We start from the raw sequence: 72,089 nt of genomic DNA, 5'->3' as shown, positions 1-72,089 counted from the left end.
CAAAATTATTCAAAGAAAAATTAAAAATATGGCATGACAAAAGAATCCAAAAGCGTGAGTTTAAAGTCGGAGAATATGTTCTTTTGTACAACTCTCGTTTCAGATTCTTTGCAGGAAAACTCCTCTCAAAATGGGAAGGCCCCTATGTTATCGAGGAGGTTTGCTGGTCTGGAGCCATCAAAATAAATAATTCTGAAGGTACTAACCTGAAGGTCGTCAATGGGCAATGAATAAAGCATTATATCTCAAGTACACCTATTAATGTTGAAAGTAATGTTATCCAAACTTTGACACCGGAAGAACACATAAAAGAGTCCTTCCGGAACACTCTAGAATCGTGTAAATAAGGAGGTACGTTATATGGTAAGTAAACGGACTCCGAAAAATCTGCAAAAATATTTTTTATCGGCTTTGGAATATTTGGAAATTTTTGGAAATAAAGAAACTTCTAGGAAGCGTCCCCTGGTGGGCACAAGACACCAGGGCGTGTCAGGCTTGCCTGGTGCGCCCAGGTGGGTTGTGCCCACCTAGGACACCTTTCGTACTTCATTTTTCTACCTTATGCTTGTCCCCCAAGATAGAAAAATCTATATATACTTCCCGAACCTGTTGATCACCATATCGCGGAGAAATCCCCTATTCTCTTTTCTTGTTGCTTTCCTGTCAGATCTGAAAATATGTCATCTCAAGACTCTGAAGGTGAGAGCTATGTTGCTGACTTTGTCACAAACTCCAAGTCCTAAGGGGATGTGGAGCACTATGGCTGGACTTCAGAGGAAGATGAAGATGGATCAGTCCCTCCTCGTTTCACGAACGAGAGTATGGAGGCATTATGCAACAGGATAATAAAGCTTGAGATTGCAAATGATGATTTGAGGATAGATAACTTTATCCTTCGGCGTAAGTTGGAGGAAAAGAAAGGAAAGATCTCTTCTTCATCACCACCACCTTCATCTTCACCACCAAAAGAGAACTGAGTATCGGGTATGGGCACTCCCCTTGGCTTCCGCCAAGATTGAGGGAGGTGCCCCGGTATCGTATCATCCCACTGTCGTTTTTCCTTTACTTATTTTAGTTCGATCTTTTGCTTTAGATGAATAAAAGTCTAGTTCAATCCTTTCTTATTTGAGAGTTTGCTTAGTGCTCTATCCTTGTAATCGTGTGCAAGTTATATAATAAAAGTTTAGTTTGAGTTTTTGCTTTCTTTACTTTCATATTGCAAATAAAAGAAAAGAAATAAAGAAAGAAAAAGAGAAAGTAAAGAAATAAAGGAAATATCATATACTAATCCTATGGTAGGTGATGACACCACATAAGGAAAAGTATAAGTAGAAAACTTTATTAGAGATTGACAAACATAGCATTAGTCAATTATGCAACTCATGAAATAATTAATAAGGGAAGAGAAGATTCACATATAAATACACTATCCTAGAAATCTTTTGTGATTGTGAGCCCTCATCAAAATATTATATGCCAAAATTGTTCACGTTGGACAAGGAAGACAACTTAATGGTTTATGTTTGTTTATATTCACATAGAAGACATATTGTCATAGATCCTTTAACATGTGGTGCTTGCCCCTATCTTTGCTAGCCAAAAATTCCGCACTAAGTATAGATACTACTTGTGCATCCAAAAACCATTAAACCCAAATCTTATTTCAAGTGTCCACCATACCTACCTAGGGATTGAGCAAGATCCCTCAAGTAAGTTGTCATCGGTGCAAAAAGGCAATAAAAATTGCTTCTAAAAGTGTGAGATCATTTAGTGTAAGAGAAAATTGAGCGTTGCACGAACTTGTGATGGTGAAGAATAAAAGCGACAGACTGCATAATAAAGGTCGCTATCACAAGGGGCAATGCAACGTGATGTTCTTTTGCACTAAGGGGTTGAGCATACAAACAAATAAGCGCATAGCAACCTCTGCTTCCCTCTGCGAAGGACCTATCTTTTACATTTATGTATTTACTTTTATGCAAAGAGTCAAAGTTTTCCTTCTATTCCTTTTTATTTTTCTCCTTTGGCAAGCATCATGTGGTGAGGAAAGATCTAGGCACATATGTCCAGCTGAATATACATAGCATGCATTATTATTGTTGACATCACCCTTGAGGTGAATATGTTGGGAGGCGAAATTATAAGCCCCTATCTTTCTATGTGTCCGCTTGAAACGTTTTGCTCATGTGTACGCGGTGAGTGTTAGCAATCATAGAAGACTATATGGTTGAGTATGTGGACATGCCCAAAGGCTCCGATACGTGACCCTTCCTGAAAAGATGATGAACTGTAGTTGCAAAGTTGACTGAGAACATAGTTTGTTGGCTTTTAATAGAGTTTTTCTTCATACTTCCATTGTGTGATGAATTGTTACTTATTCATCAGAATTATATGATAAAAGTTCTATGATAAAAGTCTTATGTTTAATCCTGTTGTTGTTATAATAATCAACATGATGCTTCTATGTCCGTATTTTGTTTTTATCGACACCTCTCTCTCAAAGCATGTGGACATGATTTTCGATTTTGGTTTTCGCTTGAGGACAAGCGAGGTCTAAGCTTGGGGGAGTTGATACGTCCATTTTGCATTATGTTTTCTTACTGTTATTTATAATGTTTTCATCCATAATAGTGCTTTTTGGAGTAATTCTAATGCCTTTTCTCTCGTAATATGCATGATATACACAAAGAGGGAGAATTTCGGCAGCTGGAAATCTGGACCTGAAAAAGCTACGTCAGGCTACCTATTTTGCACAACTCCAAAAGAGCTGAAACTTCACAAGGATTTTTATGGAATATTTAAGAATTATTGGCGCAAATAACTACCAAAGGGGGCCCACCAGGTGGGCACAACCCACCTGGGCGCACCTTGGTGGGTTGTGCTCACCCAGGCCCACCTCCGGTGCCCATCTTCTGGTATATGTCACTTTGACCTAGAAAAAAATAAGGGGAGGACTTTCGGGACGGAGCACCGCCGCCTCGAGGCGGAACTTGGGCAGGAGCACTTTTTCCCTCATGCGGAGCGATTCCGCCGGGGGAACTTCCCTCCCGGAGGGGGAAATCAGTGTCATCATCATCACCAACAACTCTCCCATCTTGGGGAGGGCAATCTCCATCAACATCTTCAAAAGCACCATCTTCTCTCAAACCCTAGTTCATCTCTTGTGTTCAATCTTGTTACCAGAACTATAGATTGGTGCTTGTGGGTGACTACTAGTGTTGATTACATCTTGTAGTTGATTACTATATGGTTTATTTGGTGGAAGATTATATGTTCAGATCCAATATGCTATTTAATACTCCTCTGATCATGAGCATGTTTATCATTTGTGAGTAGTTACTTTTGTTCTTGAGGTCGCGAGAGAAATCATGTTGCAAGTAATCATGTGAACTTGATATGTGTTCGATATTTTGATAGTATGTAAGTTGTGATTCCTTTAGTGGTGTCATGTGAACGTCGACTACATGACACTTCACCATATTTGGGCCTAAGGGAATGCATTGTGGAGTAGAAATTAGATGATGGGTTGCGAGAGTGACAGAAGCTTAAACCCTAGTTTATGCGCTATTCCGTAAGGGGCCAATTGGATCCAAAAGTTTAATGCTATGGTCAGAATTTATTCTTAATACTTTTCTCTAGTTGCGGATGCCTGCGGGAGGGTTAATCATAAGTAGGAGGTTTGTTGAAGTAAAAACAGCACCTAAGCACCGGTCCACCCACATATCAAATTATCAAAGTACCGAACACGAATTAAGCCAACATGATGAAAGTGACTAGATGAAAATCCCATGTACCCTCAAGAATGTTTTGCTTATCATAAGAGACCATTTTGGCCCGTCCCTTGCCTCAAAAGGATTGGGCTACCTTACTGCACTTTTGTTACTACTATCATTACTTGCTCTTTACAAATTATCTTGCTATCAAACTACTCTGTTACTTACAATTTCAGCACTTGCAAACATTACCTTGTTGAAAACCACTTGTCATTTCCTTCTGCTCCTCGTTGGGCTCGACACTCTTACTTATCGAAAAGAGCTACAATTGATCCCCTATACTTGTGGGTCATCGATGTGCTATCCTTGCAATGTCATTTTTTTGCTTGCTATTTGAATAAAGTACTTAAGATCTTAAATTTTATTATGAGAAGGAGTCTTCACATAGTTACATAATTATTCGACTACTCATTGATCTTCACTTATATCTTTTGGAGTAGGTTGTCATTTGCTCTAGTGCTTCACTTATATCATTTTAGACACGGCGGTAGTTTTATTTTGAAGAAATTGTTGAACTTTCATGCTTCACTTATATTATTTTGAGAGTCTATAAACAGCATGGGATTTGCTTTGGTTATAAATTTAGTCCTAATATGATAGGCAACCAAGAGGGATATAATAAAAACTTTCATATAAAGTGCATTGAATACTATGAGAAGTTTGATTCCTTATGATTGTTTTGAGATATAAAGATGGTGATATTAGAGTCATGCTAGTGAGTAGTTATGAATTTTAGAAATACTTGTGTTAAGGTTTGTGAGTCTCGTAGCATGCACGTATGGTGAACCGTTATGTAACAAAGTTGGAGCATGAGATATTTTCTGATTGTCTTCCTTATGAGTGGCGCTCGGGGACGAGCAATGGTCTTTTCTTACCAATCTATCTCCCTAGGAGCATGCACGTAGTACTTTGTTTCGATAACTAATAGATTTTTGCAATAAGTATGTGAGTTCTTTATGACTAATGTTGAGTCCATGGATTATACGCACTCTCACCCTTCCACCATTGCTAGCCTCTCTAGTGTCGTGGAACCTTCGTCGTTACCATACACCCACCATATATCTTCCTCAAAACAGCCACCATACCTACCTATGATGGCATTTCCATAGCCACTCTGAGATATTTTCCATGCAACTTTCCACCGTTCCGTTTATTATGACACGCTCCATCATTGTCATATTGCTATGCAAGATCATGTAGTTGACATCATATTTGTGGCAACGCCACCGTTCATAATTCTTTCATACATGTCACTCTTGATTCATTGCACATCCCGGTACACCGCCGGAGGCATTCATATAGAGTCATATTTTGTTCTAAGTATCGAGTTGTAATTCTTGAGTTGTAAGTAAATAAAAGTGTGATGATCTCCATTACTAGAGCATTGTCCCATGTGAGGAAAGGATGATGGAGACTATGATTCCCCCACAAGTCGGGATGAGACTCCAGACGGAAAATAAAAAAAGAGGCCAAAAAAAGGAGAAGGCCCAAACAAAAAAAACAAAAAATGAGAGACAAGAGAGAAGGGGCAATGCTACTATCCTTTTACCACAATTGTGCTTCAAAGTAGCACCATGATCTTCATGATAGAGAGTCTCCTATGTTGTCACTTCCATATACTAGTGGGAAATTTTGATTATACAACTTGGCTTGTATATTCCAATGATGGGCTTCCTCCAATTGCCCTATGTCTTTGTGAGCAAGCAAGTTGGATGCACCGCCACTTAGTTTCTTTTGAGCTTTCATAAACATTATAGCTCTAGTGCATCCGTTGCATGGCAATCCCTACTCACTCACATTGATATCTATTGATGGGCATTTCCATAGCCCGTTGATACGCCTATTTGATGTGAGAGTATCTCCTTCTTTTTGTCTTCTCCACAACTACCTTCTATTCCACCTATAGTGCTATGTCCATGGCTCATGCTCATGTATTGCGTGAAATTTGAAAAAGTTTGAGAACATCAAAAGTATGAAACAATTGCTTGGCTTGTCATCGGGGTTGTGCATGATTTAAATATTTTGTGTGATGAAGATGGAGCATAGCCAGACTATATGATTTTGTAGGGATAAGCTTTCTTTGGCCATATTATTTTGAGAAAACATAATTGCCTTGTTAGTATGCTTCAAATATTATTGTTTTTATGTAAATATTAAACTTTTGTTTTGAATCTTATGGATCTGAACATTCTTGCAACAATAGAGAAGATTACATTGATAAATATGTTAGGTAGCATTCTCATACGTCTCCAACGTATCTATAATTTTTTATTATTCCATGCTATATTATATTCTGTTTTGGACATTATTGGGCTTTATTATACACCTTTATATTATTTTGGGGACTAACCTATTAACCGGAGGCCCAGCCCAGAATTGTTGTTTTTTGCCTATTTTAGAGTTTCGCGGAAAAAGAATATCAAATTGAGTCCAAATGGAATGAAACCTTCGGGAACGTGATCCAGAGGACTTGGACCCTGCGTCAAGACATCAACCAGGAGGCCACGAGGTAGGGGGCGCGCCCTCCACCCTCGTGGGGCCCATGTTGCTCCACCGACATACTCCTTCCTCCTATATATACCTATGTACCCCCAAACTACCAGATACGGAGCAAAAACCCTAATTCCACCGCCGTAACTTTCTGTATCCACGAGATCCCATCTTGGGGCCTTTTCCGGAGCTCCGTCGGAGGGGGCATCGATCACGGAGGCTTCTACATCAACACCATAGCCCCTCCGATGAAGTGTGAGTAGTTTACCTCAGACCTTCGGGTCCATAGTTATTAGCTAGATGGCTTCTTCTCTCTTTTTGGATCTCAATACAATGTTCTCCCCCTCTCTCGTGGAGATCTATTCGATGTAATCTTCTTTTGCGGTGTGTTTGTTGAGACCGATGAATTGTGGGTTCATGATCAAGTTTATCTATGAACAATATTTGAATCTTCTCTGAATTATTTTATGTGTGATTGGTTATCTTTGCAAGTCTCTTCGAATTATCAGTTTGGTTTGGCCTACTAGATTGATCTTTCTTGCAATGGGAGAAGTGCTTAGCTTTGGGTTCAATATTGTGGTGTCCTTTCCCAGTGACAGCAAGGCACGTATTGTATTGTTGCCATCGAGGATAACAAGATGGGGTTTATATCATATTGCATGAGTTTATCCCTCTACATCATGTCATCTTGCTTAAAGCGTTACTCTGTTCTTATGAACTTAATACTCTACATGCATGCTGGATAGCGGTCGAGGTGTGGAGTAATAGTAGTAGATGCAGGAAGGAGTCGGTCTACTTGTCTTGAACGTGGTGCCTATATACATGATCATACCTAGATATTCTCATAACTATGCTTAATTCTGTCAATTGCTCAACAATAATTTGTTCACCCACCGTAAATACTTATGCTCTTGAGAGAAGCCACTAGTGAAGCCTATGGCCCCCGGTTCTATTTCCCATCATATTAATTTTCCAAAACTTAGTTCTTTTTATTGCCTTTTATTTTACTTTGCATCTTTATCATAGAAAATACCAAAAATATTATCCTAACATATCTATCAGATCTCACTCTCGTAAGTGATCGTGTAGGGATTGACAACCCCTTATTGCGTTGGTTGCGAGGATTTATTTGTTTGTGTAGGTGCGAGGGACTCGTGCGTGGCCTCCTACTGGATTGATACCTTGGTTCTCAAAAACTGAGGGAAATACTTACGCTACTTTGCTGCATCACCCTTTCCTCTTCAATGGAAAACCAACGCAGTGCTCAAGAGGTAGCAAGAAGGATTTCTGGCGCCGTTGCCGGGGAGGTCTACGCAAAACTCAACACACCAAGTACCCATCACAAACCCTTATCTTGTAACATCCCAAATTTTCAATTTGGAATGTTATACATCAGATCATCATTGCATATCATATTTTATTGCATTTTGGTTGATCCTAGAGATTCTACGCCACTCAAGGACCCTCGGAGAGAGTTGGGGATTTCGTTATTTTCATATTTGAGTTTTCTCAAATTTTGAAAATAGGATCATTTGATATTATTTATTTTATCTTCATTTATTTCTATCATAAAAATATGAGAGAGGGAATAAAATTACTTTCCCAAAAATAAAGAAATATTGAGGATTTAATAATAAAATCAAATAAGATTTTATTTTAGTTTTATTTGCTATTTTATTTGAATTTAGGAAAAATGTGTGTTTTTCAATATTGCATTTAGACCCCAAATAAATGTTCATCCTGTGCGGCTTGATTTTAGAAGCCGGGGAAAATTTATTTCGAAATTTCTGGAGTCCGTTTAGTATTTCTTTTATTTGTTTTTCTGCGCGTAATTATTTAAAAAAACGAACCGACTACGGGCCGGGATCGGCCAGGACTCCTCTGGCCGGGGGCCCTTTAAATAGCGCCACCCCGGGCCGCTTTAGCCCAAGCCGCCGCCCTAGGAAACCCTAGCCTGCGCCCCAATCCGCCGCCGTCGCCGTCGCCCCGCGCCGCAGCCGCCGGAGCCGCCGCCGACGACGCTGGACCCGCCCGCCAAGGTTGACCCCGCCGCCGTTTTTTTTAGAAAAATCGTTTGGTTTATCCGCCGGTTTTTCGTCGGTTTTTTTAGATCCATTTTTTCATTTATTAGATCGGTTTTTTTCGGTTTAGGTTAATTAGCGAGTGTTCGCTCGTTCGTTCGTTTTAACGAACACGTTCATCGTTTAGATCCAGATAACGAAAGTTTGTTCGTTAATCTGTTCGTCGTTTTTCTTTTTCTCGGATTTTTTCCGCGATTTTTTCTGATCCGATTTTCGTTCTAGTATAACTTTTCGCTCGTTTGTCGGAATCAGGCGATTCAAGCGCCTGAAGTTTCGTCTTGAAACCCTCTTTCTGTTTAACCAACTCAAACAAGTTTTTGCCTCTCTAAAGTTTGACCTAGATCCAGATTAGTAAACGAAGCTTGTTTCTTTTGCCGCTTGTTTTTCGTTGCTTCGTTCGATTTGATTCTTTTTGCAAACCGGAGTTCTTAAGTTGAACTTTCTGCTTAGATCTCTTATTTGAGTTTTACCCGTGCATTAGATGAGTACTTATTGTATGCTTGTTTGATTGCGATAGAGTACCCGGAGTGCGTCGCTTGCTACTTCGAATCGCTAGGTTTTGCGGATCATCAGCAAGGCAAGTAACACTTTGATCATACCTCCTACTACCCAGTTTTTATTGCATTAGATCAATCCTCAAACAATGCATGATTCGGATCTAATTAAATTGTGGGTTTTGGGAAGTAGATGAGGTAGTACCTATTACCTATTTTATTATCAAACCTTTGGGAGTTATTTCTACGTTTGCTTATTGTCATGCTATGCTAGTAGACGTGGATTGGGTGAGTGTATCCATGACAGATGTGAGATTGTTAAATTAATGGTTTATCTAAGGTGGCAACTTAAACACACATCTGGGTGGATTGAGGCACCTGGGTATTCCAGCGATTGCCTTTTTCCTTTTGGACCGCCACCCAGGCTCAAAGGGATCATGAGATTATTCATACTAGAAACTTCCGTGTGTAGCCACAAGCTACTATGGGCTCTAGCATAGTTGACTAAGTCGTGTGAACTCTTACAGTGGTAGACCAGCAGATGTAGGGGATGTAGGTTGGTACGGTCTACCCGTTCGTAAGGTGCAAGCGCTTCTGAAAGACTATGTCTCGGTCATCCGTTTCTCAAACACCATGTAGTGCGAGAATCCCAACGGAGGAGATCGAGTCTTGTGGGGAAAAGTGCGCAAACCTCTGCAGAGTGTATAAACTAATCATGGTTAGCCGTGTCCTCGATTATGGACAATTTGAGTATCTAGTACTTGGATTATCATGTGAATCTCATCATGTTACTCTAATTAATTTTGTTGGGTTTTAAGGATGATGCTTAATTGGGATTGAGAGGGTGTCTACACTCTCAATGTTTAACAACTACCATGATAGTTAAATAAAATTTATTCCTTTGTAGTAGGGAAAAATTGGCTTTACGCAAAACTGTAACCGTAGAGCTTTCCAACAGCCAAATATGCATGTAGTATAGCCTTATTCTTTCATTGCTCTCTATGTGTTACTTTGCCAGCATATTCCATGTGCTGACCCGTTTCGGCCTGCAACGTTCATGTTGCAGACTTTTCAGACGACGAGTAAGGAGCCTTTTAGGTCGTGGTTCTATACTCAGTGATGTCGTTGGAGTTGATGGACTCACTTATCTTCCAAGCCTTCCGCTGTTATCGTTATTAGATGGCCTTAAGCCATATTAAATGTAATAAGTTCTCTTTTGAGACACTCGTTGTAATAAGTGTGTGATTGCTACTCTGTTATAAATCCTTCAAGTACTATGCGGTGTCAGCATTACTGATCCAGGGATGACACTAGAGCACAGAGATTGGACCGTTTGAGGTCTGGTCGCTACAAGATGGTATCAGAGCACACACTGACTATAGGACACGACCACTAAGCTAAAGCCCTAGATCACTACTCACTCTTCTCATTCTGACTCCTCATCTTTTCTACTCTTTTAGGATGGCGGATGCAAGGAACAAGTTTACACAACCGGATGAAGATACACCCTATGGATGTCACTTGAAGGAAGTCACTAGATATCTGAACATCGGAGTACCAAGCTTCACCAGAACCTACAACGCCACTTTACCTAAAGAGGAGCGCTGGATGATTCAAGTTCAAGTTCTAGGAAGGACGTTCATGCCAGTCACTGAGCCCATAGAGTTTTCCTTTGATGTACCAACCTGGAGTCTAGGAAAGAGCATGGCAGCTCACATCACCATGGGACGTATTGGAGAAGTTTACTGCAATGATCTTAAGGATACAATCTACCAAATTTGTGGGCGCCGAGATGAGCATTGAGAGATGATCAGCACCAAGAAGGATAGATCAATCGCAGCTTGTATCCAGGAGTTAAACCAGCACATTCGACGTCAGGAGAACCAGATGTGCGCGGACATGATAGATCTGAAGAAGGCGAGGACAAGAATCACAGAACTGGAGGAAGAACTCAAGGCTACACGTGAAGATTATGAGGAGGAAATCAAAGTACTAGTGGATAAGAATGCCGGCCTAACAATGAAGATCGGAATATTTATGGGAGGCCCTACACTAGTAGAAGAAGACGAAGAAACTAAGGAGATTCACCCGGAAGACTACACCATCATCGACGACACCGACTCAGATCCAGATGATAGCGATGATGACTATGTTGATGAAGCTGGAGCAGATATCATGGAGTTTGCAACCGAAGAAAATTTCTACTAGACCACCCCATTAGTAGTAGTAGTCCACCATGTAAATATAGTAGTTCGAGCACTTTTGCGATAGTTAGACCGATTGTATGCCCTTGTTTGATTGAATGAAGTGAATCGCTTGCTTTTGCCTCATGTGCATATGGGTAGTGTTTTCTCTTTAGACCCCTCTCTATTCTTAAATCTCATCTTTTCTAAACCCATCAGATGCCTCTGAGACGTGACCCCGGATTTACCTTCCCACCAGAGCTCACTCAGCTGATCCAGCAGCAGAATATGTTGATGCAGTTGCTAGTGCAGAATCAGAATCAGGGGAACAACAACAACAACCCACCACCACCACCACCTGTTGATCACTTAGCCTGTTTTCTTAGGCTGAATCCGCTGGTGTTTTCCAGTAGCATCGAGCCTATAGTAGCAGATGATTGGCTCCGCAAGACAGCAAGGGATTTGACCACGGCAGGATGCACAGATGCGGAAAAGGTGAAGTTTGCCACACATCAGCTTGACGGACCCACAGCATCATGGTGGGAGAATTTCACAGCCACTTTCCCTATCGACACTGTCACATGGGACCAGTTTCAGCAGGCTTTCCATACTGCCCATGTTTCAGCAGGAGCTATGGCCATGAAGAAGCGTGAGTTTCACAACTTGCGCCAAGGAGGACGGACAGTTGGCCAGTATGTGGATGACTTTAGTAAGCTAGCCCGTTATGCCCCAGATGACGTTGCTACGGATGCAGCTAAGCAGGAGAAGTTCCTGGAAGGACTGAATGATGAGTTGAGCATGCAGTTGATGGTAGCAACCTTCAACAACTACCAGGAGTTGGTAGATCGTGCTCTTATGATTGAAGGGAAGCAGCAACAAATTGAGAACGGTAAGAGGAAGTATGGACAAGGGAAGTACAATTCTGGAGCTCAGCAGAAGCCGCGTTTTACCCCTAAACCGAGAGGACCTTTTCAGCATACCCATGGGGAGGAAGTTCACATAATCATAATGGCCCCAAGAATGGTAATGGGAATGGAGGAAGCAACGGCCAGAACCGTACCAACCCATCAACCCCATCCAAGAGAGACCTGACCCAAGTCACTTGCTTTAAGTGCCAGGAGACCGGACATTATGCCAATGAATGTCCTGAAGCCTAGAATGGAAGTGGCAATGGAAGCTCTAGGAAGAAGCCGAACCCTTTCAACAGAGGACAGGTGAACCACGTTAACGTGGAGGAGGTTGAAGCTCAGCCAGATGCAGTAATAGGTAAGTTTTTGGTTAAGTCATTTACTGCACTCGTTCTTTTTTATACTAGTGCATCGCATTCATACATATCAAGGGGATTTGTGGATAAGTATAAACTGCCAACCCAAGCCCTTAGGTCACCCATGTTAGTAACCTCACCTGGAGCAGAGTATATGGCTAGCCTATGGTGTGATCGGTTACCACTAAGGATCGGTAACTATGTATTTCCCTCGGACCTAATAGTATTGGAATCTCAAGGATTGGATGTGATATTAGGCATGGATTGGTTATCGAAGTATGAAGGGAACATTGAATGTGCCAGTAAGTCAATTTTGCTTACAACGCCAGAAGGAAGAAGGATCAAGTATGTATCCCGGCATGTGCCGAAAAGGACTCAGGTAAATTCCTTAACAGGAGTTGTGCAGGAGGAAGTACCAGTAGTGAAGGATTTCCCTGACGTGTTTCCAGAGGAGTTGCCAGGCATGCCACCGGATAGAGATATTGAGTTTTTGATTAAGCTTTTGCCAGGCACAGGGCCAATATCTAAGAGACCATACAGGATGCCCGCAAAGGATTTGGAGGAGATTAAGAAGCAGATTAAAGAGTTATTGGATAAAGGTTATATTCGCCCAAGCTCTTCGCCTTGGGGATCGCCAGTACTTCTAGTGGATAAAAAGGATGGATCGTTAAGGATGGTTGTTGATTCTCGAGGATTGAATGAAGTAACCATCAAGAACAAGTACCCACTACCGATGAGCAATGATCTGTTTGATCGATTGCAAGGAGCTAAGGTATTTTCCAAGATCGATCTGCGATCAGGATACCATCAGTTGAAAATTCGAGAACAGAATATACCTAAGATGGCTTTTACCACCAGGTATGGGCTGTACGAGTATAACGTTATGTCATTTGGTCTGACTAACGCCCCGGCCTATTTTATGAACATGATGAACAAAGTGTTTATGGAGTTTTTGGATAAGTTCGTCGTAGTGTTCATTGATGATATTATGGTTTACTCGAAGAATGAAGAGGAGCATAAGGAGCATTTGCATTTGGTACTTGAGAAGCTCAGAAAACATCAGTTATATGCCAAGTTTAGCAAATGTGAATTTTGGTTGAAGGAAGGTGGATTCCTAGGACACGTTATATCCAGAGAAGGTATAGCAGTAGATCCCACCAAGGTTGACACTGTGACGAATTGGGAAGCCCCAACAACAGTTGGAGAGATCCGGAATTTTCTTGGACTCACAGGATACTACCGGAAATTCATTGAAAATTTCTTGAAGATTGCAAAACCTATGACGGAGTTGTTGAAGAAGGATACCAAGTTCAAATGGACTGAGGAATGTGAGGCCAGTTTTCAGGAGTTGAAGAAACGTTTGGTTGCATCACCAGTATTGATTTTGCCGGATCAGAACAAGGATTATGAGGTATATTGCGATGTTTCACGTCGAGGACTTGGAGCAGTACTTATGCAGGAGGGAAGAGTTGTTTCATATGCCTCACGACAGCTTAAGCCTCATGAGTTGAATTATGCCACGCATGATTTGGAGTTAGCAACCATAGTGCATGCATTGAAAACTTGGAGACATTTTCCCATTGGAAACCACTGCGAGGTGTACACGGATCACAAGAGTTTGAAGTACATTTTCATGCAGAAGGAGTTGAATCTGAGGCAAAGGAGATGGTTGGAGCTCATCAAGGATTATGATATGAGATTGCATTATCATCTCGGGAAGGCTAACGTAGTAGCCGACGCATTGAGCCGTAAAAGCCATGTCAACACCCTAATGGCGGGAGATTTACCAAGGGAGTTAGCCAAGGATCTTCGTGATCTATGTTTGGAGATAGTTCCGAGAGGCTATGTAGCAGCATTGGAGATTCAGTCTACTTTGATGGATAAGATCAGAGAAGCTCAAAGGACTGACAAGGAGATTGTTTCTATAAAGGAGAAAATGAGCAAAGGAAAAGCTAAAGGATTTAGTGAGGATGAGCACGATACCTTATAGTTTGAAGACCGTGTTTATGTACCTAATAACCCGGAGATCAGGAAGTTAATTCTGCAAGAGGCCCATGATTCACCATATTCGATTCACCCAGGAAATACCAAGATGTATTTAGATTTGAAAGATACTTTCTGGTGGACCGGAATGAAGAAGGATATTGCGGAGTATGTAGCAATTTGTGATGTATGTCAGAGAGTAAAAGCAGAGCATCAGAAGCCAGCAGGATTGCTACAGCCATTGCCAATACCCGAATGGAAGTGGGATAAGCTAGGCATGGATTTTATTACGGGATTGCCCAGAACACGTTCAAGCTATGATTCGATTTGGGTAGTAGTCGATCATTTGACAAAGGTAGCGCATTTCATCCCAGTGAAGACTACTTACACTAGTGCTAAGTTGGCAAAGATATACATGACCAGGATCGTATGTGGAGGAGAATTGTGACGCCCGGATAATTAAGCTACAGTAATCTCTGCTAACAATGCCACGTCCGGTTGTTAATCTCGCGATGATTCAATCCCGTTCGGATTCAAAATTCAAATTCAAGTTCAACAATAAAAGTTTTCAAATATTAAAACTAAAATGTTCTGGATGTGACAAATAAATCATAAGTAATTATGGTGGTGAAATCAACATTTAATAAAATATTTAAATGCCCTAAAATAATTAAAAGAGGGATCAAAACAATGTTTTAACCACTTAAAAAACTATAAAAATTCCCAAGCTTTTCAAATGCCTTCCGCAGTGCTATATACTTCAATGTTATTTACGGGACTAGTTACATATTTTATAAAATCCAATTAGTGGCTAAAGAAATTACAATATAAAAAACAAAAAAGCAAAATAAAAGAGAAAACAGTAAAACCTAATGTGCACTGGGCCAAAGTGCACAGTGCACATCTGGCCCAGCCCAGCCGCACCTCTCCTTCCACCTCCTGCTACAGGAGGCAGGGAGTGCGTGGTGGCCATCCAACCGCCCCGCCATGGCCGATGGCTAGGCGACGTGCCGGCCATCCCACGGCCCTTGCTAGGGTTAAAGACGCCGTCCGCGACCTACGCCGAACCCTAGCCACTTTTCCCCCTCTCCATCGTCTCCCACCTTCGCTCTCGCGCTTGCCCGCGCGCATCCATGGCCACGCCATCAACATGCGCGTGGCCATCGGCCACCGATTGCCATCTCGCGCTATCCGCGAGATACATCACGTCGCGCTCGTCCTCGCCCGCTACTCCATTTGCATCAGGAGGCCCCAAGACGACGTCACGGTCATCTTATTCACCGCCACAGCGCCGCGCCACCGCCGTCGATTCGCTCAATTCCGACCATCCCCGACTGCCCTGAGCACCTCCCCGAACTCGCGGTGAGCCCCTCCACCGGTTCCCCCTCTTTTCCCCCTCGATCCGTCGCCGTAACTGCCGAAGCCGAACAACCGCATCTCGTTGCCCGTGGCCGCGCTCCCTCACCCCTAATAACCAACCCGCGTCCGGCCGGGCATGGCTCCTCCCTCAACCGCCCGAGCGCCCTGCCTGTTGCTGTTGCTTACGAATCCGTCTGCTACCACGCTTGCGCTCATGCTGCTCTCGCCTGCCGTGTTGCGCTGCTGCCGCGCCGGCTGAACTCGCTGCTGCACTGCCTTGCGCCGTCGCGACCCGCTGCTGCTCTGCCTAGCCCCGCCGCCGCCTAGCGCCACCACTCCCCGCAGCCCCCGTGTCGCCGATGTCCTGCGCTGCCGCTTCCGCCTCCTGCCGCACACTAGCTGCGCCTCGCCTCTGCCGGCGCCGTGCCGCCCGCTTGTCGACCGCCGGAGCTCCCCCTGGTGCCTGAGTGCGTGCGTGCCCATCCACTGGAGCCGGCCCTGTTAGATTAGGATTAGTGATTAATTAGTTTATGTGTATATGACATGTGGGTCCCACCTTATTTTAAATTAAATAAAAACAGTTTAGAAATTAGTAGGACACTGACATGTGGGACCCCCACACACTATTCACTTTGTTGACCAGTCCTTGTTGACTGGGTCAACTGGGCCATTTGACCCCACCAGTCAGCCCCTGGTGCACCTCTGGGTGCACTGCACCGGGTGCACCCAGCCCATTTCTGATTATTTTTCGAATTAGTTAATTATAGCAATTTCAGAAAAATGTTTAAAACTTTAAAAATTAATATAAAATAATCTATAACTCGGATGGAAAAACTTTGTACATGAAAGTTGCTCAGAACAAAGAGACGAATCCGGATACGCAGTCCGTTCGCCCGTCACACATCCCTAGCATAGCGAACATGCAACTTTCCCTCTCCGGTTCATCTGCCCGAAAACGTGAAACACCGGGAATACTTTCCCGGATGTTTCCCCCCTTCGCCGGTATCGCCTATCCCTACATTAGGTCACCCCTAGCACAACGTATTGCCGCGTCTTGCTTTGTGTTACATTTGATTGCTCTGTTATTTATTGTGTTCCCCCTCCATTACTCCTTTTCGGTAGACTCCGAGACCGCTGCCGATGTCCGTGTGTTCGACTACATCGAAGATGACCCCTCCTTCTTGCCAGAGCAACCAGGCAAGCCCCCCCCCCCTGATCACCAGATATCGCCTACTCTCCTCTATACTGCTTGCATTAGAGTAGTGTAGCTTGTTACTGCTTTTTGTTAATCCTATTCTGATGCATAGCCTGTCATTGTTGCTACAACTGTTGATACCTTACCTGCAATCCTAATGCTTAGTATAGGATGCTAGTTTATCATCAATGGCCATACATTCTTGTCCGTCTGCCATGCTATACTGTCGGCCGTGATCACTCGGGAGTTGATCACGGGTATATACCTATACATAATATATGATACTTGTGGTGACTAAAGATGGGTCGGCTCGTAGGAGTACCCGCGAGTGATTCACGGATTGGGTCCGAAAGGACGTTTGTCCCGACGGCCCTCTGAGTGGATCTTTGTGGCAAAGCGACAGGGTAGGTTGAGACCACCTAGGAGAGAGGTGGGCCTGGCCCTGGTCGGCGTTCGCGGTTATTTCAAGATAACACGTTTAATGAGATCTTGGTATTTGATCTGAGTCTGGCTACTGGCCTATACGCACTAACCATCTACGCGAGGACAGTTATGGGCACTCGACGTCGTGGTATCAGCCGAAGCCTTCGTGACGTCAGCGACTGAGCGGCGCGCGCCGGGTTGGACCGCGTAACGCAACTTCCTTTGTAATGGAGGTTGCTAGGTCTGCTCACCGGCCGCGTACGCAACGTGCAGGTGTGCAATGGGCGATGGGCCTAGACCCCTGTGCCATAGGATTTAGACCGGCGTGCTGACCTCTCTATTGTGCCTAGGAAGGGCTGCGACGTGTTGATCTTCCGAGGCCGGGCATGACCCAGGAAAGTGTGTCCGGACAAAGGGGATCGAGCGTGTTGGGAAATATGGTGCACCCCTGCAGGGAAGTTAATCTATTCGAATAGCCGTGATCTTCGGTAACAGGACGACTTGGAGTTGTACCTTGACCTTATGACAACTAGAACTGGATACTTAATAAAACACACCCTTCCAAGTGCCAGATACAACCGGTGGTCGCTCTCTCACAGGGCGACGAGGGGAGGATCATCGGTTAGGATTATGCTATAATGCTACTTGGTGAACTTACCATCTACTCTCTTCTACATGCTGCAAGACGGAGGCTGCCAAAAGCGTAGTCTTCGATAGGACTAGCTTTCCCCCTCTTATTCTGGCATTCTGCAGTTCAGTCCACCGATATGGCCCTTTACACATATACCCATGCATATGTAGTGTAGCTCCTTGCTTGCGAGTACTTTGGATGAGTACTCACGGTTGCTTTTCTCCCCCTTTTTCCCCTTTCCTATACCCGGTTGATGCGACCAGACGTTGGAGTCCAAGAGCCAGACGCCACCGTCGACGACGACTACTACTACTCGGGAGGTGCCTACTACTACGTGCAGCCCGCTGACGGCGACCAGGAGTAGTTTAGGAGGATCCCAGGCAGGAGGCCTGCGCCTCTTTCGATCTGTATCCCAATTTGTGCTAGCCTTCTTAAGTCAAACTTGTTTACCTTATGTTTGTACTCAGATATTGTTGCTTCCGCTGACTTGTCTATGATCGAGCTCTTGTATTCGAGCCTTCGAGGCCCCTGGCTTGTAATATGATGCTTGTATGACTTATTTATTTGTAGAGTTGTGTTGTGATATCTTCCCGTGAGTCCCTGATCTTGATCGTACACGTTTGCGTGTATGATTAGTGTACGATTGAATCGGGGGCGTCACATTGAAGATGGCCCCTTTCGAAGCCTTGTACGGAAGGAGGTGCAGGACCCCATTGTCGTGGGATGAAGTTGGAGACCGCCAGTTGTTTGGACCGGACCTGATTAAGGAGTCTGAACAGAAGGTGAAATTGATTCGCGATAGGCTCAAGGTAGCTCAGTCTAGGCAGAAGAGCTACGCAGATTCTAAATGCAAGGAGATAGTTTACGAGGTCGGAGACCGAGTTTATCTTCGAGTATCTCCACTTCGAGGAGTTAAACGCTTTGGAGTTAAGGGAAAGTTAGCGCCACGTTTTGTAGGACCATACAAGGTTTTGGAGCGTATAGGAGAAGTAGCCTACTAGTTGGAATTGCCCGAAGGATTGTCAGGAGTTCACGATGTATTCCACGTTTCCCAGTTGAAGAAGTGTCACGCAGAGATGGCTGATATACCGCTGAGAGATACAGTGCCGCTGGAAGTGATTCAGTTGGACAGTGATTTGACCTATGAGGAGAAACCAGTCAAGATTCTTGAGTATGCTAGCCGAGTCACCCGCAGCAAGGTCATCAAGTTTTGCAAAGTCTAGTGGAGCCACCACACGGAGGATGAAGCCACAAGGGAGCGAGAGGAAGATCTGCTGAAGGACCACTTGCACCTATTTTCTAGCCAACCCAAATCTCGAGGGCGAGATTCATCTTAAGGGGGATAGGTTTGTAACATCCCAAAATTTCAACTTGGAATGTTATACATTAGATCATCATTGCATATCATATTTTATTGCATTTTGGTTGATCCTAGAAATTCTACGCAACTCAAGGACCCTCAGAGAGAGTTGGGGATTTTGTTATTTTCATATTTGAGTTTTCTCAAATTTTGAAAATAGGATCATTTGATTTGATTTATTTTATCTTCATTTATTTCTATCATCAAAATATGAGAGGGAATAAAATGGCTTTCCTAAAAATAAAGAAATATGAGGATTTAATAATAAAATCAAATAAGATTTTATTTTGGTTTTATTTTCTATTTTATTTGAATTTAGGAAAAATGTGTATTTTTCAAAATTGCATTTAGGCCCCAAATAAATGTTCATCCTGTGCGGCTTGATTTTAGAAGCCGGGGAAAAATTATTTCGGGATTTTTGGAGTCCGTTTAGTATTTCTTTTATTTGTTTTTCTGCGCGTAATTATTTTAAAAAAACAAACCGACTACGGGCCGGGATCGGCCAGGAATCCTCTGGCCAGGGCCCTTTAAATAGCGCCACCCCGGGCTGCTTTAGCCCAAGCCGCCTCCCCAGGAGACCCTAGCCCGCGCCCCAAGCCTACGCCTCCGCCGCCGCCCCGCGCCGGAGCCGCCGCCGCCGACGCCGGACCTGCCCGCCGAGGTTGACCCCGCCGCCGTTTTTTTTTAGAAAAACCACTCGGTTTTTCCGCCGGTTTTTCGTCGGTTTTTTAGATCCATTTTTTTATTAGATCGTTTTTTTCGGTTTAGGTTAATTAGCGAGCGTTCGCTCGTTCGTTCGTTTTAACGAACGCGTTCATCGTTTAGATCCAGATAACGAACGTTCGTTCATCAATCTGTTCGTCGTTTTTCTTTTTCTCGGATTTTTCCATGATTTTTTCTGATCACGATTTCTGATCCGATTTTCGTTCTAGTATAACTTTTAGCTCGTTTGTCGGAATCAGGCGATTCGAGCGCGTGGAGTTTCGTCTCGAAACCCTCTTTCCGTTTAACCAACTCAAACAAGTTTTTGCCTCCGTAAAATTTGACCTAGATCCAGATTAGTAAACGAATCTTGTTTCTTTTGCCGCTTGTTTTTCGTTGCTTCGTTTGATTTGATTCTTTTTGCAAATCGGAGTTCTTAAGTTGAACTTTCTGCTTAGATCTCTTATTTGAGTTTTACCCGTGCATTAGATGAGTACTTATTGTATGCTTGTTTGATTGCGATAGAGTACTCGGAGTGCGTCGCTTGCTACTTCGAATCGCTAGGTTTTGCGGATCATCAGCAAGGCAAGTAACACTTTAATCATACCTCCTACTACCCAGTTTTTATTGCATTAGATCAGTCCTCAAACAATGCATGATTAGGATCTAATTAAATTGTGGGTTTTGGGAAGTAGATGAGGTAGTACCTATTACCTGTTTTATTATCAAACCTTTGGGAGTTATTTCTACGTTTGCTTATTGTCATGCTATGCTAGTAGACGTGGATTGGGTGAGTGTATCCATGACAGATGTGAGATTATTAAATTAATGGTTTATCTAAAGTGGCAACTTAAACACACATCTGGGTGGATTGAGGCACCTGGGTATTCCAGCGATTGCCTGTTTTTCTTCTGGACCGCCACCCAAGCTCAAAGGGATCATGAGATTATTCATACTAGAAACTTCCGTGTGCAGCCACAAGCTACTATGGGCTCTAGCATAGTTGACTAAGTCGTGTGAACTCTTACAGTGGTAGACCAGCAGATGTAGGGGATGTAGGTTGGTACGGTCTACCCGTTCGTAAGGTGCAAGCGCTTTTGAAAGACTATGTCTCGGTCATCCGTTTCTCAAACACCATGTAGTGCGAGAATCCCAACGGAGGAGATCGATTCTTGCGGGGAAAAGTGCGCAAACCTCTGCAAAGTGTATAAACTAATCATGGTTAGCCGTGTCCCCGGTTATGGACAATTTGAGTATCTAGTACTTGGATTATCATGTGAATCTCATCATGTTACTCTAATTAATTTTGTTGGGTTTTAATGATGATGCTTAATTGGGATTGAGAGGGTGTATACACTCTCAATGTTTAACAACTACCATGATAGTTAAATAAAATTTATTCCTTTGTAGTAGGGGAAAATTCGCTTTACGCAAAACTGTAAGCATAGAGCTTTCCACCAGCCAAATATGCATGTAGTATAGCCTTATTCTTTCATTGCTCTCTATGTGTTACTTTGCCAGCATATTCCATGTGCTGACCCATTTCGAGCTGCAACATTCATGTTGCAGACTTTTCAGACGACGAGTAAGGAGCCTTTTAGGTCGTGGTTCTATACTCAGTGATGTTGTTGGAGTTGATGGACTCACTTATCTTCCAAGCCTTCCGCTGTTATCGTTATTAGATGGCCTTAAGCCATATTAAATGTAATAAGTTCTCTTTTGAAACACTCGTTGTAATAAGTGTGTGATTGCTACTCTGTTATAAATCTTTCAAGTACTATGCGGTGTCAGCATTACTGATCCAGGGATGACACTGGAGAACAAAGATTGGACCGTTTGAGGTCTGGTCGCTACATATCTCCCGCATTACATTATTTGCCATTTGCCTCTCGTTTTCCTCTCTCCCACTTCACCCTTTCCGTTTTATTCGCCCTCTCTCTCTCCATCCTCCCTCTCTTTTTCTATTTGCTTCTTTTTGCCCGTCTCTTGTTTGCTCATATGTTGGATTGCTTGCTTGTCATGATGGCTCAAGATAATACTAAATTGTGTGACTTCACCAATACCAACAACAATGATTTCCTTAGCACTCCGATTGCTCCTCTTACCGATACTAAATCTTGTGAAATCAATGCTGCTTTGTTGAATGTTGTCATGAAAGATCAATTCGCCGGCCTTCCTAGTGAAGATGCCGCTACCCATCTAAATAGCTTCATTGATTTGTGTGATATGCAACAGAAGAAAGATGTGGATAATGATATTGTTAAATTGAAGCTATTTCCTTTCTCGCTTAGAGATCATGCTAAAGCTTGGTTTTCGTCTTTGCCTAAACATAGTATTGATTCTTGGAATAAGTGCAAAGATGCTTTTATCTCTAAGTATTTTCCTCCCGCTAAGATTATCTCTCTTAGAAACGATATTATGAATTTTAAGCAACTTGATCATGAACATGTTTCACAATCTTGGGAGAGGATGAAATTAATGATACGTAATTGCCCTACGCATGGTTTGAATTTGTGGATGATTATACAAAAATTTTATGCCGGATTGAATTTTGCTTCTAGAAATCTTTTAGATTCGTCCGCGGGAGGCACTTTTATGGAAATCACTTTAGGATAAGCTACTAAACTCCTAGATAATATTATGGTTAATTATTCTCAATGGCACACTGAAAGATCTAATAAGAAAGTGCATGCGATAGAAGAAATTAATGTTTTGAGTGGAAAGATGGATGAACTTATGAAATTATTTGCTAATAAAAGTGTTTCTTCTGATCCTAATGATATGACTTTGTCTACTTTGATTGAGAATAATAATGAATCTATGGATGTGAATTTTGTTGGTAGGAATAATTTTGGTAACAACGCGTATAGAGGAAACTTTAATCCTAGGCCGTATCCTAGTAATTACTCTAATAATTATGGTAATTCCTACAACAATTCTTATGGAAATTATAATAAGATGCCCTCTGATTTTGAATCTAATATTAAATAATTTATTACTTCGCAAAAGAATTTCAATGCTTTGATTGAAGAAAAATTGCTTAATATTGATGAGTTGGCTAGGAACGTTGATAGAATTTCTCTTGATGTTGATTATTTGAAACTTAGATCTATTCCACCTAAGCATGATATCAATGAGTCTCTCAAAGCCATGAAAATTTCCATTGATGAGTGCAAAGAAAGAACCGCTAGGATGCGTGCTAAGAAAGATTGCTTTATAAAAGCGTGTTCTTCTAGTTTCCATGATAATAAAGATGAAGATCTAAAAGTTATTGATGTGTCCCCTATTAACTCTTTCTTTTGCAATATGAATCTTGATAATGATGGGACTGAATATGATCCACCTTTACCTAGAAGGCGTTCCAAAAATTCGGAGTTTTTAGATCTTAATGCAAAAATTGGTAAAAGTGGGATTGAAGAGATCAAAACTTTAGATATTAATGAACCCACTATTTTGGATTTCAAGGAATTTAATTATGATAATTGCTCTTTGATAGATTGTATTTCCTTGTTGCAATCCGTGCTAAATTCTCCTCATACTTATAGTCAAAATAAAGCTTTTACTAAACATATCGTTGATGCTTTGATGCAATCTTATGAAGAAAAACTTGAGTTGGAAGTTTCTATACCTAGAAAACTTTATTATGAGTGGGAACCTACTATTAAAATTAAAATTAAAGATCCTGAATGCTATGCTTTGTGTGATTTGGGTGCTAGTGTTTCGACGATTCCAAAGACTTTGTGTGATTTGCTAGGTTTCTGTGATTTTGATGATTGCTCTTTAAACTTGCACCTTGCAGATTCCACTATTAAGAAACCTATGGGAAGAATTAATGATGTTCTAATTGTTGCAAATAGGAATTATGTTCCCGTAGATTTTATTGTTCTTGACATAGATTGCAATCCTTCATGTCCTATTATTCTTGGTAGACCTTTCCTTAGAACGATTGGTGCAATTATTGATATGAAGGAAGGGAATATTAGATTCCAATTTCCTTTAAGGAAAGGCGTGGAACACTTCCCTAGAAATAAAATTAAATTACCTTATGAATATATTATGAGAGCCACTTATGGATTGCCTACCAAAGATGGCAATACCTAGATCTATCCTTGCTTTTTTATGCCTAGCTAGGGGCGTTAAACGATAGCGCTTGTTGGGAGGCAACCCAATTTTATTTTTATTCCTTGCTTTTTTCTACTGTTTATTAATAAATAATTTATCTAGCCTCTGTTTTTGTTGTGTCTTTTGTGTTTAATTAGTGTTTGTGCCAAGTAGAACCGTTGGGAAGACTTGGGGAAAGTCTTTTTAATCTTGCTGTAAAAGACAGAAACTTTAGCGCTCACGAGAATTGCTGCCATTTTTATTTGGAAAGTGATATTTAGTTAATTATTTTTTCATATGATTAATAGATAAATTACTCACGTCCAGCAATTTCTTTTAGAATTTTTGAGGTTCCAGATCTTGCGTTAGTTACAGATTACTACAGACTGTTCTGTTTTTGACAGATTCGGTTTTTCGTGTGTTGTTTGCTTATTTTGATGAATCTATGGCTAGTAAAATAGTTTATAAACCATATAGAAGTTGTAATATAGTAGGTTTAACACCAATATAAATAAATAATAAGTTCATTACAGTACCTTGAAGTGGTGTTTTGTTTTCTTTTGCTAACGGAGCTCACGGGATTTTCTGTTAAGTTTTGTGTTGTGAAGTTTCCAAGTTTTGGGTGAAAGATTTGATGGATTATGGAACAAGGAGTGGAAAGAGCCTAAGCTTGGGGATGACCATGGCACCCCAATATAATCTAAGGACACCTAAAATCCAAAGCTTGGGGGTGCCCCGGAAGGCATCCCCTCTTTCGTTTACTTCCATCGGTAACTTTACTTGGAGCTATATTTTTATTCACCACATGATATGTGTTTTTCTTGGAGCGTCTTGTATGATTTGAGTCTTTTCTTTTTAGTTTACCACAATCATCCTTGCTGTACACACCTTTTGAGAGAGACACACATGATTCGGGAATTATTAGAATACTCTATGTGCTTCACTTATATCTTTTGAGTTATATAGTTTTTGCTCTAGTACTTCACTTATATCTTTTAGAGCACAGTGGTGGTTTTGTTTTATAGAAACTATTATTCTCTCATGCTTCACTTAGATTATTCTGAGAGTCTTAAATAGCATGGTAATTTACTTAAATAATCCTAATATACTAGGTATTCAAGACTAGTAAAAACTTTCTTATGAGTGTGTTGAATAATAAGAGAAGTTTGATGCTTGATGATTGTTTTGAGACATGGTGGTAGTGATATCAAAGTTGTGCTAGTTGAGTAGTTGTGAATTTGAAAAATACTTGTGTTGAAGTTTGCAAGTCCCGTAGCATGCATGTATGGTAAACATTATGTAACAAATTTGAAACATGAGGTGTTCTTTGATTGTCCTCCTTATGAGTGGCGGTCGGGGACGAGCGATGGTCTTTTCCTACCAATCTATTCCCCTAGGAGCATGCGTGTAGTGCTTGGTTTTTGATGGCTTGTAGATTTTTGCAATAAGTATGTGAGTTCTTTATGACTAATGTTGAGTCCATGGATTATACGCACTCTCACATTTCCATCATTGCTAGCATCTTCGGTACCGTGCATTGCCCTTTCTCACATTGAGAGTTGGTGCAAACTTCGCCGGTGCATCCAAACCCCGTGATATGATACGCTCTTTCACACATAAACCTCCTTATATCTTCCACAAAATAGCCACCATACCTACCTATTATGGCATTCCCATAGCCATGTCGAGATATATTGCCATGCAACTTTCCACCGTTCCATTTATCATGACGCGTTCATCATTGTCATATTGCTTTGCATGATCATGTAGTTGACATAGTATTTGTGGCAAAGCCACCATTCATAATCCTTTCATACATGTCACTCTTGGTTCATTGCATATCCCGGTACACCGCCAGAGGCATTCATATAGAGTCATACTTTGTTCTAGTATCGAGTTGTAATCATTGAGTTGTAAATAAATAGAAGTGTGATGATCATCATTTTCTTGGGCATTGTCCCAAGTGAGGAAAAAAGAAAAAAAAAGAGAAAGGCCATAAAAAAAGAGAAGGCCCAAAAAAATGAGAGAAAAAGAGAGAAGGGACAATGTTACTATCCTTTTTACCACACTTGTGCTTCAAAGTAGCACCATAATCTTCATGATAGAGAGTCTTTTGTTTTGTCACTTTCATATAGTAGTGGGAACTTTTCATTATAGAACTTGGCTTGTATATTCGAACAATGGGCTTCCTCAAATGCCCTAGGTCTTCGTGAGCAAGCAAGTTGGATGCACACCCACTTAGTTTCTTTTGTTGAGCTTTCATATATTTATAGCTCTAGTGCATCCGTTGCATGGCAATCCCTACTCCTTGCATTAACATCAATTGATGGGAATATCCATAGCTCATCGATTAGCCTCGTTGATGTGAGAATTTCTCCCTTTTTTTCTTCTCCACATAACCCCCATCATTATATTCTATTCCACCCATAGTGCTATATTCATGGCTCACGCTCATGTATTGCGTGAAGATTGAAAAAGTTTGAGATTACTAAAGTATGAAACAATTGATTGGCTTGTCATCGGGGTTGTGCATGATGAGAGCATTCTTGTGTGACGAAAATGGAGCATGACTAAACTATATGATTTTGTAGGGATGAACTTTCTTTGGCCATGTTATTTTGAGAGGACATAATTGCTTAGTTAGTATGCTTGAAGTATTATTATTTTTATGTCAATATTGAACTTTTATCTTGAATCTTCCGGATCTGAATATTCATACCACAATTAAGAAGTATTACATTGAAATTATGCCAAGTATCATTCCACATCAAAAATTATGTTTTTATCATTTACCTACTCGAGGACTAGCAGGAATTAAGCTTCGGGATGCTTGATACATCTGCAACGTATCTATAATTTTTGATTGTTCCATGCTATATTATATTCTGTTTTGGACATTATTGGGCTTTATTATACACTTTTATATTATTTTTGCGACTAAACTATTAACCGGAGGCCCAACCTAGAATTGATGTTTTTTGCCTATTTCAGAGTTTCGCAGAAAAAGAATATCAAACGGAGTCCAAACGGAATGAAACCTTCGGGAACGTGATTTTCGGAATGAACGTGATCCAGAGGACTTGGACCCTGCGTCAAGACATCAACCAGGAGGCCACGAGGTAGGGGGCGCGCCCTCCACCCTCGTGGGGCCCCTGTTGCTCCACCGACGTTCTCCCTCCTCCTATATATACCTACGTACCCCCAAACTACCAGATACGGAGCCAAAACCCTAATTCCACCGCCGTAACTTTCTGTATCCACGAGATCCCATCTTGGGGCCTTTTCCGGAGCTCCGCCGGAGGGGGCATCGATCACGGAGGGCTTCTACATCAACACCATAGCCCCTCCGATGAAGTGTGAGTAGTTTACCTCAGACCTTAGGGTCCATAGTTATTATCTAGATGGCTTCTTCTCTCTTTTTGGATCTCAATACAATGTTCTCCCCCTCTCTCGTGGAGATCTATTCGATGTAATCTTATTTTGTGGTGTGTTTGTTGAGATCGGTGAATTGTGGGTTTATGATCAAGTTTATCTATGAACAATATTTGAATCTTCTCTGAATTCTTTTATGTATGATTGGTTATCTTTTCAAGTCTCTTCGAATTATCAGTTTGGTTTGGCCTACTAGATTGATCTTTCTTGTAATGGGAGAAGTGCTTAGCTTTGGATTCAATACTGCGGTGTCCTTTCCCAATGACAGCAGGGGCAGCAAGGCACGTATTGTATTGTTGCCATCGAGGATAACAAGATGGGGTTTATATCATATTGCATGAGTTTATCCCTCTACATCATGTCATCTTGCTTAAAGCGTTACTCTGTTCTTATGCACTTAATACTCTAGATGCATGCTGGATAGCGGTCGATGTGTGGAGTAATAGTAGTAGATGCAGGCAAGAGTCGGTCTACTTGTCTTGGACGTGATGCCTATATACATGATCATACCTAGATATTCTCATAACTATGCTCAATTCTGTCAATTTCTCAACAGTAATTTGTTCACCCACCGTAAATACTTATGCTCTTGAGAGAAGCCACTAGTGAAACCTATGGCCCCCGGATCTATTTTCCATCATATTAATCTTCCAACACTTAGTTATTTTTATTGCCTTTTATTTTACTTTGCATCTTTATCATAGAAAATACCAAAAATATTATCTTAACATATCTATCAAATCTCACTCTCGTAAGTGACCGTGTAGGGATTGACAACCCCTTATCGTGTTGGTTGTGAGGATTTGTTTGTTAGTGTAGGTGCGAGGGACTCGTGCGTGGCCTCCTACTGGATTGATACCTTGGTTCTCAAAAACTAAGGGAAATACTTATGCTACTTTGCTGCATCACCCTTTCCTCTTCAAGGGAAAACCAACGCAGTGCTCAAGAGGTAGCACATTCCACATCAAAAATTCTGTGTTTATCATTTACCTACTCGAGGATGAGCAGGAATTAAGCTTGGGGATGCTTGATACGTGTCCAACGTATCTATAATTTTTTTTATTATTCCATGCTATTATATTATCAACCTTGGATGTTTTATATGCATTTATATGCTATTTTATATGATTTTTGGGACTAACCTATTAACCTAGAGCCTAGTGCTAGTTTCTGTTTTTTCCTTGTTTTTGAGTTTCGCAGGAAAGGAATATCAAATGGAGTCCAATTGACCTGAAACTTTACGACTATTGTTTTTGGACCAAAAGAAGCCCACGGAGTACCAGAGATGCACCAGAAGAGTCCCGAGGCCACCACAAGGGTGGCGGGCGCCCCCACCCCCCTAGGGCGTGCCCTCCGACCTTGTGGGCCCCTCATGGACTCCCCTGACTTGTTCTCGACACCAAAAGTTCCTATAAATATAGAAACCCCCCGAAATAAACCAAGATCGTGAGTTCCGCTGCCGGAAGCCTCTGTAGCCACCAAAAAACAATCGGGACCTGTTTCGGCACCCTGTCGGAGGGGGAAATCATCACCGGTGGCCATCTTCATCATCCCGATGCTCTTCATGACAAGGAGGGAGTAGTTCACCCTCGAGGCTGAGGGTATGTACCAGTAGCTATGTGTTTGATCTCTCCCTCTCTCTCATGTTCTTGGTTTGCACGATCTTGATGTACAGTGAGCTTTGCTATTATAGTTGGATCTTATGATGTTTCTCCCCCTCTACCCTCTTATAATGGATTTAGTTTTCCCTTTGAAGTTTTCTTATCGGATTGAGTCTTTAAGGATTTTAAAACACTTGATGTATGTCTTGCATGTGCTTATCTATGGTGACAATGGGATATTCACGTGATCCGCTTGATGTATGTTTTGGTGATCAACTTGCAGGTTCTGTGACCTTGTGAACTTATGCATAGGGGTTGGCACACGTTTTCTTATTGACTCTCTGGTAGAAATTTTGGGGCACTCTATGAAGTTCTTTGTGTTGGTTTGAATAGATGAATCTGAGATTGTGTGATGCATATCGTATAATCAAACCCGCAGATACTTGTGGTGACATCGGAGTATCTAGGTGACATTAGGGTTTTGGTTGATGTGTGTCTTAAGGTGTTATTTCAGTACGAACTCTAGGGCTGTTTGTGACACTTATAGGAATAGCCCAATAGATCGATCAGAAAGAATAACTTTAAGGTGGTTTCGTACCCTACAATAATCTCTTTGTTTGTTCTCCGCTATTAGTGACTTTGGAGTGACTCTTTGTTGCACGTTGAGGGATTGTTATATGATCTAATTATGTTATCATTGTTGAGAGAACTTGCACTAGCAAAAAGTATGAACCCTAGGCCTTGTTTCCAAGCATTGCAATACCGTTTTCGCTCACTTTTGTTACTAGTTACCTTGCTTTTTTATATTTTCAGATTACAAAAACCTATATCTACCATCCATATTGCACTTGTATCACCATCTCTTCGTCGAACTAGTGCACCTATACAATTTATCATTGTATTGGGTGTGTTGGGTACACAAGAGACTCTTTGTTATTTGGTTGCAGGGTTGTTTGAGAGAGACTATCTCATCCTACGCCTCCCACGAATTTATAAACCTTAGGTCATCCACTTGAGGGAAATTTGCTATTGTCCTACAAAACTCTGTACTTGGAGGCCCAACAATGTCTACAAGGATAAAGTTGCGTGGTAGACATCAATCTACACCGACTCGTCTACTTCCACTGCACTCCCGGAGTCGGTAATGATCGTTGATCACAACCCGTTATGTATCTTCATATTGTTCCTGGGTGATCATAGGGTGATTTTTTTTGTTTTCTACTATGTTTTCCAACAGTAGCATCAAGAGCATGTTAATGAGTAGATGCAGGTTGCGATCTAGATCACATCTTATATGTGAGGGTGGATGTTCTTGCTATGCTTCCCACGAGTGTTGTTTCGGTTCAGTTCATCGGCAGAATGATGTAGTTTTCCTACAAGGTTCTGACAACCGATCGGCTCTGGCTGTCGACGATCTGCTAACAGTTCCTTGGGCTACATCATAGTCTAGAATAATGAACCATCGCATACACAAGAGGGTGCTGAAGATGGATGATCTTCTAGGGGGCATGCATATTGACGAAGTTTAGTGTGGGGGATGAGACTTTTAATTAAGTCTCTCTTTCACACACCCTGAAACTTAATCTAGCATCAAGAACATCGCCTTGTTGTGTTTGCGTAGGTAGCTAGTCTTAATTGATAAAACTGGTTAACCATGTATTTATTTTTTGCTAAAACCGATTAGAGGATGTCTAACTTGGTTTTGCAGGGTTTGCATATGATGTGGTATAGCCTTCGTCATGATAATGAGTTTATGTATGATATGGTTATATGATATAATGTTAAGTGGCCTGCGCATCACGGCATGATGGCTGGAGCCACGAGATTGCCACCTTAATGTAAATATCATAGAGATAGGTTACTGGTGATGGTGGCAAGACATACATATGGAAAACCCCGTCAAGGAGAAGGTGTACCTAGGCGCGGGACGAGGAGCTATAATTTTGTGCCACAGCGGAATTTCATATTTTGGTGTCACGACAATGTTTTTGAAATGGTCGCCATGACAATAGTTTTTGAGATTGCCACCACGGTGACGTTTTTTGAAACGATTGTCGCGTAAATGAAATATTGGTCGTCACGTTGCTTCAATTGAAGATTGAAGACGATCATAGAGAACTCCCGGCGCCCAGGGCTATACCATGTCATGCTTTTATGAATTACCTGAGATGTTTATCCCTTTATTGTTTTCACCCTTTGATTGCGCAGTAGTCAATTATTAGGGTGATCTCTCACAATAAAAATCAACATAAAAGGTGCTCTTCCCAGTGTTGCAACTGTCTATAACACGTAGCATTCTGAAGTGCGTCATGTCCAGGTGAGTACAAACGGGGCATGAAGTGTAAGATGGGGATGGTCAGACCATATATGCAGATGACACATGGTTGTCTTGAAGTTCTAGCAGAATTGTTCTGAGCTTGGAGCACAAAGCATTGAAAGATGAATAAGAGTCATATGGAGATATGATCGACATAAGTTTGCCCACCGGTCAAAAATTCTTGTCATCAATGATGTCCACATCAATGACTGAGAACTAGACTTGGATCTTGAATCACTCACAATTAATTATCAGAGATATCAATCTGAGTGGGAGTGCACTATAATATTAAATTATGTCTAATATTGTTTGTGTTTATCGTTGTAGATTATATGGCTCGCAATATGTTCAACATAGCCCCTATGCTTGAGAAAGAAATTTTGGTTGCAAATGGTGGAAACTATGCGGATTGGATCCACAACCTGAGATTCGTTCTCAGGAGTGCTAAGAAGGAGTATGTGATGGATCAACCCCTAGGTGATGCTCCCTTAAAAGATGCATCACCAGAAGAAGTTGTTGCTTATACTGCCCGTAGTGATGACGATGAGGCAGTCCAGTGTCTCATGTTAACTTGCATCGATCCTAAACTACAGAAGCGTTTTGAACGATCTGCCACTCAATTTATGATTAGGTCACAAGAAGTTCTGTACAAGAAACAAGCAAGGACCGAACGATTTGAATTAACCAAGGCCCTGATTGAATGCAAGATGAAAGATGGTTCCTCAATGGGTGAGCATATAGTGAAGCGTGCTGGCTATGTTGATAGACTTGCTTCATTAGAATTTACTATTCCACCAACACTCGGTACAGATATTGTGCTTGATTCACTCCCCTCATCTTACGATGGTTTTATCATGAATTACAACATGAACGGGGTGGAGAAAAGTGCAAGTGAGTTCTATGCTCAAAACTGCAAAAGCTGGAATGCAGAAGAACAAAGAAGTGTTCATGGTCAACAAAACTACCAGTTTCAAAAAGAAGGGCAAGTCCAAGAAGAAATCTACTAGTGCCGGTAAGACCGTTTCTCAGAATATGAACAAGGGCGGAGCCTCTAAACAGACTGCATGTTTCTACTACAAACAGAAGGGTCAGTGGAAGCGGAATTGCAAGAAATACCTGGTAGACAAGAAGAATGGTTCTTCCGGTAAAGGTATAAATGTTATACAAAGTTAATGTTATTCATCTTGTTTCTGTAAGTCACAAGTATTTGATATTTATCGATTGCTCTTGTTTGCAATCTAATTCAGGGACTGCAGAAAGCTCACAAGTTGAGAAGAAATAGAAGACGTGATGCTAGTCAAGGATGGTGATAGGATCGCTACTCAGGACCGATGGAATCATGGCTTTAGTTAATCTTCAAGATTCATCTTAGGATCGAATAATAGTTATTGCATTCCGGAGTTGTATAAGACATTATGTTTTCGATTATGTGACGGATGTTCTTATAATATTTTTGAACAATAGTTGTTAAAGTGGATACAGGAATATGTTTGGATTTACCACAAATTTTTGATGGTTTATTCAATGAATCTTGATTTGAAATTTTTAACATTAATGCTAAAAGTCTTGAGAAGACTGATATATCACTGCTTGGCTTTATCAGGAAAATAATCTTCATATAGATGAAGTATTGAAATCTCTTGATTGATAAATCAAATAAAAGAATACATAATGATGTATGAAGTCTGATAAACAAAGCCAAAGCATGATGGATAACAATGCTTCATTAAAAATAAGGTAAAAATAATTTACTTATAAAATCTAAAATATTTGAATAGTTCAAAGAAATTTCAGAATATATTTGAAGAGTTCAAATATTTTAATGAAGATAAGTATCATTAGACAAAAGATAAAATAATTCTTCAAGAATGAATAAAATTATCTGAGTCATAAGTTTAGCAAAGCACTCAAATAATTATGGAATTATTTATTACGGTTTGTTTTGGGATATAAATTCAAATGACAGGATATACACTAAACAGAGCACTGCGTATTAGTATGGTTAATGAAACCATAAGAGTTATGGAAACTATAAACCAAATAGAAGTTGTAGGATATCTCAAAGAAATGATTTGGGTTCCTTCCATTGAAATGTACAAAAGGCAAAATGTCTGACACAGATGGACGGCTTTTCAAGAAAACTTTTTCTTGTTAAAGAAATAAGTGGGAGGATATTACAGCTTAGAAAGGATTATTGACTCCCTAACGGTAATAAGCAGAATTAACAAAACCAGAAATTTTTTCGACAGTGTCTGCAAAATAAACCGTAAGTTACTACATTGGATGTAGAAATTCTAAAGCTTGTAACTGGTTTACACAAATCAGGAATATTGTTAAATTTCTGAAATTTTACAATGAGATATTCATCTTTGAAAGAAGATGAACTAGCACACTACAAGGAAACAATAGTGGCGCCCAGCTCAAAGGAATGGTTTATAGCCATGCGCACCAGAATAAAAATATAATTAAGTTTAGAACTTTATTATAATTAACAAGTTTGGAACTTAGTTGATACTTCAAAGAGTTTTGAGGAAAGTGGATATTAAAACTAAGTTTCCTAAAAGAAAGGATGTATGAATGATACAACTAGAAAGGTTTTAAAATCCTCAGGACACCGGATGAAGTGCAAAGTTCAAAAGAGTTTTTGAAGATTATAACGAGTGAGCTGATATTGAGATTTTGATCTTATCAAAGGAAACTTGTGTATATACATAACTTAGTGGGAGCTATATAGTATTTCTGATTTCATATATTTATGACATATTATGAAATGGAAAATAATATAGCTTCTTAGCTAAAATGAAATATTATTGAAACATGTTTTCATCAAATAGCAAGGCAAAATATTGGGCATAAAAGAATCTATAAAGATAGATCAATATGTCTGATTGAGCTTAAAGGTTTATATATTTTTGAAAAAGGTTTAAAATGTTTAAATAGAGAAATTGTTTCTCTCACTGTCATATGACTAGATGCTTATCTATTAATGACCATGAGTAGATGAAAGAAATTCATCTTAATAGTTATAATATATATGAATGGGTGTGACGCCCCTGATTCAATCGTACACTAATCATACATGCAAATGTGTACGATCAAGATCAGGGACTCATGGGAAGATATCACAACACAACTCTACAAATAAAATAAGTCATACAAGCATCATATTACAAGCCAGGGCCTCGAGGGCTCGAATACAAGAGCTCGATCATAGACGAGTCAGCGAAAGGAACAATATCTGAGTACATACATAAGTTAAACAAGTTGCCATAAGATGCTAGCACAAATTGGGATACATATCGAAAGAGGCGCAGGCCTCCTGCCTGGGATCTTCCTAAACTACTCCTGGTCGTCGTCAGCGGCCTGCACGTAGCAGTAGGCACCTCCAGTGTAGTAGGATCCGTCATCGACGGTGGCATCTGGCTCCTGGACTCCATCGTCTGGTCGCAACAATCGGGTATAGAAAGGGGGAAAAGGGGGAGCAAAGCAACCGTGAGTACTCATCCAAAGTACTCGCAAGCAAGGAGCTACACTACATATGTATGCAATGGTATCAAATGGAAAAGGGTAGTATATGTGGACTGAACTGCAGAAAGCCAGAATAAGAGGGGGATAGCCAGTCCTATCAAATACTACGCTTCTGGCAGCCTCCATCTTGCAGCAGAAGAAGAGAGTAGATGGTAAGTTCACCAAGTATCATCGCATAGCATAATCCTACCCGGCGATCCTCCCCTCGTCGCCCTGTGAGAGAGCGATCACCGGGTTGTATCTGGCACTTGGAAGGGTGTATTTTATTAAGTATCCGGTTCTAGTTGTCATAAGGTCAAGGTACAACTCCGGGTCGTCCTTTTACCGAGGGACATGGCTATTCGAATAGATAAACTTCCCTGCAGGGGTGCACCACATTTCCCAACACGCTCGATCCCCTTTGGCCGGACACACTTTTCTGGGTCATGTCCGGCCTCGGAAGATCAACACGTCGCAGCCCCACCTAGTCACAATAGAGAGGTCAGCACACCGGTCTAAATCCTATGGCGCAGGGGTCTGGGCCCATCGCCCATTGCACATATGCACGTTGCGAACGCGGCCGGCGAGCAGACCTAGCCTCCCTTATACAAGAGCAGGTGTTCCAGTCCAACCCGGCGCGTGCCGCTCAGTCGCTAACATCAAGAAGGCTTCAGCTAATACCACGACGTCGAGTGCCCATAATTGTTCCCGCGTAGTTGGTTAGTGCGTATAGGCTAGTGGCCATACTCAGATCAAATACCCAGATCTCGTTAAGCGTGTTATTTTGAAATAACCGCGGACGCCGACCAGGGCCAGGCCCACCTCTCTCCTAGGTGGTCTCAACCTATCTTGTCGCTCCGCCACAAAGATCCACTCAGAGGGCCGTCGGGACAAACGTCCTTTCGGACCGAATCCGTGAATCACTCGCGGGTACTCTTCGAGCCGACCCGTCTTTAGTCACCACAAGTATCATATATTATGTATAAGTATATACCCGTGATCACCTCCCGAGTGATCACGGCCTGATAGTATAGCATGGCAGACGGACAAGAATGTAGTGCCACTGATAGCAAACTAGCATCCTATACTAAGCATTTAGGATTGCAGGTAAGGTATCAATAATTGTAGCAACAATGACAAGCTATGCATCAGGATAGGATGAACGGAAAGCAATAACTTGCTATACTACTCTAATGCAAGCAGTAGAGAGAAGAATAGGCGATATCTGGTGATCAAGGGGGCTTGCCTGGTTGCTCTGGCAAGAAGGAAGGGTCGTCAACAACGTAGTCGATCGGGGCACCAGCAGCGGCGTCAGTCTCGTAGTCTACCGAAGAGAAGAGGGGGAAGAAACAATGAATACAATGCAAACATATGCATATCGATGCATGACATGACAGGTAACGGTGCTAGGTGTGCCCTAACGCAGTATGAGGTGATACCGGTGAAGGGGGGAAACATCCGGGAAAATATCCCCGGTGTTTCGCGTTTTCGGACAGATGAACCGGAGGGGGAAAGTTGCGTGTTCGCTATGCTAGGGATGTGTGGCAGACGAACGGGTTGCGTATCCGGATTCGTCTCGTCGTTCTGAGCAACTTTCATGTCCAAAGTTTTTCCATCCAAGCTACGGTTTAATTTATATTAATTTCAAAAAAATTAATCATTTTTAGGATTTATTTAATTATTTTAAATCAAAATTATCCAGAACAGTGTTTGCTGACGTCAGCATGACATCAGCATGACGTCAGCAGTCAATAGGGGTGTTGACTGTTCAAAGTGACATTTGGGTCCCACATGTCATAGGCTGAAGACTAATTATTTGTTAACATTTAATTAGCAAGTTTAATCAGAATTAATTAGTTAACTAAACAGTGTTAATTAAGTTAATTAATTAATTATTGAAGTATTTAATTATTTTAGTTAAAATTTTATTTAATTAATTAAAAAAACGTTTTGTGGCGGGGCCCCTCTGTCATAGGCCCATAGGAGACCATAGCGGGTCGGGCGTCGGGCACTGCCCGAATGGTTGCTGCAGCCATCTGGTGGGAGCTGGCGCCGGCACGCTGCCGTGGAGCTCCGGCGAGCTGTTGCCGGGCGAAGCCGGGGAGGGCCGCGGCTGTCGACATGCAGAAGGGCGGCCGAAGGCGAACAACGGTCGCGCGAGGCCACAGCGAGAGGTGCGGAGGCGACGACAGTGCAGGGCGGCGATGCGGCGGAGGCCGGGGCCGGCGACGAGCGGCTGGGCGGCAGCAGAGTGGCAGGGGCGTTGGATGGCCGGGGCGACGGGGAGCAGCAGTAGAGGCGGTGCGGAGCGCGAGCAGCAACAGGGTACGAGGTCGCGGTCAGCACGAGCGCGTGCGCGGTGGCGCGGTCGCCGCGTGCGGGCGCGTGCGGTGGGTGGCGCGACGTGGTGAGCGGGAGAGACGGGGCGCGGCAGACGACATGGTCGGCGCGCGGCGACGGGGAGAGGGGCGCGGTGAGCGCGCAACTTGCGCGGCCGAAGTGCGTCGACCGCGGGCGGGGACGGCGGTGACCGTGGCGACGAGCGCGAGGCGGAGCGGTTCGGGGACGCGGGCCGGGGTCTCACCGGGGTTCGTAGGGTCAGGGGCAACGGGGCGCGAGGTGAATGCGGGGATGAGGTTGGCAACGTCAGGGAGGGGTTGGTGCAGTGACGGGGCGATCCGGCAAGGTGGTCCCGGGCGACGGGCGATGAGAGGGGGGCGATGGGATCGGGCGCCTCCCGATCCAGATCCAGACGAGGGAGGAGTGGGAGTGAGTGGGGGGGGGGGGGGTGAGGGTTTCGGTCCCCGGGGGGGGGGGGGGCGCGGGGTGGGCCAGCCCATTCGGGCAGCCGGAATCCACGTGGATGGCCAGCTTGGCCAAAAGGCCCAGCGGGGGGGGCTTTTATTCTGTTTTTTGTTTGGCTTTTACTGTTTTATTTCATTCCAGTGTATTTAGGCATTTTTAAAAAATGTGTATTCTGCACTATAAATATGTAGGCATTTAACTGCACACTCCGAACATTTTTATTTTAACGTTTGAAAACTTTTGTTGTTTGCCATAATTTTGAATTTGAATTTTGAACCAGTTTTGAAATAACGAGAGTATATCAACGGTTACGGAGGTGTCGTAGCATCGTTAGCGGAGTTTTACTGTAGCCTAATTATCCGAGCGTTACAATGTGCCAAGAGTTTTACTAAGTGTTAGTAACAGATATCAAGGATCTCAAAAGAATATATGAATATCAACTTCATGATTGATATAATTAGGGCTATGATCAAACTATTTTATGAACAATATTGTTGATTCTATAAAACGATAATTTATGTTTTGAAAACATTAGATGTTTTAATGTTGTCTGAATCAAAAAGAGTCTTGATATAAAAGGGAAGATCCAATAATCAAGAAATGTATTGTTATAATTGGATGTTACAAAAAGTTGTAAAGAACCCCATTAACAATATATTGAGAATATGGCCAATCAAGAAGAGTCTTGATATAAATGGGTAAAATCCAATAATCAAGAAATGTCTTGATATAATTGGATATTACAAGAGTTGTAAGAAACCCATAAACATTATGAATAATGGACAATCAAGAAGAGTCTTGATATAAAAGGGTAGACCCAATAATCAAGAAATGTCTTGATATAATTGGGTATTACAAAAGTTTTAATAAGCCCATAAGCATTATGAAAATGGCCAGTCAAGAAAAATCTTGATATAAATAGGTGAATCCAAAATATGATTGTAAGTGCAATGAGTCTGAATGATATTTTATTTTGAATAAAATGTTATAGCTCAAAGCAAGATGGATGGAGATCCTGTAAACAGACAAGACTGACACAAATATTACTTAGTTTTGAATATGTCAAAACAAATGACAAAGCCTCTAGCCCTCCACCACAAGCAAAGCATGAGCAACACCAGAATACCCATAGGTGTTTGTAAAACAATACAGCTAAATTATTGACTCTAGTGCAAGTGGGAGACTGTTAGAAATATGCCATAGAGGCAATAATATTGTATAATTATATTTCCATTATTCATAATTAAGAGTTTATATTTTATGCTATAACTTCTATGATCCTGGAATATGCGATTTAGTGAAAAAACTCATATACACATGTGAAATGATAAACGGTAAAACAATAGGTTCCTGGTCTCGCCGGGACTTGCAAAGTATCGCGAAGCAAAGGGAGCTATCATATGATAACCAAAGGTTCACTCCAATATCATTCGGATAATCATAGGGACCGATATGGATGTCCGCGGTTCCGCTATCGGTCATTGAACTAAGGGGTTTCGTTCATGTCTAAGGTTTACCGAACCTATAGGGTCACAAGCTTAAGGTAATCACGATTTGCTGAGTGTTAGTAGGACAGGAGTGATGAGAATATATTTGTGGAATTGTTTCATTAATATCCGGAATAGTTCCGAGAGGTTCCGAAAGCGTTTTGGGGTCACCGGAAGGGTTTCGGTGAATATCGGGTAATACCGGGTATTATCGATTTATTATATATATGTGGAAAATGTTTCTAGAGATATTAAATTATATATATAATGGTCTAAAGAATTTTGGAAAAATTTATATTTAATTAAAATATCAACGGGGCTAAAAAGGCCAAGAGGTGGAAGACAACTTAGGCCACAAGGGCCCAAGTGGAAGTGCCCTCCCTTCCCTTCCCCTTCCTAGTGGGAGGGGGGCGAATCCTACAGGGAGGGAGTAGGACCCCCCCCCCCCACACACACACACACAAGGTTGGCGCACCAAGAGGGCTCCTTCCCTTTTGGTAGCTGCCCTCTCCCTCCCCTCTAATCTATATATACTAGAGGATTTCCACCCTATGGATACACAAGTATTGGAGCCTCCTCTAGTTGATCTAGTGCACGTTCTAGTTGGTCCTAGTTGACTAATTAGAGCGAGCCCTAGCCATCACTAATCCTCATAATTAGAAGCCCCGTGTGGTTCTAATCTTCTCCCTCTAATTTTCCGGCGACGATTAGCTCTAGACGACGAAGCACTGCCGGATCGTGAAGACCGTATGCTTGCAACCAAGTAGAGAGGACATACTTTCGGTCTTCCGTTTGAGGGATCGTTCGTGGACGATTCACGGGATCATCATCAACGTTCGAGGGACTTCAAATACGATCTACATCAACTCGTTTACTTCCACTGCACTCCCGAAGTCGGTAATGATCGTTGATGACAACCCGTTATGTACCTTCATATTGTTTCTGGGTGATCGTAGGGCGAATTTTTTTGTTTTTTACTATGTTTCCCAACAAGATCTTCAAAACTAAATCGCATGTTAATAAGTTTCCACGAATTTTTTTCCACCAAAAAACTGGGAATAAAGAACTGAACCGAAAAGATCAAACCGAATAAAATGAAACCCAACTGTGTTTTTTTTCTTTTCTTTTTCCTTGAAAGCGCAGCTATGCCTTTTTTTTCTTTTCAAAAAGCACAGTTGTACTTCTCACAAAAGCACAGGCGGCTGCATTTTTTCATTTTCAGAAAGCACGTCCATACATCTCGTGGAACCATAGGCTGTGTTTTTTTTTCTTTTTCGAGAAAGCATAGCTGTGCTTTTCTTTTTTCCGGAAAGCACAAAAAGAAGTGTTTTTCTCATCAAAATGTAGGGAAAATCAAGCAAAAACCAAACCCCCCAAAAAATAAAACAAAAAACACATGCAGAAAGAAAAACAAAATCTCGAGGGTGCATCTTGCGTGCAACACATGGTGGTGGCTGGGCGCACCAAGTGGTGCGCTCCCAGCCCAGGAAAAGTGCCCGCTGGGTTCCCCCGAAGGCATCTCAAAGCAACAGAAGAGCAGCAAACTTGAGAAGTAGCATTTCAGTGTCGCACAAGAAGGGCTCCTTTGATTCAAAGGAATTCTATAAGATTTCTGGAGGATTGAAATCCTTAAGGCCTCTTTTGGTTCATAGAATAGGATTATCGTAGGAATAGGAATTTTGTAGGAAATGAGATGACATGTATCTCAAATCCTATGAGTAGGAATAAGAAACGAGATGTCATTTGGTTGACACCAAAGGAATTTTTCCATTGAGTCTAGGCTCATTTTTATTTTCCTATAAAATGTGGAGATAGGAACCAATCCTATGTAGGAATAAGAATCCATTCCTATGAACCAAAGGGCTCTAAGGAAAAAATTCTATAAGAAATCCTATCCTCTAGAATTCCTATGAAATTCCTCCAAACCAAAGGAGGCCTAAGAATTTTTTCTATGTTGGTCCTTTGATTCATAGGATTGGATCCCATAGGAATTTTTCCTATGGAATCTTTTGTACTACATTTCATAGAAAATCTAACATCCACTCCAACCTCTTTTTACAATTCCTTTACTTTTCCTGTGCCATCAAACACTCCATGCTAATCCTATAGGATTCATGTGTGCATGCCACTCCAACCCTATACTTTTCCTATTCCTACGTTTTGAAAATCCTGCGAATCAAGAGGGCCGAAATGTATGAGATAGTCCATGCCAAAAGGAATTTCAGAGGAAAAATCCTTCTATATAGGAAGTGAGATGCATGCCACCTCACTTCCTATGATTTTCCTATTCCTATGATATTCCTACCCTATAAACCAAAGAAGGCCTCAATGGAAAAAATCCTATCGTATGAATATGAATCAAGTGACATCTCTTTTCCTATAGGAAGTGAGATGCATGCCACCTCACTTTCTATGATTTTTCTATTCCTATGATATTCCTACCCTATAAACCAAAGAAGGCCTTATCATGTGGAGCCACTTGAACGACCAAAAAAAAAGAACAAGATCACAACAGATTACTAGATACATTGATCACTGGATCTTCAATTCTTCAAGTTAGCAGTCAATATGAACATCAAAATCAATATCCAAACTGGAGCTTATGAAATTTACTCTGTAACAAATTAATATTTTGCAATAGTACCATATCAGGCCGAAGAAGAAAACAATTGCAACAAATGAGTGTACAACAACAGCGGAAGAAGAAGAACTAGTATATCTTCTACGGTCATTTGTATTCTTGGAAATTGACATGGCCGGTGGCTTGTGCGTGTTCCACAGCTTCCTGCAACGTTTAAGGGCTTTCAGTATCCCTATAAAATAGGTTTCCCCACAGATTGATAGAAATATTGTGCGGTTAAGGCATTGAGAGTCTCACCTTTTGACCAATGACACCAATTTGGCACACGCCGCAGCGCAATGTAAAGTTTGCGGTGTCTGTGTAGCTCCTCTTCCTACAAATTGCATGCCCAACCAAAGTCAGTAACATTTCTACCAAAATATTATCTTGGTTTATAGTCAGCTGACAGATTACAGCTGCTTTCTGACAATCCCGAGACCAGAAGGGTAAGCTAAAACGACTACTCGTGATCATGCTGACAGATTTAAAAAAGGACGAAAGCTATTTAGCACCACATTAATTACAGAACAGGTCACGAGCATTTATTTTTAATTATTATCAGTGCAAATTTTACATCCTGTTACAACACCTTCCATATGCATTACTCATTAGAATGTTCAGTTCAATTGCTGACCATTGACCATTAGCCACAATCAATGTTTGAAGAGTTAAAAATATAAATGTTACATGCTGAAATAAGCATTATGGTTCGGAACACTTAAGTGATAATAGACAAATACATACCTATGTGCCTCCTTCGCTAAGTTCAGAGCAAGGCCTTCTACTGGACCAATTGAACGGTTCTGGTCAACAACGTAGATGGTCTGATCAAATTCTTCTGGTGCCCCTTCAGCTGGAGACGTCTGAATTTTTGTTGATAAAAACAGATAAAATTAGTTAATACCGCATTGTGTCGTTTTCAATCGTGTGAGTTGCTATCACAAAAACTTACTGCTAAAGCATCGTAATGCAACCCATCATAAATGAGCATTGCCCTCTCATTGTAGTTCTTCCCCTGTATCAGCGGATGTAAAGCTAAGAACTAGCAAAAGATTCTGAACAAACAGAAGTAAACATATAGAGCCACCAACCTGACCATACAGATCACATCGTGTTGTCTGGATGTCATATGCAGCAATTTCACGCCCATAATATTCTGACAGAATTGAAAGTTCTATGGCACCTTTACAACGAAAAAAAAAGGTGAATTAGTGAACTAAGCAGCAGCACACACTGACATCTAATGAAAACCGCCATCAAAGAAAAACTTATATGAAAATTAGTGTTTATGCCTGTAACAGATGTAGAACAGATACACCTCCACTGACCAACTGGAGTGCGTCATGTTACAAGTGGTTGCTTTGCACCACAAGAACAAGAACATATGAAATATGAACTAATACTACTACCTCCATAACTAAATGACTGAACTGCAAAAACATCTTATATTTAGTTACGGGGGTAGTAGTATATTACTAATGGAGGCTTATAGTTTTATGGTAGAGATGCCTAACGAGGAATGCTGAGTTCTTGAGTCATGGCAATTTTCTTAGGATAAGGTCCCGATATTATGTTTTTCTCTTGGGGCAAAGAGGATGTCTAATGCAAATTCTGGGACATGATATGACTGCATCGCTACCAGTCTTCAAACAAAATTGTACATGAGCATTTCAAACTAAGTAGTTTCATCATCGATATTGCTGCACATGAATCATAGCACTGAAACTCACCTCCCCACTTATCAGGGTCCATAATCCAAGCACAATACGCTTCATTTGGTTTCCCAAGAAATGCTTCGTTGTACTTTTCAGGATCACTTGCAACCGCTGCTGCTATGACCTTCAAGCAAACGGGGAATAAAAAGTAGCAAAGTCAGCACTGTAAGTTTAGAAAGGTAAGCAAAAATGAGATGACACGTACAGTCCAACAATTTGTAAATAACAGTTTCTAGCTAAAAGGAACATCATGGTGTACAAAATAATGTTTTATTGCTTCATTTATCTGACCTACGCTAATGTAATCTTCAATCGTGTTAGTTTTTGTTCTCTACAGATAGATTGTACAGGCAGAACACGTCTAGGTTATTTACACACATGATTTGAAGGACAGAATATCGTGGAAGTATTTCAAGGACTTTGATGTTTTGAAGCTGCTGGTATGTGAATGATGCACAATTACTTCCGCATTGGAGGACTGAAGCTTATCATTCTAAAATCGTTTAGGGTACTTGATAAGCATGCTATGCTCTTTCTACTGTACATTAAATGTGTTGTGGTCTCAATTTTCTGTCAAAAACCAGTAGTGTGATGACTTGCAACTGCATTGATTGGAACAGCTTTTCTGGATGAGATGGTCTCATGCCGTTTTGACGACAATACCGAAATATCTTAAGAGTCATATATGAGTTGCTGGATGTTAATTGAACTGATATAAGATAAAATTCTTCTAGAACTTATATAATGACATATTTTGATCAACTGATGCGATAATGTTCAGTTGGCTCTGACAACACAGCAGTTGTGCCAAATTGTCAAACAGACATCAGAATCAATTACCTGTCTGAGCTCAGAAGCCTTATTTTTGTTATGCTCCATCACATAACTGCACCAAGAGAGGTGTTGAGAAGCACAGTCAGCGACGGCATCATCTGCGAAATCGTTTCCTTACTAGTGCAGCATATACAGGTGCAGAATCATACCCGACGGCATTGAAGAGGCAACTGTTGTCCGAAGGGATCACTCTCCTCACAACAACGCCATCCATTTCCACGCAGCCAGGAAACACGTCTGAATCACTGAAACGGTGAACAAAGATTCAGAACTGCGCTCAAATAGGACTGGTACTGCACACATCCCAATCGACATTTTCCACTTGGAATTAGACGTCAGATTGAAAAATAACGGAAAAATAACAGCGAATACATAGTAATACACATTACTACTGGAGACAGTGTGCATTTTCACTTGGAACAGGGAGAAGATGCCCAGGTTGACATCGTGACGTAACAACTAACGACAGCAGGTACCGCGGACGCGTGATCTGCTAATTCGAACCCCGCGTAATGGCGAGGTACCACGCCCGAACGGCACCTCCTACCGGCTCGGCGGCGCTATAACGAGGCAAACGAGACGGTACACCATAACCAGGCAATCCACCCACTCGCCAACTACCACCAAGAAACGGCCAATTCGAACCAATCCCGCACTATCAGGTGGCATGGCAGGCAAGAGGAGTCAAGGGATTCGGGCGCTCGCGAGCTACGGCAAAGGAGAAGCAAGCAGGCGGAATCACGCGCGCGCGCGCACACACACACGCACACAAACCTCGCGAGGAGCGCTGGCGGGAGACGAACATGTACGTACCGGGAGGCAGGGCGAGGGATTCCGCTCAGGCGCGTGGCCGGGCGGCCTTCCGGTGAGGTGGTGGAGGAGGAGGAGGAGGAGGAGTCGGCGGCGGCTGCGTCGGGATCGACGGAGAGCTCTGAATTGGGGGAGGGGTAAGAGAAGAGGAGCGCGGGGGATGGGGATGCAGGTGCAGGGGAGGGAGATGTATGAAAACGGGCGAGGGGCGGAATGGGAAAGAGAAAGAAGGCGACGGGAGGAAGCAAGGAACCTGACTGATCTGGAAGGAGGGAGCGGGAGGCAAGTTGGGCGGATCTGGCACGCCTCTGCTTTCGGTTTTGGCTTTCGCTCCTAGGGCTTGGCTGCGGTGGCCGAGCAGAGCTCCCCGGTCCAGGTGTCCTGCCTGGCTCCAGGCGGCCTACTTTGCCTGAAATGTTATCGGCTGCAAGGCACTTCTTTTTGAGGAGAGAGAGAATCGGGTGCAAGGGACTTGAGAAACTGGCCCACCGGGAGAAAAACGTCATCCTCCAGCCATGCGTTTCGCTAATGGGGGAACTTCGTTTAGGAAGCGTGGCGAGCTTGATTAACCAACCAATTGCCACATGGAGTAGGTACCATACCCGTATCAGGTGACTGCAAAAGCCAGACAACGCTAGACTCTACAGATAGGAGTGACACTCTTTGAGCAAGATTTTTCTTCTTCTTCTTCTTCTTCAGAACAACTTCGAGCTCTCAATACGCGTTTGGTAGGCTGCATACAGCCCAATCAGGCCCGAGCGAGATGAATTTGGGTCGTATGGTTCCGTGCAAGCAGGCCTGACTCGCATCGACACGAAACTTAAAGCAGCCCAGAGCCTGGTTCACTGAAAACGCTTGAATCGGCCGTTTCCAGCGAGCCATGCTAAGTCGGGCGCAAAAGGAAGACGCGGCGTAAAGCGCGGTGCAGGGAGGATCCAGTCGGAGATGGCAAGAGGGGGGAATCGGCGAAGGGGATGGCGCGAAATATACCCTTACCACCCCTTTTACTCGCTCACCCATGGCAAGTCCTCCTCTGTTATTGGCACCGGCGGCGTCGACGAATCAGATATACGGCTGCGACGACGGCATCGTCGATGACGAGAGCAACACTCCCCGACAGCAGCAGCCGCTTCTCCCCTTCTTCTTTGACTCCGTCCGGCCATCCTCGTCTCGGCCATGCCTCCCCCAACCCCGAAGCTGGTGAGCTACCCCTCCCCCTCCCTTCTCTGTTAGGTCGTTCGGTAGGAGCATTTAGGGTCGATTGCACCATTGCTGACCACACCATGAATGTCGCTTAGGTTGTGGATGAACAGACGAAGCTTTTAGTTCAAGCAGCAGCGCTGATAGTTATGGTTCAGGCTTGGATCTTGTTGGTTCATAGGAAAGTTGTTCGTCGGAATGACAAACCTCTCATCTGGTATGGTTCGATGTTAATCCGAAATTAAGAGAGGATAGTGAATCTGAACTGCATCTACGATTGCAACAATACAGAGGCTCTGTGAATGCTTCGAATGAAAATAGCACCTTTCGCCAGGCTTGTCCAGACTTTCAGGAGCAGGGGGGCTACTAGAAGATAGCATCTACACCACTATGGAAGAGCAAGTAGCCATGTTCCTCCATGTTGCTGATCATAACCAGAGGTTCAGGGTTGTACACAACACCTTCGGAAGATCAATGGAGACTAGACCTGGCCCGGCCCGAAAAAGCCCGACCCGGCCCGGCCCGACGCTGCTCCCGGGCCGGGCTCGGGCCTAGATTTTGAGCCCGATGGCCTGGCCGGGCCGGGCCCGGGCCCGTCATTTTTACCGTTATTTGAAGGGGCCCGGCCCGAGGCCCGGCGGGCTTTTGCATGTTCGGGCCGGGCTTGGGCCCAAAAACTAGGCCCGATGGTCGGGCCGGGCCGGGCTCGGGCCCATGTTTTTTGGCTCGGGCTTGGCTAGGCCCGGCCCGAAGCCCGACCCGGTCCGAGGTTTGGCCAGGTATAATGGAGACCATCTCCAGATACTTCAAGCAAGTGTTGTATGCTGTTGGGGAGCTCAGAGGAGAGATGATCAGACCACCAACCGGTCGAACTCCTACCAAGATTCGCACTAGTCTAAAATGATATCCATACTTCAAGATGAGCACTTACAGTATGCAGTTCATGCCTTGATATGTTGTTATTGTTCTGTTGTGGCCATAACAACATCTTGTAATGCCATTCTAGGATTGCATTGGAGCAATGAATGGTACTCATTTTACTGCCAGAGTGCCGAGGTCACAAGCAACATCATATAGAGGAAGGAAGCACGACACAAATCAGAATGTGCGACTTTGATCTGAAGTTCACATATGTATTGGCTTAGCCGTTTACAACCAAACAATATGCTAACTAATTGTTCCTCCCATACATGAAACCTAATGCAGACAACTAAACTACATGCAGATGTTGATTTTTAGCATGTACTCCCTCCGTTCTAAATTACTTGTCATAGAAATGAATGTATCTAAAACTAAAATACATCTAGATACATCTATATCTGTGACAAGTAATTCGGAACGAAGGGAGTATTTACCAAACCAGACCGAACCGAGACAAGTATGTAAGATGCTCTAAAACAAAGATGTGAACCAAACGCATCCTCGGTATTTTGCCAAAGACAGAAAGAGTCTCCAAAAAGGAACATGCCTCCTAGCCAGCCCAAGAGCCACCATTGCACTACTGTTTGAATACAGGAACAGGTCCCATAAAAAAAATACAGGAACAGGATGGACAGAGCCCATTGCTTTTGCCCACCGCCGCCAGAGCAGGCAGCTGATGGCACCTTTATCCGGTTGTTTCTCTATTCCTTGTCCCTACCCCCAACAACTTGCCTGCAGCTTAGTATGCACGCACATGGATATGGCTGATACGAATAAACTGAAGATCTAATCTACATTTCGGCAATGGATATAACACCACCACGCAAGAAAAGGATAACTCAGCATCCATCATTTCGTCAAAATATTTAGTATGTTATGGTGTCCAAGCAAGATGCCCACAAGTCGCCACCGGAGCACAGTAGCAGTAGCATTCAAGTGGGCGGTGCCAGAGTTCACACACACACTAGTTTGACTTGGTCCATATAGATTTTCCGCAGAGTCAAACTTTACAAATTTTGATCAAGTTTAAATAAAAAACTATTTATATCTACAACACCAAATATATACAATACAAAAATACGTCTTGTGATGTATCTAATGATATGTATTTGGTATTCTAGATGTACATTATTTTCTCTATAAATTTGGTCAAAGTTAATAAAGTTTGACTTTTTAAAATATTTATATGCACTACATTATGAAACGGAGGGAGTACCTTCCTCCTGGTTTAAAAGGCCCACGCATATACCTAGATCAACGATTTGAGCAATGTTTATATATCACAAAAATATACCGTTAGCGACTTCACATGTGACATTTTTCTAATGATATAACTTTGGTAATATACAATTTGTATTACACTGGCCGAATTGCCGATCTAGGGATGCGTGTGGGTTTAAACCGGAAAGGAGGGAGTAACATGCTCACGGGCCTCTGATGGCATACTTCTCCAGCTCAGTTCAGGAACATGAATTCTTTTACCGGAAGGACAAGTTCTGGGCGTCCTTGTGTTGTTAACGAAGAAGCTCGAAGTTACACCACACGCATGAGCCCTGGCCCTGGCCACACATTTCGATCCCCAGCCAGGCGATTTGTAAGGCAGTTTAAGTACAATGCATTTGACTGGTTCAGCCTCAGGCTTTCTCCGTGAAAATGCTGCAAGAAGGCATCACGCCTGGGTGTATGAGTGCATGGTGTGTATTTGTTCGGATGGAAACGGTGAATAAGATGGTATACTTTGTCTTATCTCCTAAATGATAAGGGGGAGTTGGTGAGGGGAAGAAGTTTGCGTATGAAGTTTAGTGTTTCTGTGCGCGCTATGGAAAGCTAATCTGCGAAATATGCTGCCGAGAGACCTCATCTCCTGTTAGATAAAGCAAACAGAAGTTCAGTCAGTCAATGTGCTTATGATTCCACAGGTATAATATGCTCGCTACTTAATACTCAATAGTAAAAGCCACAACAATTTCAACACAGTAACAAAATGGGTGACACGCTGGAATCTCGGAGGGAGTACTTTTTTTTGACATAATACGCTGATATCTACTCCCTCCGTTCCTAAATATTTGTCTTTCTAGAAATTTCAACAAGTGACTACATACGAAGCAAAATGAGTGAATCCACACTCTAAAATATGTCTATATACATCCGTATGTGGTAGTCCATTTAAAATCTCTAAAAAGACAAATATTTAGGAACGGGGGGAGTACTTCATAAGCTGCCTTGTCGTAAAAGTAATTGATGAGACTTTCTTACCAGTTCGCATGAAAATCAGCCATTTTGCCAGTCAAGGTTAACAGTGACAACAAAGTGGATTTCTCTCTAAAAGCTGCATTTGAGAAGAATACAAAAACGAAAGATCAGCTAACCAAGATTCGAAAATCAATAATGACTGGCATGATAATAAAAAATTCTCATGGGAATCTAAAGCAGAGAATATGAAATATTTGATAGACTAAATAATATTAACTCTAAAGTACAAGTGGAAACATGTGAAAATCAAACCCCACATGAGGACATAATATTTAGTGGAATATAGGATTTACAAGGTCCTACTAGCCCTAACTGATGCTCATCAAGAAAGGAGAGTATGCACATAAGTCAAGTTTTGGAGCACAAGAATGTATGTCTTGCTACATAACAGAAGTATAGGCAAATGTGTCATTCAAACTTACTCTGTCAAAAAAACGATATTGTCATTCTTATTGCCTATACAGATATTGATCTCTATCCAGCAATCAACATGCTCAAAATCTAGTTTCTAGAAGAGTAGTGGCATGTACTCCCTCCATCCCAAAAATAAGTGTCTAAACTTGAAACAAGCAACGTTTGATAAGATTACTATGCATTTATGCGACGACTTCCTAATCCATACAATGACAAGAGCAACTCAATTGAAAATGGGTACACTCACCTCCAAATCACAAACTCATGAAAGGAACTTCTGATGCCACCGAACTCTGACCAGGTGGCTTTCTGGGTATGGTACCATTTCTTATCTTCCTTCTAATGGAATCAACTTCATGCCATAAGTTCTGGTTAGCGTAGATGTTGGACAGAAGCACACCAGCACCTCCTTTATAGGAGCAAACAGAATCAATCTTCTGGAGAACTAGTTCCCCAATCTCCAGTTCATTATTGACACTGCATGCACTCAGCAATGCTCCAAGAATTGCCAAGTTTGGCTCAAAAGGCATGCTATCAATAAGCTCATAAGCACGTGAAAGAAGTCCTGCCCTGCTGAAAAGATCCACCATGCAACCATAGTGCTTAATATCTGGGATGACCTTGTACTCACTCGCCATGGAATTGAAGATTGATATCCCCTCATCCACCAGTCCAGCATGGCTACAAGCAGACAGAACCACGATGAAGGTGGTTGAGTCCGGCAGTACTCCCACCTCGCGCATGCTTAAAAACAAAGCAACCGCTTCTTTGCCATGTCCATGAGAAGCCAACCCTGAAATCATCGTTGTCCATGAAAGTAGGTCCTTCTCATGCATGAAATCAAACAGAGCACGAGCTGACTCTATGCTACCACACTTTCCATACATATCCATCAGTGCATTCGTCAGAATCAAATCGCCTCGCAACCCCACCTTCTCCACATAGCCGTGCAGCCCCTTAGCATACTCCAGGGAGCCAAGACTGGCATACGCAGAAGCAACCGACACCAACGTTGCTACATTAGGCCTTGTAACCTCCTCACCGCCTCTCATCTCCTTAAAGACCTCAGCAGCTCGAAGGTGCATTCCAGAGTCCACATAACCAGAGACCATGCCGGTCCATGCAACCACATCCCTCGCCTGCATTTCATCGAACACCCTGCCGGCGGAAACAGTCAAGCCACACCCAAAGTACATGTTCATCAGCGCCGTCTGCGTGAAGATGTGGGAGCTGTAACCAAGACGGACGCTCTTCCCGTGCAGGGACTGTCCCAGTGCCATGTCACTGCCGGAACAGGCATGGATCAAGAAGGGGAGGGTGTAGTTATCCGTGGGAACGCCCCGGCGGCGCATTTGTTCGAACAGGCGGAGGGTGAGGCCTGGAGGCGACGCGCGTATGAGCGAGTTGAAGGAGAAGGGCGAGAGGGAAGAGGCTGGAAGGTGGGAGAGGAGGAGGAGGGAGAATGTGAGGGAGAGGCGCGAGGAGGCGAGGATGAAGCGGGAGGCGACGAAGGGGTTGCCGGCGAGGCCGGAAACGAGGCAGTGGGAGAGGACGGGTAGGAGGGCGCAGAGGGACACCGGGGGAAGGAGGAGCGGGAGAAGGCGGCGGTGGCGTCGGAAGAGGGCGTTCGCCGCCGCCCATGCCGGAAGGGGAGGAGAAGACGACGGCGGGGCCATGTAAACGAGAGTCCGGAAGGCATATCCTTTTTTACGTAATGTTGAGGGGAAAGCGTATATGCACACAAGAGAAAAAAATAGTACCATCCTGCTATCCCACCTTCCTCCTACTACTCGCCCTTCTCCTTCAACAGTTTAACTCACCGAGGTTATCACAAAGCGGTTCCAACTTTTCTCTCACCGACCGTTCTGCACAGGCGATCGTGAGGCGATCTTCTCTGCCTCCTTCCTTCGCCTGTGTGGTTGCGGGTCCTCGGCCCCTTCGGCTACCGCTCCTGCGGCCCGAGGGGCCGGGGACCCCCTCCCCCCCCCTCCCCGACGACTTCGCTTCGACGACAAGATAGGATAAACTTAGTTTTTCTCAGAGGTGTTGCATTTGTGGTGGAATCAAAGCCACGCGCGGAATAAGATGGCTCTACTTCTTTCCCACCCTGGTGATGCCTCGATCAGCAACGCCCGGAAGCAGGTAGCCTTTGTCTCGTCGGATTTTTGGTTTTGACGATGTTAGGTTGTGGTGGATGGTGCTTGGCGTCTTCTTGGACGACATCGTCGGCTGGTCCAGAGTATGCGAGTGTCTTGGAGTGTGGTGTGTGAATGGCGGCTTGCAGCGGCGCTCTTCTTCTCCGATCACGTTGGATGAAGACGACGTCATCAAGATCTGGCAGACTTGGGGATGATCCCCGACCGACATGCCACAAAGACTCGCTTCCCTCGTCACCGACGGACCGTTTAATCGATTCCCAATGCAGTGTGGTCTGCAATGAAATTCTTCCATATCTGGATGTGGAGGCTACTGTAGGGGAACGTAGTAATTTCAAAAAAATTCCTACGTACACGCAAGATCTATCATGGTGATGCATAGCAACGAGAGGGGAAAAGTGTTGTCCACGTACCCTCGTAGACCGTAAGCGGAGGCGTTATGACAACGCGATTGATGTAGTCGTGCGTCTTCACGATCCGACTGATCCTAGTACCGAAAGTACGGCACCTCCGCGATCCGCACACGTTCGGCTCGGTGACGTCCTACGAACTCTCGATCCAGCTGAGTGTCAAGGAAGAGCTTCGTCAGCACGACGGCGTGATAACGGTGATGATGAAGCTACCGGCGCAGGGCTTCGCCTAAGCACTACGACGATATGACTGAGGTGGATTATGATGGAGGGGGGACACCGCACACGGCTGAAAACAATCAACTTGTGTGTTCTAGGGTGCCCCATGCCCTCGTATATAAAGGAGCAAGGGGGAGGCCGGCCGACCCTAGGGCGCGCCAAGGAGGGGAGGTGTCCTCCTCCTAGTAGGAGTAGGACTCCCCTTTTCCTAGTCCAACTAGGAGGGGAAGGGGAAGGAAGGAAGGGAGAGGAAGAGGAGAAGGAAAGGGGGGGCGCGCCCCCCTCCCTTGTCCAATTCGGACACCCTATAGGGAGGGGGCGTGGCTGCCCCTTGTGGGTTGCCTCCCCTCTTCCCTATGGCCCATGAAGGCCAAACTTCCCCGGGGGGGGGGAGGGTTCCGGTAACCCTCCGGCACTCTGGTTTCCTCCGAAATCATCCGGAACACTTTCGGTGTCCGAATATAGCCGTCCAATATATCAATCTTTATGTCTCGACCATTTTGAGACTCCTCGCCATGTCCGTGATCATATCCGGAACTCCGAACTACCTTCGGTACATCAAAACACATAAACTCATAATACCGATCGTCACCGAACGTTAAGCGTGCAGACCCTACGAGTTCAAGAACTATGTAGACATGACCGAGACACGTCTCTGGTCAATAACCAATAGCGGAACCTGGATGTTCATATTGGCTCCCACATATTCTACGAAGATCTTTATCGGTCAAACCGCATAACGATATACGTTGTTCCCTTTGTCATCGGTATGTTACTTACCCGAGATTCGATCATCGGTATCTCAATACCTAGTTCAAACTCGTTACTGGCAAGTCTATTTACTCGTTACGTAATGCATCATCCCGTAACTAGCTCATTAGTCACATTGCTTGCAAGGCTTATAGTGATGTGCATTACCGAGAGGGCCTAGAGATACCTCTCCGATACTCGGAGTGACAAATCCTAATCTCGATCTATGCCAACTCAACAAACACCATCGGAGACACCTGTAGAGCATCTTTATAGTCACCCAGTTACGTTGTGACGTTTGATAGCACACTAAGTATTCCTCCGGTATTCGGGAGTGCATGATCTCATAGTCATAGGAACATGTATAAGTTATGGAGAAAGCAATAGCAGTAAACTAAACGATCATCGTGCTAAGCTAACGGGTGGATCAAGTCAATCACATCATTCTCTAATGATGTGATCCCGTTAATCAAATGACAACTCATGTATATGGTTAGGAAACATAACCATCATTTATTCAACAAGCTAGTCAAGTAGAGGCATACTAGTGACACCCTGTTTGTCTATGTATTCACACATGTACTAAGCTTCCGGTTAATACAAGTCTAGCATGAATAATAAATATTTATCATGATATAAGAAAATATAAATAACAACTTTATTATTGCCTTTAGGGTATATTTCCTTCAGCTACTTGTGTTTTTCTCTGACAGCACCATGGTGATAGCGGTGATCAACATCGGGTGATGATTAGGTTGGGCATATGGATCTCCTAAACTTGTATTTTTTTTTTGAAGTCCTTTGTGCAAATCTCTAGGACACTAGGCACTCTGTTTGTCTCATGGCGTGACCACATATGTACTAATTATAATTTGTTTGTTTAATGGACAATGTGGTAATTCCTCAGCAACAAAAACTCACCCAGGTTGTGCTGCATTTTTTGGATGGGCAATGGGAATTGGATTGGCCAAGATCAATTCTAGTACATCTTGGGAATTAGACTGTACAGGTACTTCGCGAATCACTGTCTGAATCTTGCAATATTCTAAGCGTCGTTGTGCTGGCTTGTCGGGGATCATGGAGATTCACAGGGATTTGGGGGAGGCGGAGAGGGAGAGGAAAAGGCAAGACCGCAGGAGAAGAAAGTGACTAGCTCATGTGAAGACTGAAGAGTGGGACTTTGGCATTTTTGTTTTCGGGAAGGAGCAGTGCTATGTGGACGACAAATATTTGGACGTTCTGTCGACGATGATTACATCCAGCGGCGGAATCTTGTCCAAAGCCGAACAACAGCCGCTGGATTCTTTAGTCGTGCACAAATCGTCTAGAGTTTGTCGTGCATGGAGCAGTTCCGCTTGGGAAGAGGTGATGCGTGAGAACAGGATATGGACACCAAAACCAAAAGGTTTTCTGATGCCCCATGCTTCATCGGGAATAGAATAATCTTCTATGCTTACATACATGATTTATTTGCCTTACATACACGAGTTTTCTGCAATGCTATATCAATGGACCGGGCATATATACAAATGTAAAGATCACTCCACACAATATCTAGTAGAAGTGTGAGGGAAAAAAATCTGACCACAGGGGAGACATGGCCCCAGCTCGCCCCCGGCCAGCTCTGTCTCTGCTTCAACTCACTCATCTTTCGCCTCAAACTCTTGCACCCATGTTTGTTTGACCAAATATGGTCGCCTAGTGTTTTTATAAACACATTCACCTTTTTGATTGGTGTTTTTTGACAAAAAGACTGTAAGGGAACCCCCTACAGTATAATTGGTGCAACCCAAATTGCAAGTATCATGCCTTGAATTTGGGTGGGTGGGAAGGCATCAACCCCTTTCCATCACTAGGCTATGCCTTAGTCTGCAAGGATGTGCCTTCTTGATTGGTGTTTATTCTGATAACGTGCAAGGATGTGCCATGTGTCCTCTTGATTTTATTGCGGGAGAAGGAAAAATGTTATCAAAAATATAAAATAGTGATAATATTAATTACAATTATAAGTTATCATGTTTTTACAACCTCGTAAATAAAGCGTTTTCAAGGCAATTTTATCATTAGAAGCCTTTATGATAGCATCCGCCTACCCTATCAATTGTTAGGTACTCTCCCACCTTCCCGCCTCTTCGATATCGTTCCATTCAATCCACACATGAGGCATTCTTTTGGACTCATACATCCTTTGTCCATGCATATTTTGACATCACGAACAATGACAATGTTATTTTACAGTTATCAAGCATCAAGTTTTTTGGAGTCACATATAAATTGTTTTCAAGGCAATTTTATCATCAAAAAACAATATGATTTCGTTTTGATGAGTGCCCCCCCCCCCCCCCCCCCCCCTCTATCTGGTTAGCATCCAACTTCTCTTTTAAAGTTTGATGAGCATCCAACTTCTCTTTTAGAGTTTGATGAGCATCCAACCGTGACAAACCTAAACATAATGAACACTTCATAAGTCATGTGAACATATTGATAGTGTATCATTATTATGATGTATGTACACATAGTTGCCATAATAGACCTAAGGCTCAATCAAATTATTATTCACCATCAAGTGAAACACTAACTCTAATTAACATTTCGACATAAACTTGATTAAAATCATTGAACGTAAAGTAAGCCACCTCAGTAATCTATGCAAAGAAGTTGCACGTTGTCCCATAAACCCCTTCCATTTCGTAGAAGGCTCCATGGCCATGGCCAACGCCTTGATCGGTTTGGTTGTAGCCATAGCCCGTGCCAAGGTTATTGTAGCCATAGCCCGTGCCAAGGTTATTGTAGCCGTAGCCATGATTGAAAGGCAGAGATAGAGGTGGCGGCGGTGGCGGCATCGTCGGTGTAAGCGCATAGCTGACGTTACCGCCCATCAACGTCATCGTCGTGTCTACGGAGACGTCATTGCCGCCGCCGCCAGGGCCGTCACCAGTGAACGGGCCGGAGCCGCCGAGGTAGTGGAAGAGGCTGCTGGCGTCGCTGCCCGTCAGCCTCATCGTCGTCGCATCCATGGCCACCTCTTGGCTGCGGGTGCCGTCGGCGGGGAAGGTGCCGGAGCCATGGTAGTCCAGGAGGTTATTGCTGTAGCCGCCGCCCGTCAGCTTCATCGTGCTGTCCATGGCCATCTCTTCATGACCGCCGGCGGACGGGTCACCCGTGTACGACGAGCCGGGGCCGAGGTAGCCGAGGAGGCCGGCGGGGCCGGCCGTGCACTGCTGCATCATGGCGTCCTGGGCGAAGATCTCGTGCGCGCGCATCGCGGCCTCCGCCTGGACCCTCTCGAGCGCGGCGAGCGCGGCCTCGAGCTCCGGCAGCTCCCAGTGACGCATGTCGCCGTCGATCCAGACGCCGGCGGCGCGCACCTCCGCCTGAAGCTCCTTGCCCCTGCGCGCCTCCGCGTCGCGGGCCTTGATCAGCTCCTCCTCCTGGCGGAGGAGCTCGCTCAGATCCGTCTGCTGGCTCGCCGCCACCGCCTCGGCCTCCACGTCGCCGGAGTACGAGAGGAGGAAGCGGTCGAGAACGGCGTCGACGGAGGTATGGCCGTAGGTGTAGGGCTTGCCGGCGGGGGAGAAGACGATGAGCGCCACCTGCGCGCCGCAGAGCACGGAGAGCTCGAAGGCCTTCTTGACGAGGCCCTTGCGGCGCTTGGAGAAGCAGACCTGCAGCCGGTTCGCGTCCTCGATGCGCTCCATCGGGATCTTCTTGCGCCCCTGCGTCAGCTTCTTCATCCCCCCTTCGTCCCCGCCGCCCCTCTCCGCCGCCCTGACCATTCTCCACGACGCACGCCGGAGCGATCGGTCGATGGCGAGGGCGCGTTCGCGTGTATGGAGGGAGGCAGAGCCGTCGGTCTACGTGGCACGTGCAATGCAGAGGACGCCCCCACGTATATATAGGAGGTAGGAGGCCAGGGAAAGAAAGGAATGATTTTCACCAGAAAGGAAGGATCCCGACGACATTGTGATTGATTGACCGAGGCACAGATCGTGAGTTTTTCTGACTGATCTGTCAATCAGTAGAGAATGCTGGGTTGGATGATCAGGTTGTCGCGGCGGAGTTTCCATGTTCACGTCGAGAAATCGAATTCCTGGCCAACGGTCGGTCGCCTCGCCGGCGACACTGCGACCGGGGCCGTCGGAGCGGGACCGGATTGCACGGTGCTTCCTCTCGTGGCGGGTAGGTGTAGCATCAGACGTCTCGTGCGCATGCAAACCGAATGCGATGGACACGTACGTGGTAGCAAACCGACGAGTGTACCGGTACCACTTAACGTGCAAAGTACGTTGCACGCGTCTCGCCGTTGGATGCGCTCGGTTTCCCGGTGAGAACAAGCACGCGATCCGGTCAGGGTGGACGGGCTAGAGACCTTGAGTACTACGAGCTAGGCGACTGGTTTGGTTTGGATCTGAATCACCGTTCATAGCTTGACCATGCAGAGAATTAATACAACAGTTTTGCTAAAAACCCACCACTGTTGGATCTTGATAGGAAATGCCTGTTTTGTATTATACTCCCTACGAAATTATATAAAAAGTGTTGATTTCGTCTTAAGAGCATCTCCAACGGCCACGCTACGCGCCGCGCGCAAAAAACTACTTTGCCGCGCGCCCTTCGTCTGGTTTTGCGCGGCCGGCAGCGCTGACCTCAACAGCCGCGCTAAAATACAGCACGCGCGCCGCTCCAGCAGCGCGTAAAAAATGCAGCGCATGCGACTCGCGGGGGCATTGCATATGTTGTATTTTGGACATAAAATGAATTTAAAACCTTCAAAATGCAATGAACATGACATATAAATTCCACACAAACAAGTTAATGAATAAAAGTTCATGCCCACAAGTTTAAAATCATGCCCACAAGTTCATCCAACCAAGTTCAAAATGCAAACCAAGTTCATGACACAAACGAAAGACACATCAAGCCTCGTCCTCGTCTTCGTCCTCATCTTCGGAAGACGATTCTTCCTCCTCCGAAGATGATTCTTCCTCCTCCTCCTCATCGCGCACCGCATCACGTGAAGCTCCTACGGTGTTGGCAAGATCTTCAACGGCATCTTCATGGAAATGTGTGTGAGGAGGCACACCGGAAGACATTACGCCCATCGCGGCCGGAGGTGCACCCATGCCTTCCATGAGAGAAGCAAAACTCATGCCTCCCATGGCGGCCATAGCGTCGAGGGGGGTGCTCCAAAGCCACCCATGCCTCCCATGGTCTCCATGGTAGCTCCAAAGCCACCCATGGCACCTAAGACACCCACCGTACCTCCGAAGCCACCCATGCCTCCCATGGCGCCAAAGCCACCGCCCCCATGGCGCCAAGGCCACCGCCACCCATTGCGTGAATCATGGCTCTTTTTTGGATCAAGACTTCTTCACGGGCAAGATTGACATACTCCTTTTGCACCTCATTGAGGATAGATGTGTCCAAGAAGAACAAGTGCTTCTCCCATTCCAACAATCTAGTTCGCTCCTCATTGCTCACCTTCCTCTCCTCCAAAGCCACCTTCCTCTCCTCAGCCGCCACCCTCCTCTCCTCGGCCGCCAACCTCCTCTCCTCGGCCGCGACATCTTGGTTCCTTGCCATTTTCCTCACCTCGTTGGCTTCTTTTCTTGCCTTCACAATAGCTTTCATAGCATTTTTGAGCCCATCATCTCCTTTCCTCTTCTTCTTTTCTTTTGCGTCTTTCTTGCACCCATCCGGTCGTTTTGGCTTCGAGTATGAAACCAAGTTGGGTGTGGGGCTTCTCTTGCCGTCACTTGACGCATCATCCTCCTCCTCATCATCATCATTCAACTCAATTGTTCGCTTGCGTTTGTTGCTCAAAGGCAAACCATCCAAATCATCATGCTTCTTCCATTTCTCATCGTCCTTCAACACTTCATAGCAATGAGGCAAGGTAAATATCCTTCCTTTCTTGATCTTCCCCTTCTTGGTTCTCTTCTCCTCTCCTTTGAACAAGTTTTGTGCAATGTTGTACTACACGAAAACAAAGCAAGTTAGCACTTCGAACACCACCAACAAGTATGATGAACATGTATGTAATGCCACTTACTCTATCGTCCTCATTTGTGCCACTTGGGTTCAACTTGTCAACCGCCTTTTGTGCGGCCGCCCACCTTTGACAATCCGAGTTGATTGTCGACCACCGGGACTGAAGTAATCTCTCGGAGCGGTCAATTCCACTGACGTTGCGAACGTCAAAGTGTTCTTTCATCCGCCCCCAATAAGCATCTCTACTTTGATCACCTCCAACGGATGGATCCCTCGACACTTGCAACCAAGTATTGCATAGTAAGATGTCATCGGTGTTGGTGTAATTGCCCGCTCTTCCTTTCGGCGCGTTGACAATGCCCTCACCATCCTCGTCCACCTCGAACTCATGCTCTTCGAAATGCATGTCATTGGTTTGAGACCAATGCGAATTGTTGGAGCCAACACCCATAGTTGACATGTATGCATCATCGTTGACACTACAAAATATATAGAACAATGCAAATAAGCTATCTATATGGATGCATTCAAAAATAACAAGAAAAGAAAAGTTGGAAAAAAAATTCTACCTTTGGGGCATATCGTTGAACACGTTGTGCGCGTCGGCCGCCGGCTCAACGAGTGAGCTCGCCGGTGCTTCGGTAGCCGCCGCGCCCGTCACACATGTCGGTGTCAAAACCAGCGGATCTCGGGTAGGGGGTCCCGAACTGTGCGTCTAAGGCGGATGGTAACAGGAGGCGGGGGACACAATGTTTACCCAGGTTCGGGCCCTCTCGATGGAGGTAATACCCTACTTCCCGCTTGATTGATCTTGATGATATGAGTATTACAAGAGTTGATCTACCACGAGATCGTAGAGGCTAAACCCTAGAAGCTAGCCTATGATTATGATTGTTCTCGTCTTACATACTAAACCCTCCGGTTTATATAGACACCGGAGGGGGCTAGGGTTACACAGAGTCGGTTATAAGGGAGGAGATCTACACATCCGAATTGCCAAGCTTGCCTTCCACTCAAAGAAGAGTCCCACCCGGACACGGGACGAAGTCTTCAATCTTGTATCTTCATAGCCCAACAATCCGGCCAAAGGATATAGTCTGGCTGTCCGGGGACCCCCTAATCTAGGACTCCCTCAGTAGCCCCTGAACCAGACTTCAATGACAACGAGTCCGGTGCGCAGATTGTCTTCGGCATTGCAAGGCGGGTTCTTCCTCCGAATACTCCATAGAAGATTTCGAACACAAGGATCGTGTCCGGCTCTGCAAAACAAATTCCACATACCACCGTAGAGAGTACAATATCCCCCAAATCTAATCTGCTGAGAAATTTCATAGCGTGACATCACGCCATGGCCCGGTCATTATTCGAACCGGTTTTCTCAACCAGCTACTGCACATATTGCGAGGCGGTTTTCTTGGCACGTCTTGTCAAAGCAGAGATCATGTCCCCTTATCACGGGATTCTCATCAATACGGGTGTGGGTAACCCAACCGCGCCATCAATCACGGCGCTTGGGGAATAAGCGAGTTTACCAGGAAAGTGGGGAGGCGTAGAATCCCTACTGCCTTTATAAGGGGATAAGGACTCCCTTTCGCACCCACACTTTCTTCTTCCCAATCCATTCCCCTTCGCTCGAGCTCCAGCGCCCGAGCGTTCATCTTCTCCGCCCACAAAGGCCTTCCGAAAATGTCCGGATCCGGAGCAGGAGGCAAGTGGATGGCCTCTACCGTCCAGGAGAAGGATATCAAAAAGCTTCGGGAGGCCGGGTATCTGGCCAAAAAAATCAGCCACCATCTCCCGATGGCGAGACAGATCATTCCTACTCTGGAACCCCAAGAGAGGGTTGTATTCCTCCCTCATTTTTTCCGCGGGCTAGGGTTTCCCCTCCACCCGTTCGTTCGCGGCATCATGTATTATTACGGGATCGATTTTCATGATCTATCCCCCAATTTCTTCCTCAACATCTCGACATTGATCGTCGTGTGCGAGGCTTTTCTCCGCATCTCGCCACACTTCGGCTTATGGCTGAAGATCTTTAATGTGAAGCCCAAGGTGGTGAGCGGCGAGCACGCCAAGTGCGGGGGCGCTATGGTCAGCAAGATGCCGAACGTCACATGGCCAACAGGTACTTTTAATGATTCCTCAAAGAGTGGCAACAGCAGTGGTTTTACATCACTAAGCCGCGCGGCACGGAATGGGCCGCTGCTCCAGGGTTCCGATCCGGAGCCCCTCTGCGACTTACGTCCTGGCCGAAGAAGGGCCTGAACTGGTCTTCGTCCGACGAACTGTCGGTGCTCCAGATGCGCGTTAAAGATATGGAAGACAAGAACATCGAACTTGTCAATGTAGTCCAGGTGATGTTAGTTCACCGGGTCCTGCCTTGTCAACACCGGACTTGCAATCTATGGGAATTCGATCCGGCCAAGCACCATACCCTGCGAGAGATCTTTGGCTCCTCGCACAAAGACATCTGGAAGGTGCTTTTCAAGTCCCGCAAATCATGGCCGGACTCGGCCGAGGACCGCGGGTACCAAATGTCCCGCCCTGCAAGCTCGGTAAGTTTTTATGTGTTTTATCCGCATAACCCAAGGGAAATGCTTAATGTGTTCTCCTCAACTCCCATAGGGCTGGACGAAGAAGGCAGGGCGGATCCACTGTCCGGCCCCATTGCTCGAAGAACCGGCCGGCCCACTTCTGACGAAGATGCTGGTCCCGGCGTCGTACAAGGCGCCGAAGAAGAAGGCCGAGAAGGAGGCCAAAAATACCCAGGGCGGCCTTCGTCGCCGCGGCACTTCAGACACAATATCTGAAGGCTCCAACGTCTGTTCTGCCTCCGAAGAGGACGAGGAGGAGGAGGAAGACGAATCCCCAGCGGGGGGAAGAAAGAAGAGGGCGGCCTCCATACACTTGGAGGCCGAGTCGCCTAAAAGGGGAAAAGCTCCTCTTCCAAAAGAGTCCACTACCGTCGCCGACAGCAACCCGACATGGGATCCCAGGGCCCAGCCCCCGGTAAACTCGTGAGTATAAAATCCGAACACGTTTATGCGTCCAGACTCATCATGGCATAATATTTTAACTTGAGCTATATTTTTTGTAGTCCGGCGAGGTCCCGCACCAAACAATCCACATCAGAGGATTTGCTTATCTCGGATGCTATGGAGAGCGGGACGCTCCCGAAGGCCCCTTCCCCCAAATATGTGAATAACACCGAGGCTTCATCCCAGAAGGACCCCGGCCAAGGAGGGGGGAAGAGATCGTGAAAGCGGTGCCTGGAAGTCAAACTTCGGGGGCCGGAGACATGGGGGAGAAGATTCCCATGGGAGTCGACGACGCAAGCCATCTTGAATTTGGCTCCCCACCGGACGCAATTCCAGAGACCAATACGGCTCCAGAATCAAGCAGGCGGCCTCCCTCGGCTGGAGGGGGCGTGCCTGTTCCACCGGCAATCTCTGTCCAACCAGAGGTGCCGGATGTTTTGTTGGCGGCGCTGAAGAGCGCCTCTGTCATCGATGAACACCGTGCCCTGATGGGTGCGGTGATTAAGGAGATTCAGTGTGCTGAGAGTGGACTGAATGAAGCCTGTATCAGCCTTATAAGAGGCATTGAGGTATGTTTTATGAGGTTTCGAAGAGTGCCATAGTATGGATAGTAGCCCCTGATACACTGTTTGGTGCAAGAAAGGACCAGACAGAGGATCAATTTTATGTTCGCAGGAAGACTCACTTGATGACATCTATCTCTCTTCTTTCATAAGCAGGTGTCTGCAGCGGCTGCTGCCTCTCATACTGCAGAGGTCTCCGGACTGAATCAAAGTCTGGAGCGGGCCAAAGAAGAACTTGGCCAGTTGAAAAGGCAGTTGGAAGATAAACAAGGTATGCGCAAGCCCTGTTCGCATTCAGTGGGAACAAATTTCTAGTATGATAAAATATGTTTCATTATTTGCGCCAGGGGCGATGACCGAAGTCGAGGCTCTGAGGAAGGTTGTTGCCGAGGCCGAGGAAAAGGCAGCCGCAGAGCAGGCTCTTCGTGAGAAGCACGAGGCCAGGGTTATTGAAGCTGAGCAGGAGCTTCAAGAGTCCATGAAGAAATGCGAGACCTTGGAGCAGAGTTTAAGGAGAAAGAATCCGAACTCGCCAGGGCTCATCAGGCCACGCACGATGCCCAGGGGGAAACCCAAGGTGCCTTGCAGGAGATCCAAGAGGCGAGGACGATCACGGCGGGTAAGGCTTTTTTCCATGTAAAGCAAGTATTGGAGGAGAAAATCATGTTTCTAATTTTGAGTTCGGATTCCTCTAGGGGTATTTGCGGAACTGCCCCGCAACATATCGGATGTCGCCCAATTCTACCGAGCCTAAGAAGGGAACACTGCGGATAAGCTCTTCTGGTTGCAGTATCTGGCACCGAATTATCCGGTGCCTTTTGCCGACCAACTGAAACAGCTGATCGAACTGCATAGGGCGACCGAACTAGCCATGAAGGATTTGATTATCCGTCTATGGCCCACCGAGACGATTTCAAGCAGCTACTTCAGGCTCGTGAAGCGGCTTGTGAGTGCCTGCCCTCGACTTGACATCATCAAGTGGTCGGTCTGTATAGAGGGTGCGCGAATGGCCTTCGCCCGTGCAAAGGTGCACTGGGGGAAGATGGATGCTGAAAAGCTGATGACCGAGGGACCGCCAGAGGGGAAGGAGCACCGCAAGCCCGAATTATATTATGAAAGTGTCCTGAAAGGATCCTGCCTTGCGGCGGAGCAATGCACCAAGGACATTATATTTCCATGAATACAATCATGTTGTCCTTTGTAATGTTGAACAAGGTCATTTCTATTATTTATTGCCTGTTATATAAAAGTTTATCCTCCTGCGCGGCCGTTTTATATATTAATCCTAAGAGTTGGCCAGTCGTCGGCTTCTGCCCCCACGTAGGAAGTACGGGGGTGTTCGGGATAAACCTGATCACTCTTTGTCCCAGTTTTGGGTCCTTCGAAGGAGGTGTTCAGCACAACGAACTAGGCAATCGGACTATATGGCTTTATCACTCTCACTTAGCCATAGGAGCTTTAGAAAAGGAAGGTAGGCGCAGCCCTTGGTGCTCGGAAGACCGCACGAGGGGCTATATAAGCACCTGATCGGAAGAAAAGCCGATCCATCGCACACTGCATTGGTTATGGCATTATGCGGGAGGAATCCTTAAAGATTTTACAACCTCTCGAATAGCTGACCAGCTCTCGTCGTATCATGACAGTCAGTTTTCGGCTTTCTCTACTAAGGTGGTCGTCCGGAAGAACCGGGACACAATCGCAGTAGTTCTCCCTGTGCCGCCTTAGCCGATATAGCGGAACGTAAGGCAGCAAAACATGGGAGCCGGGCAAACCCAACATTTGACCCAAGACATGATTCAGAGCTGATGCATATAATGCTATAAGTTCGGGGTGCCGAACTTCCATGAAGCTGTGTGCGGATCCGGAGTATAGTCGGATGGTCATCGCGGGGAATATCTAAGGATTCCCTTGTGTGTTCGAGCTGATTCCATATCGCCAGTCTTGGTCTGCGCAAAGTTGAACCTGCAAACAAAATGTAAGAAATGCTTGTATGCCGCAGAGCGGTTGAGCCGTGGTATGTGGCATGTCCTGGCCTTCGCTGGAGTTTTTAATGGAACTCTGGACGAGCCGGGCTATCCTGCCGCGAAGTAGTTCGAAGTCCTTTGGCGGTGTCCGGGAGTCGGGACATCGACTCTGAAGGAAATATGCCCTAGAGGCAATGATAAAGTTATTATTTATTTCCTTATATCATGATAAATGTTTATTATTCATGCTAGAATTGTATTAACTGGAAACATAATACATGTGTGAATACATAGACAAACAGAGTGTCACTAGTATGCCTCTACTTGACTAGCTCGTTAATCAAAGATGGTTATGTTTCCTAACCATAGACATGAGTTGTCATTTGATTAACGGGGTCACATCATTAGGAGAATGATGTGATTGACATGACCCATTCCGTTAGCTTAGCACTTGATCGTTCAGTTTGTTGCTATTGCTTTCTTCATGACTTATACATGTTCCTATGACTATGAGATTATGCAACTCCCGCTTACTGGAAGAACACTTTGTGTGCCACCAAACGTCACAACGTAACTGGGTGATTATAAAGGTGCTCTACAGGTGTCTCCGAAGGTACTTGTTGGATTGGCGTATTTTGAGATTAGGATTTGTCACTCCAATTGTCGGAGAGGAATCTCTGGGCCCACTCGGTAATGTACATCACTATAAGCCTTGCAAGCATTGCGACTAATGAGTTAGTTGTGGGATGATGTATTACGGAACGAGTAAAGAGACTTGTCGGTAACGAGATTGAACTAGGTATTGAGATACCGACGATCAAATCTCGGGCAAGTAACATACCGATGACAAAGGGAACAACGTATGTTGTTATGCAGTCTGACCGATAAAGATCTTCGTAGAATATGTGGGAGCCAATATGAGCATCCAGGTTCCGCTATTGGTTATTGACCGGAGACATGTCTCGTTCATGTCTACATTATTCTCGAACCCGTAGGGTCCGCACGCTTAAGGTTTCGATGGCAGTTATATTATGAGTTTATGAGTTTTGATGTACCGAAGGAGTTCGGAGTCCCGGATGAGATCGGGGACATGACGAGGAGTCTTGAAATGGTCGAGACGTAAAGATTGATATATTGGACGACTATATTCGGACATCGGAAAGGTTCCGAGTGATTCGGGTATTTTTCGGAGTACCGGAAAGTTACGGGAATTCGCCAGGGAGTATATGGGCCTTATTGGGCCATACGGGAATAGAGGAGAGAGGTCAAAAGGAAGGAGGCGTGCGCCCCCCTCTGGTCCGAATTGGACAAGGGGTGCAGCCCACTTTTCCTTGTTCCTCTCCCCCTCTTTCCTTCTCTCCTACTCCAACAAGGGAAGGAGGAGTCCTACTCCCGGTGGGAGTAGGACTCCCCCCTTGGCGCGCCCTCCTCCTAGGCCGGCCACCTCTCCCCTTGCTCCTTTATATATAGGGGCAGGGGGACACCTCTAGACACACAAGTTGATCAGTTGATCTCTCCCAGCCATGTGCGGTGCCCCCCTCCACCATATTCCACCTCGGTCATATCGTAGCGGTGCTTAGGCGAAGCTCTGCGTCGGTAGCAACATCATCACCGTCACCACGCCGTCGTGCTGATGGAACTCTCCCGTGAAGCTCTGCTGGATCGGAGTTCGCAGGACGTCATCGAGCTGAACGTGTGCTGAACTCGGAGGTGCCGTGCGTTCGGTACTTGGATCGGTCGGATCGTGAAGACGTACGACTACATCAACCGCGTTGTGCTAACGCTTCCGCTTTCGGTCTACGCGGGTACATGGACAACACTCTCTCCTCTCGTTGCTATGCATCACCATGATCTTGCGTGTGCGTAGGAATTTTTTTGAAATTACTATGTTCCCCAATAGTGGCATCCGAGCCTAGGTTTTATGCGTTGATGTTGTGCACGAGTAGAACACAAGTGAGTTGTGGGCGATATAAGTCATACTGCTTACCAGCATGTCATACTTTGGTTCGGCGGTATTGTTGGATGAAGCGGCCCGAACCGACATTACGCGTACGCTTACGCGAGACTGGTTCTACCGACGTGCTTTGCACACAGGTGGCTGGCGGGTGTCAGTTTCTCCAACTTTAGTTGAACCAAGTGTGGCTACGCCCGGTCCTTGCGAAGGTTAAAACAACACCAACTTGACAAACTATCGTTGTGGTTTTCATGCGTAGGTAAGAACGGTTCTTGCTAAGTCCGTAGCAGCCACGTAAAACTTGCAACAACAAAGTAGAGGACGTCTAACTTGTTTTTGCAGGGCATGTTGTGATGTGATATGGTCAAGACGTGATGAGATATAAGTTGTTGTATAAGATGATCATGTTTTGTTGAAGTTATCGGCAACTGGCAGAAGCCTTATGGTTGTCTCTTTATTGCATAAGATGCAAGCGCCAAATAATTGCTTTACAATTATCGCTATGCGATAGCAATAGTTGCAAGAGCAATAGTTGGCGAGACGACCATGTGACGACACATTGATATAGATCAAGATGATGGAGATCATGGTGTCATGCCGGTGACGATGGAAATCATGACGATGTTTTGGAGATGGAGATCAAAGGCATAAGATGATGATGGCCATATCATGTCACATATTTTGATTGCATGTGATGTTTATCTTTTATGCATCTTATCTTGTTTTAATTGACGGTAGCATTATAAGATGATCTCTCACTAAATTTCAAGATAAAAGTGTTCTCCCTGAGTATGCACCGTTGCCAAAGTTCTTCGTGCCTAGACACCACGTGATGATCGGGTGTGATAAGCTCTATGTCCATCTACAATGGGTGCAAGCCAGTTTTGCACAAGCAGAATACTTAGGTTAAACTTGACGAGCCTAGCATATGCAGATATGGCCTCGGAACACTGAGACCGAAAGGTCGAGCGTGAATCATATAGTAGATATGATCAACATAGTGATGTTCATCATTGAAAACTACTCCATTTCACATGATGATCGGTTATGGTTTAGTTGATTTGGATCACGTGATCACTTAGAAGATTAGAGGGACTAGTCGTCAACCCGTGCATTTGCACGGGCTAGTTATAATATTTTATCATTTTTTCACTATATATTTTGCGTGTATATAATATAAACAAATTATCTATGGTGTAACCCACATATTAATATTTTCTATAAGAGCCTACTTGCACATAACAATTGAAACATGTGTAAATATATAGGAACACGCTACAGAAGCTGGTAGTTGGATCATTGGAAAACACAAATACATGTCAATGTCTAAGTGAACCAATGTAATTTCAGCCGTAAATATGTTTGTTGCCAAAAATATGACAACTAATTAGGCTTAGATGGCTAAATAAATATTTATTTGGAATATCACTAAAGAGAAACAATATTAAATGTTTAGAGACAATGCCATCAACATGAGGCGGTAATCCATTTTACACTTTGTCAATATATTTTGCATATGGCAAAAAGTAAGCATATCTTTAGAAACATCATTGAATATAATTAGAAACATCATTAGATGATTAAATTTAAACAATACTATAATATTCTTATTTCTTAGGAGCATGGTAATTATACTTTGCTCAGTATAGTGCAAGCATATTCATGTAACAAACAATGGGAAGGAAAAGAAGCGGACATGATAAATTGAAGAATAAAAAATAATTGGTAAATTAAGTAGTACCATTAGAATAAAAAAAAGTCCCACGTAAGCTTCATGTATAAGTTTAGGATCCATAAGCAATGTGAAATTGAACTGCCAGATAGTAGCAGAAAATACTTGCCATATTTTACTATATGCATTCAAAATAAGCACCTCATAACACATTATATTTAGCATTGAAGCTTTGTAGTCTGTTACTACATATATACTTGTTGATTTGGAATAAGGGTTAAAACATAGTATAGATAATTTAAATGTCTAAACATCTTACAAATAATAGGAGGAAAACATGAATAAACACATATTTGGAGTAGCAACATGACATGTTGCATTTACTTTTCTGCTAGATTATCCTTCAGAATGAAATTATAGTACATGTGCGAAGTTGATCCAACATCCATTAATAAAACATAAAAATTTATAAAACCAAACTTCAAGGTAATGTATTCGAATAGTCATTATGCAATGCAAGTTACCTAAACAGACACATCTTGATCAGAAACATTATTACGGAAATTTTCTCCTAGAATCTAAATTTCTCTTAAGATCACCATAGGACAGTAAACGCTCCACACATCTTGGCATTTCCATGAAATTTCAGATTAGAAAAGCTCTCTACCACGTGACTATGCAAGCATAAGAAACCAAAATTCATTATTTTTTTGTTAAAACAACCAAACTCAGCTACATACCATTACGTAAATACATGACCACATTCAGATTTGTGGTTGGTTTAATAAAAGCACTAAAATCTATTTCGCTCACCATGGAAAGGCATCATTCTCAAAAAGAGAGAAGGCCATCATTATAGAGACCTCTTAACTGAGCCAAAGCAACAAAATTAAGTACACTGTGATTTAATGATCACCTGAAGACACCACACACAACATCATTAAAAGGCGGTCTTCAGTTTGGAAGATATAAAATGAATAAAGTATAACTTCCCTTACCCTACCGGTGCTATATATGACTCCTAGTTGATAGCACCGAGTATTTCACACATCATCTATTTAACATACAATTTGGTACTTGTCACACATAATTGACAGAAAATCAGAAGTGCAGCAACAACGACACTTAAGCATTAGTAGTTCTCACGTGCCTTTGCTTTTGCATACCAATTGCCCAGAAAAAATAGATATTCAGCTTTATAACAGAAACCCTCAATGTTGTAGTAGTCGACAGAGAGCTACATTGTCAAGTGTTTCACACTATAACTATCTGCACTATCTGCTAGCTGAAAAGGAGTTAGAAGAAAATTCATGACCTAACATACAACAGTCAGGACATGGCAGCTTGGCAAGGAACTCCCTTGAACATGAGACTCTGGTGGATCAGCAATTCAAGCAACAACATTAGCCAGAACTGGAGACTGGGGAAGACCATTGACGATGTTAACTCTCCCACATAGGGTCTTCGACATGTTTTGTCGATACAAAAATTGATTAGTAATTTGACCAGTGACGACGTTGACAACTGACATTAGGTTCATTCATGTTGTTGTCTTCTGTTAAGGTAGCAGGTTTAATTTATAGGCTCGCCTCATGAGCATAGTTATGCTCCGACCGATGTCCATTATGTATCCATAGGTTGTACGTGAGAATATTATGCTCCCACCAATCTCCAGAGGTATCCATAGGTTGTATATGAGAAGAGCCAAGACTGCATCCTTGCATAGCAGAACACTATCCAAGCACATGATACAAAACAAATTGAACCCAAATCCAAAATTAGTGTGGATTCAAGTATAAACCTGCTAGGAAAAAATTAGAACCAAATATTCTGAGAAAATGAACCTAATACAGATGAGGAAAACGGTTTTGAGTCAATAAGCTCCTTTAGCACAGCGGATCCATGCCCTAACTTGGTTTTGGGAGACATGGGTTAGCTTGCATTGGGTGGTAGGTGGCCGAAGAGAAAGACATGCCGTAGGATTACTTGAGACTGTTTTTTAACTATGAAAGGAAGAGATGGTGGAGAATTAGTTATCTCTTTCAGGCCTGGAGGAAGAAGTACTTAGCATCATGACCATCAGTATTCAATAATAGTGTGCAATCTTTCCAATGATACTGCCGCTTAATGATGTTGTATGTTTTTCCTAGCCTACTCTTGTTCTTATATTATTAGTTGGGGGTCTCTCCCACTAACAATTTAACAAATTTGTTACCACCATTTTTAAAACAAATTTACAGTGTTCAAAAGAAAAGAAAACTATTTGAAAGCTTGCATGGAAGGAGTATTTACCTCGGACTATGAGCGTCTTCGATCAGGTCTTCTCGTGTGCCTGCCTATTCCATCACAAGAGGTAAACATGATAAGCTTTGCATGAAAGCAATCTGGATCGAGGTGCAAATCCATTGACACAGCTAGTCACATAGCGGATGTGATGTTAATGAGTAGGTGCACTAATCAATCAATAAAACGACACCATCTCGTCGACAACGCGGAGGCTTGGCATGCACTGATCAATCCATGCGATGGTGTGCACTGATCAATCCATGCGATGGCACTACCAATCTCGTCGACAACGGCGACAATAAACGGTGGCGGCATGGCGTGCACTGATAGATCCACGTAGCGATACCACCATCTAGTCAACAACGGCTGTGATGTGGCATGTGCGCACTGCTTTACCCTTTATATCAAGAACAGTAGTACATACCGACTCAAGAAGAGTAGTATATATCTACTAAAAGATCACATATATACTGATTAAAAGTAGACACTGGTTCACAAAAAAAGTACTATATATTGCCTTACAAAAAATGTTGTATATACTGCATCGCAAAAAGAGTATATACTTACTTCATTAAAAAGTTATACCCTTTTGATTTAATTTCGTATGCTACATACTGTGCACAAAGAGCAGTGTACATACTGCTTGGTTGTAGATGCAAATAGACAAAATATAGTACAGTAAATATATGCTTGAAATTAGTACCTTATATACTCCTTTTGATGGTAGCATATAACACAACGAAGATGAAAAATGGCGTCAGCTATTCTAACCAATTCAAAAATGTGGTATAGAGTCCATGGCAAAAATGTGGTATATACTCCATTATCAAAAATTTAGTATATACAATATCACAAAAATATTGTTCTCGTATATACTGATTATTGACACCATACTTCATCCCAAGCTCCCAAGGTTCATAGAAAAAAAAGTAAAACGACTGTATATTTTCAAGATTCTGCAATATAAGCCAAACATTTTAGGTACCTTTCTATATACTACATATTAGATATATTCTCTTGAAACATGCATGCATACCTGAAAAGGCATAGATGTCATGTTTGGTTTAGCACACATAGTTTGGTGGTACAACATACAGAAAATCACAAATGTATTAGAACTGAAAGTAAATA

The 72,089-nt window shown here is 43.8% G+C and overlaps 3 protein-coding genes across 5 annotated transcripts; all 3 read right to left on the bottom strand.

Annotated features, from left to right (window-relative positions):
• Positions 1–41,769: 41,769 nt before the first annotated feature.
• LOC125516046 (OVARIAN TUMOR DOMAIN-containing deubiquitinating enzyme 2) lies at positions 41,770–45,549 on the bottom strand. Of its 2 annotated transcripts, none has more exons than XM_048681533.1 (9): positions 45,421–45,549; positions 44,507–44,602; positions 44,364–44,409; positions 43,539–43,647; positions 42,900–42,991; positions 42,761–42,823; positions 42,553–42,671; positions 42,067–42,142; positions 41,770–41,973 (listed from the first exon to the last, which is right to left on the bottom strand). In XM_048681533.1, exons 2-9 carry the CDS (start codon positions 44,569–44,571, stop codon positions 41,917–41,919), a joined length of 627 nt encoding a protein of 208 aa, XP_048537490.1. In that variant the 5' UTR covers positions 44,572–44,602; positions 45,421–45,549; the 3' UTR covers positions 41,770–41,916. The 2 variants fall into 2 exon arrangements, with proteins under 2 accessions (XP_048537490.1, XP_048537489.1); XM_048681532.1 differs by lacking the exon at positions 45,421–45,549 and adding an exon at positions 45,171–45,402.
• A 3,348-nt stretch (positions 45,550–48,897) lies between these two features.
• On the bottom strand, positions 48,898–51,697 carry LOC125516290 (pentatricopeptide repeat-containing protein At5g56310-like). 2 transcript variants are annotated; one of them, XM_048681773.1, is made up of 4 exons: positions 50,203–51,697; positions 49,545–49,617; positions 49,026–49,152; positions 48,898–48,944 (listed from the first exon to the last, which is right to left on the bottom strand). In XM_048681773.1, the coding sequence occupies exon 1, from the start codon at positions 51,629–51,631 to the stop codon at positions 50,210–50,212; it is 1,422 nt and encodes a 473-aa protein (XP_048537730.1). In that variant the 5' UTR covers positions 51,632–51,697; the 3' UTR covers positions 48,898–48,944; positions 49,026–49,152; positions 49,545–49,617; positions 50,203–50,209. The 2 variants fall into 2 exon arrangements, with proteins under 2 accessions (XP_048537730.1, XP_048537728.1); XM_048681771.1 differs by having other exon boundaries at positions 48,898–49,152.
• Positions 51,698–56,135: 4,438 nt separating this feature from the next.
• On the bottom strand, positions 56,136–57,231 carry LOC125516640 (MADS-box transcription factor 16-like). Its single transcript, XM_048682006.1, has one exon. It carries the CDS (start codon positions 57,222–57,224, stop codon positions 56,136–56,138), a length of 1,089 nt encoding a protein of 362 aa, XP_048537963.1. The 5' UTR covers positions 57,225–57,231.
• Positions 57,232–72,089: the final 14,858 nt, after the last annotated feature.

The sequence above is a fragment of the Triticum urartu genome, chromosome 6 (assembly GCF_003073215.2).
Source record: "Triticum urartu cultivar G1812 chromosome 6, Tu2.1, whole genome shotgun sequence".
Taxonomy (NCBI): domain Eukaryota; kingdom Viridiplantae; phylum Streptophyta; class Magnoliopsida; order Poales; family Poaceae; genus Triticum; species Triticum urartu.
Note: the sequence above shows the minus strand (reverse complement) of the source record. Positions and strands in the feature narration are given on the sequence as shown.

Excerpts from the sequence above, each read along its gene's own strand:
- LOC125516290 (XM_048681771.1), bottom strand. The coding sequence starts at position 51,631 with ATGGCCCCGCCGTCGTCTTCTCCTCCCCTTCCGGCATGGGCGGCGGCG.
- LOC125516640 (XM_048682006.1), bottom strand. The coding sequence starts at position 57,224 with ATGAAGAAGCTGACGCAGGGGCGCAAGAAGATCCCGATGGAGCGCATC.
- LOC125516046 (XM_048681533.1), bottom strand. The coding sequence starts at position 44,571 with ATGGATGGCGTTGTTGTGAGGAGAGTGATCCCTTCGGACAACAGTTGC. Across the intron at positions 43,648-44,363 it reads AGGCTTCTGAGCTCAGACAG|GTCATAGCAGCAGCGGTTGC; the intron begins GTAATTGATTCT and ends GTTTGCTTGAAG. Across the intron at positions 42,143-42,552 it reads TTAGCGAAGGAGGCACATAG|GAAGAGGAGCTACACAGACA; the intron begins GTATGTATTTGT and ends TGCAATTTGTAG.